The 72,089-nt window shown below is 41.8% G+C and overlaps 1 protein-coding gene across 1 annotated transcript; it reads left to right on the top strand.

Annotated features, from left to right (window-relative positions):
* Positions 1-39,844: 39,844 nt before the first annotated feature.
* On the top strand, positions 39,845-58,803 carry LOC128696833 (uncharacterized). Its single transcript, XM_053788222.2, has 3 exons — positions 39,845-39,912; positions 42,632-43,145; positions 57,386-58,803. Exons 2-3 carry the CDS (start codon positions 42,637-42,639, stop codon positions 57,546-57,548), a joined length of 672 nt encoding a protein of 223 aa, XP_053644197.2. The 5' UTR covers positions 39,845-39,912; positions 42,632-42,636; the 3' UTR covers positions 57,549-58,803.
* The last annotated feature ends 13,286 nt before the right edge of the window (positions 58,804-72,089 follow it).

Below are 72,089 nucleotides of genomic sequence, written 5' to 3'. Positions count from 1 at the left end.
ACTAGAATGAGAAACACAGGTATCCACGATGCCTTCTCTCTCTCTCCTCAATCAACCTAGCCTCAAAGTTTGTTTTGTTGTAAAGAAAACGTACACTCTGAGATAGCAGCCTAGCTCCCGTGCTGCTAGACGTAAGCTCACAATTCTTTACTTCGTTATAGTCGTTTAACTGAACTTGCATGTGTTTAATCAGAGTTAACCTAACTTGTTTTGTATATATTTTAATACGAGTTGACCTAACCAAACTTGAATGTATTTTAATATACGTTAACCTGAGCCAATTTAACATAACCTAACCTAGCCGATAATAATAAATATTAAGCTTCCGTAGTACGTATGTATGCACGGCAAATAGAAGAAAAATTACATGATAATTGGAGAACATTTTGCCTCGTTAGATTTTTATTCCTAAGTTTTCTAACTTTTTCGCTGTTCACTAATGCGTCATCAGCCCCAAACAAAATAAATACGTCGTTCTACAATGACAAACAATTACTATAAATTAATCCTTTTTAACCTTGTATATCTTAAATTCAGTGGAGAAAACTTGGAATTCCCTAAAAATGCTTGAAAATTCCCCCAAATCGTGAAAATATGGAGAAATTTTATTAAGACCTAGTCATTTCTCTGGATGCCTTACAGTGAGTGTCGGCCACTCTGCATATGTACAGCCTCTCCGATCGCCTTGCCATTCTTCTCAGCTTCCATAACATCCAGTGAACTGTGAAATAAAGACACTTTGAACATCAAATTAGTTTGGTATTGTCATACTTGTACTTATCTCCAGTGAACTGATGAAAATACTGCCAGAACATACGAGAATTTCAGTGGGATAAGCTGTTCTAGCCACATCGCTGGCACTTGTCTATGTGCTATTCTTACAGCTCAGCTGCAAGATATGTTGAAACTCTACCCTGAAAATAATCTAAGTGAAACAACCCCGTCATGGTAAAGATTTCTGAAGCTATGTGCGAGGCTGAAATGTCCTCCAAGAATATTTGCCGCATCTTGGCTGTGAGTGTGCATCACTCTGGAATTTTTTATCTGACAGTTCCCATTTCTACGACTGATCTTGCTGTACTTTTACAGAGTAAAAATTTATTTTGCTGCAAGTGGACGTCTAAAAATATGGTATGAACGGTTTGAAATATGAGATTCAAAACAACTGTCAACAGGCACAATGATGCCTTACAACACAAACAAGAGAAACCTTATCACGGTCCAGTGCCCAGACAAAAGAGAATTCCCATCTCTCCTATCAATTATTCCTACTAGTCGCTGCTATGGGACTGCATTATATGCAATTAAGAACGGCATACAGCTTGCGTGAAGAACTAATCTGATAGCCATATCCCATACTGTATTGGTCAGTAGGACAGTACTGCTGATCACAGGGAAACCGATAAACTCAACACGTGTCGAGACTTGCACCATCAGTACCACTTTACCTTAACAGGATCGGAGACTCTTAGCCCATGGGCAAATGGTGCCTCAAGTTTCCACAGAGAATTGGATTCTAGGCTCATTGAAACTGCACAACTAGCGCTTTAAGGGCATCCACCTTTCTCTTTAAGCAACTCAGTTTGGCGATTCAGAGAGACAGATAGAAGAGGGAAAAGATGAGGAGAGAGAGAGAGACAGATAGAAGAGGGAAAAGATGAGGAGAGAGAGAGAGAGAGAACAAAGAAAAATGAGAAAGAAGTGGCTATGCGAGTCGTTGGAGGCTCGAACCTCTGACAGGAGAGCAAAGAGTGTCTCAACCCAGCCAAAACACGAGACGTTAAAAAAAAGACAAAATAACAGATGAAAGAAGATAAATGATATAAAGAAAGAGAACTAAGAGACAATAATATGAGAACCCACATAAATCAGGAGAAAGTTAACCAAAGCCCAGGTGTGTGTGTGTGTGTGTGTGTGTGTACGCTCTAGCACACGGTTGTCCTGATAACTATAAGACAGCGACTACCCTATCCTATATAGGCAAGGATGAAAGATGAAGGCTTGTGTCCTTCCATTCATATAAAGCTAATTTTTTCATCTTCCTTAATATATGTAATGTTTGTAGGCGCCGCCATCTGTAACATAAACCGCAAGTTGCTGTAAATCACATTACATCTTTTATTGATTGATCTCTAGTAGCGTGACTGATCAGGGACCGATCGGTGATTATCGGATGAAAGATCCAGCCTCCGGAATCACTTGTTAAATAATCCATACGAGTTTAGTGCTTCTTGAAATACAGAATCCCATAAAGCACACTGGATATAGCAATTAAACCTTAGAATCCACCCTGAGTGTGGATGTGATGTGGGATACCTGAGAGTATACATGCGATATGGGATCCCTGAGGGAGTGAGAGATATGATCCGAGTATTACACTGGCTGCAAGGAAGGGATACTTAACAACTAGATACAAGAAGAAACAGTTGAAAAAAATACAAGGACGCTAACATTACGAAAGGAAAGGTCTGTGGTAGAACACACACCACCTGATGCCTTCAGTGTAGACGGTGTGCTAGTGAAGGGGTTTTGAATGGAGGAATTAGATCTACCCTACTTTCCTGATTGCTCCCAACCCCTTTTGTTCCTCAGGCGCTATGTGACCCTTCTTACAGTTTCCATAGAAATACAGTAATACCATGATGTGAATGACCTGTGCTGGTGTTGCGACCTGCGTATCATGACCTGCGTAGCATTGACTGGAACAAATAATGGAGTACTGACCTCTTCGAAGATGAAGCGATCGATTTCCTCCAGAGGACGACCGTACATGTAACTGGGGAAGGGCTCATACTTGTTGGGAAGACGACCCCCATCTGCAACGACAGGTGTACGGCGGGGCAAGAAGCCATAATCGCGGATGACTGAAGAGGTGCGGGTCTCAAGACGCTCGAGGGACTCTTGCGTGAAGGGCTTGATGCTCGGAGAGGTGCGGCGGTTACTCCCGTACGACCCGTCTGCCGATCCGCTCAAACTGCTTCTCTCATCGCCCATCCCGTCCAAAGGCTCAGCCCAAGATCTCGCTGTAGGAATCGAAGGTTCTACTGGCCGATATGGCGGTCAGAGATGCTCCCCGTTGCAGAGAGGGAGGGAGGTGCGGTTCTAAAACGCTTCCCTCTTCAGAAGAGGGAGGGAGGTATGGTTCTAAGACGCTTCCCGCTGCAGGAGAGGAAGGAACCTTCTAATCCCGACAACCGGACTCAGCCGAAGTGTTCACTTCCTGAAGGAGTACCTGTGTGTTGACGGAGTTCAATCGAGGACTCGGCGAAGGACGCGGGGGAAAAGGGGGGGGGCGGACAGCAACGCCGCCTGAGGGAGAACCACCGATGGTCTGTGTATTGACGTTGACGGAGTTCTATACGAGAATCAGCGAAGGAGGCGAGGGAGGAAACGCCCGGCCGTTAAGCTCTTCAAGGGCGCCATGATGCTGGTGCAGCAGCTGAGGCTGGCTCATGGCTGCTGGTGATGCCCCGTCGTGGTCACCCTCCACCTCACAGCTCCTGCATCAGGGCTCAACCATCCATCTCTCACACGCATCACACTAACATCTAAAGTAACTCTTCTTATCTAACTTTGTGTTTAGGCTTCTAATTTGAAGTTTAAATCAAACCATACTGAAAACAACCTGGAAATATTTGTGTAACTTTGTCACAACACAACCATCATCCCCCCCCCAAAAAAAAAAATTCGCTCACTATGATGGTTCTCAACACAGTGCGACACAACGCATGTTGAAACCAATGCAAGCGCTCCTCGTGAGTACTGGATTTCAAAACAGTGACGAACGTAAGCGGTCTAGCGTCTGCCCACGAGAGGAATCTCTCGTGGCGGTTTCAGGGAGTTCCTGGAGGCGCTGACGGAGGTGGCAGCGGCAGCGGCAGGGCGGCGGCAGAGGGGTATTGAGTTCAGGATGGTGTCGGGGGCCACAGCGGACTAGCGGAGCGGTCCTTTCCAACCTAGGCGGGGACCAGACTCCCTGCACCGCGCACACTCCCCTCCACTCACACCTTGCATCCCCCCCCCCACCCTCCATATAACACTTCCACCCCACCCTCCTCCATCTCACACTCCCTCCTTCTCCCTCATATCTCCTTCCCGCTAACTCACTGCTTCCTTGACTAGTTTCTGGGTTCCTCCCTCATCCCAAAGTGTATTTCTTGCCTCACTAAACTCTGTCCCAAACTATTTTCGTTTGCATTCCTTTGGCCTTAATGAACCATCTCATTCATCACTGCTCCCTCACACATTCACTGATCAGTGCTGTCTCACACACTCACTTATCAGTGCTGTCTCACACACTCACTGATCAGTGCTGTCTCACACACTCACTGATCAGTGCTTTCTCACACCTGTGACTCGCTGATCAGTGCTCTCTCACACACTCACTGATCAGTGCTCCCTCATACACTCACTGGCCAGTGCTCTCACATACTCACCGATTAGTGCTGTCTCACACACTCACTGATCAGTGCTCTCTCACACATTCACTGATCAGTGCTCTCTAACACACTCACTGATCAGTGCTCTCTCACACACTCACTGATCAGTGCTCTCTCACACACTCACTGATCAGTGTTCTCTCACACACTCACTGATCAGTGCTCCCTCACACATTCACTGATCAGTGCTCTCTCACACACTCATTTATCCCAAGTGAGCTTCAACTTTTTTTTATCTGCAACTGACCAGAGATGCAGCATCTCACTTGAACTACCACCAGAAATGCTCCTCCCTTATCTCCTCCATACTGTCTTACCTCTTCCTCCTCCTCTTCCTTTTCGTCATGTTTCAAATGCAATTCTTCCTTCCAACCATCTTTCTCCTCTACATCTACCTACTTCCCTTTCTTCCTCCGTCCAGCCTCAACTATCTTAAGAGTGGATTCGAGACAGCCAGACTGCAATCGCTTCTATTCTTGTTTATCTACCCTTCCCGTGTACTCCTCACCTTTGCTCTTTCCTTATCCCCCATTCTGTTCTTAATTTTCTTTAGCCTCTTCTTATGCTTCCTCCTTCCCCACCTCGTCCCTTTTCCTGATACACTTCTGCCCGCCCCCCTACTTAGTACAACAAGCATACTCCCCCGATATTCTTTCTTGCTTTTTTATCGTCCATTCCTCCTGTTCCTCGCCATTCTTTCCTCTGTGGCCCCTTTTCTATTATTCCTCTGGTGTGTCATTTCAAGGACACAGGACAAAACTTTATCCATGTTTCCCAGGATAATGGGTGGTTGTGAACATGAAGCCGGACGCTTCTCCAGGCCGAGGATCTGACCACCTCAAAACTGCTTCAAAGTTGATGGATTGATCACATCCTTACCTCTCTGCTGCTTCTGTCTTCAATTTTAGTCGACCGAGGAGAGCGTTTCGGGCATCAACGCCCCCGAGGCCCGGTCTGTGACCAGGCCTCCCATAGGGGAAATATAGACATCCAAGTGTTGCACAAGTGTCTTACTCATCACTAAAAACACCCAAATGTTGCACATGTGTCTTATTTATCAATAAAAACACCAAAGTGTTGCATATGTCTTATTCTTCAATAAAGATACCAAGCGTTGCACATGTGTCTTGTTCATCAATAAAGACACACAAGTGTTGCACATGTTTCTTATTCATTAGCTGGTCGGTACTATATACAATTATTAGAATAATGATTGTCATTTATTATCCTATTGTCTTACGCATCAACGTTTAATGTTTAATTATTTTAGTTACGATTTTTGCACTACAGTTTTGTACTAGTGTGTATGGATGTATTTACCCTTTCACTGTGCAACACGATAAATGGCCTTATTAACTAAATAAAAGTCTGTAACTACAAAACAATTGACAGAGGTTCAGCGTAGTTATACAGGGTCTTAGAACAAATACAAAATTACAATATACATAATTGGAGAAATTATTAGTATTTGTATTATTAAAAGATATTTTAATAAAATATAATTTGAATTTACTTAATTTTTCCGTCCATAAACTCTACTTACATTATAGTGTCGCTTTATTTTATCTTGACCCTGTCTATCGGCATGTGCCTTTGACAACTGTAAAACACACACACACACACACACACACACACATGTCTCAGGGGAGACATGATAACGCCATACAAGATACTGCGGGGAATAGACAAGGTGGACAGAGACAGGATGTTCCAGAGAGGGGACACAGAAACAAGGGGTCACAATTGGAAGCTGAAGACTCAGACGAGTCACAGGGATGTTAGGAAGTATTTCTTCAGTCACAGAGTCGTCAGGAAGTGGAAGAGCCTAGCAAGAGAAGTAGTGGAGCCAGGAACCATACATAGTTTTAAGAAGAGGTATGACAAAGCTCAGGAAGCAGAGAAAGAGAGGACCTAGTAGCGATCAGTGAAGAGGCGGGGCCAGGAGCTGAGTCTCGACCCCTGCAACCACAATTAGGTGAATACATACACACACACACACACACACACACACACACACACACACACACACACACACACACACACACACACACACACACACTTTTTCCTCACTTTACGTTTCCACGTGTGTTCACTTAATGACTTATACTTGCATGTGATTATTACTTGTATTATAACTGCTTAATTATTCTGGCACACTGGAGTTATTAATATTTTGCCCAAGTGAATTTACTAGTTGAACCTGATCATACTACCTCAGCTCACTTCATTTACATGTTAAAACCGGCCATACTGTCCCGGCCTTCTACATCTACAAGGCCAGCTTATCTATGACTCACGAAATCGTAATGACACGATTGCAAACAAACCACACCACGGGCGGGATTTGAACCCGCGGTCAGAGAGTCTCAACGCGACGGTCTGGAGTTTTGAGACTCTCTGACCGCGGGTTCAAATCCCGCCCGTGGTATGGTCAGCTTATCTATGATACACAACTACCACCCCGGATGTAATCTACAACAAATGACCAACACCCAGGTACTAGTGTTGCCTAGTGAACTGGGATACAGGTTTAAGCAGACTTTGCCTGTATGTCTTTACCCTCCCCAGGGTTAAACTCGGGTAGGTCGGTTATGGACCGAAGGCGCTACCACTGAGCTACGAGCCACCACTTAGAGATAATAAAATCAGTATTACCTACTGAATCTAATAATTCTGATAATGTCTATATCTCACTAAGTTACCTATTTATAACTGATTTTGACACGTAATTAATTAATTCAATTTTGAGCTGATAATTTGAGCTTTTGCCTGATTAATACGTGTGTGTGTGTGTGTGTGTGTGTGTGTGTGTGTGTGTGTGTGTGTGTGTGTGTGTGTGTGTGTGTGTGTGTATGTGTGTGTGTGTGTGTGTGTGTATGTGTGTGTATGTGTGTGTGTGTGTGTGTGTGTGTGTGTGTGTGTGTGTATGTGTGTGTGTGTGTGTGTATGTGTGTGTGTGTGTGTGTGTGTGTGTGTGTGTGTGTGTGTGTGTGTGTGTGTGTGTGTGTGTGTGTGTGTGTGTGTGTGTGTGTGTGTGTGTGTGTGTGTGTGTGTGTGTGTGTGTGTGTGTGTGTACTCACCTATTTGTACTCACCTATTTGTGGTTGCAGGGGTCGAGTCATAGCTCCTGGCCCCGCCTCTTCACTGATTGCTACTAGGTCCTCTCTCTCCCTGCTACATGAGCTTTATCATACCTCGCCTTAAAACTATGTATGGTTCCCGCCTCCACAACGTCACTTTCTAGGCTATTCCACGGCCTGACTACTCTATGATTGAAGAAATACTTCAACTTCCAATTGTGACCTCTTGTGTCTGTGTCCCTTCTCTGGAACATCCCGTCTTTGTCCACCTTGTCTACTCAGCGCAGTATTTTATATGTCGTTATCATGTCTCCCCTGACCCTCCTGTCCTCCAGTGTCGTCAGGCCGATTTCCCTCAACCTTTCTTCGTAGGACAATACCCGTAGCTCTGGGACTAGTCTTGTTGCAAACCTTTGCACTTTCTCTAATTTCTTGACGTGCTTGATTAGGTGTGGGTTCCAAACTGGTGCTGCATACTCCAGTATGGACCTGACGTAAATGGTATACAGAGTCTTGAACGAATCCTTACTGAGGTATCGGAACGCTATCCGTAGGTTTGCCAGGCGCCCGTATGCTGCAGCAGTTATCTGATTGATGTGCGCCTCCGGAGATATGCTCGGTGTTATACTCACCCCCAGATCTTTTTCCTTGAGTGAGGTTTGCAGTCTTTGGCCATCTAAACTATATTGTGTCTGCGGTCTTCTTTGCCCTTCCCCAATCTTCATGACTTTGCATTTGGCAGGGTTAAACTCAAGGAGCCAGTTGCTGGACCAGGCTTGTAGCCTGTCCAGGTCTCTTTGTAGTCCTGCCTGATCCTCATCCGATTTGATTCTTCTCATTAACTTCACATCATCTGAAAACAAGGACACTTCTGAGTCTATCCCTTCCGTTATGTCGTTCACATATACCAAGAACAGCACAGGCCCTAGGACTGACCCCTGTGGAACCCCGCTTGTCACACCTCGTCACGAACCATGACTCGTTGTTGCCTCCCTGTCAGGTATTCTCTGATCCATTCCTGTTATGTGTGCCTGATCCTCTAGCTTTTGCAGTAACCTCTTGTGAGGAACTGTGTCGAAGCCCTTCTTGCAGTCCAAAAAAATGCAGTCGATCCACCCCTCTCTCTCTTGTCTTACTTCTGTCACTCTAGTAGGTTTGTGACACAGGATTTTCCTTCCCTGAAACCGTGCTGGTTGTCAATTATACACTTGTTTCTTTCCAGGTGCTCCACCACTCTCCTCCTGATGATCTTCTCCATGACCTTGCATACTATACACGTTAGTGATACAGGTCTGTAGTTTAGTGCCTCATGTCTGTCTCCCTTTTTAAAAATTGGGACTACGTTTGCCATCTTCCATACCTCAGGGAGTTGCCCAGTTTCAAATGATGTGTTGAAGATCTTTGTAATGGCACATACAATATCTCTGCTCCCTCTTTAAGGACCCACAGAGAGATGTTGTCTGGTCCCACCGCCTTTGAGGTGTCAAGTTCGCATAGCAGCTTCTTCACCTCCTCCTTGGTTATATGTACCTCATCCAGCACTTGCTGGTGTATCCCCCTGTTCTGATTTCCTGGAGTCCTACTGGTTTCCACTGTAAATACTTCTTTAAATCTCGTGTTGAGCTCCTGACATACCTCTCGGTCGTTTCTTGTGAATTCCCCATCACCCTTCCTCAGTCTGATTACCTGGTCCTTGACTGTTGTTTTCCTCCTGATGTGGCTGTACAACAGCTTCGGGTCAGTCTTGACTTTCGATGCTATGTCATTTTCATATTGTCGCTGAGCCTCCCTTCTTATCTGTGCATATTCGTTTCTGGCTCTTCGGCTAATCTCTTTATTTTCCTGAGTTCTCTGTCTTCTGTACCTTTTCCATTCTCTAGTACACCTAGTTTTTGCCTCCCTACACCTTTGGGTGAACGAAGGACTCGTTCTGTTCTTCCCGTTATTTCTGTTTCCCTTGGGAACAAATCTCTCCTCTGCCTCCTTGCATTTTGTGGCCACATAGTCCATCATTTCTTGTACTGGTTTTCCTCTCAGTTCCCTCTCCCATTGAATGTCTTGAAGGAAGTTCCTCATGCCTGAGTAGTTCCCCCTTTTGTAGTTTGGTTTTTCCCACCCTATTCCTGCTACTCTCTCCACTTGGAGCTCAACTATGTAGTTGAAGCACAGAACCACATGATCACTAGCTCCCAGGGGCCTTTCATACATGATATCCTCGATGTCCGAACTACTCAAGGTGAATACAAGGTCCAGTCTTGCTGGTTCATCCTCTCCTCTCTCTCTGGTAGTGTCTAACATGTTGATGCATGAGGTTTTCCAGTACCACATCCATCATCTTGGCTCTCCTTGTTTCGGGACCCTCATGGGGCTCCAGGTTTTCCCAGTCAATCTCCTTGTGATTGAAATCACCCATAAATAGTAACTTTGCTCCCCCCCATGTGTGCTCTCCTGGCCACCTCGGCTAGTGTGTCGACCATTGCTCTGTTGCTCTCATCGTATTCTTCTCTTGGCCTCCTGCAGTTCTGTGGTGGGTTGTACATTACTGCAACTATTACCTTATGTCCCTCAGACTGGATTGTTCCTAAGTAGTCCCTTTCGCCCGTGCCATCCATTCCTTCCATTTTCTCAAAACCCCACTGGTTTTTAATGAGCAGTGCAACTCCTCCTCCCTCTCTCCTCCCTCTGTCTTTCCTGAGGATTTGATATCCGGATGGAAAGATTGAATCTGTTATTATTCTGGTGAGTTTTGTTTCTGTGAGTGCTATTATGTCTGGGGGTGTCTCCTTGATTCTTTCGTGCCACTCCTCACACTTATTTGTTATTCCATCTGCATTTGTATACCACACCTTCAACTTCTTTTCTAAGACTGTGGTCTGGGAGGTGTACTGGGGTTGGGGAAGTGGGAGACCTGATAAGGAACTATGGGTGGTTGCTGTGGGGGTGGAGTTTGTAATGCAGTGGGTGGGGGCATTGGATATGGCATGGATGTTTTGGTTTAGAGTGTTCGGTTGCACTGGGGTTGACCTGTGTGTGTGTATGTGTGTGTGTGTGTGTGTGTGTGTGTGTGTGTGTGTGTGTGTGTGTGTGTGTGTGTGTGTGTGTGTGTGTTTATGGATGTCTAGTCTCCTAGTCCCACCTTTTAACTAGTTCTGACCGTCCGTGTTTACTCGTACCTAAAACTTTTTTTATAAATTTTCATTCACTCTATGTATTCTTCATCCAGATGACTCACAAAATCGTAATAACACGGTTGCAGGCGGGACTTGAGTCCATGACAAATGAGTCCTAAAACTCACAGGCCAGTGCGCTAACCATTGGGCCAGCTGGCTACCATAAGATTCATCCAACTAAGTGTATTTCTATATACCTTGGGGAGGTTAGCATGGGTCACCACTGTGACCACAAATGCAGGTTTTAACAGAAGAGTACCGCACCAGCGTGGCTGTGGCGTGCTCTAGCTCTAGTCCCCTTAAAACCGCCATCATGACTCCCAGAATCGTAATAGTAACACCCGTTCTGTGATTTGTAGCCCCTACAGACCTTGGAGATAAATGGTATAAAATACAAATAAACACAAATGTAGTACAATGCGGTCCTTTATTGACAACGTTTCGCTCACACAGCGAGCTTCATCAAGTCACAAACAGATATGTTTGTGACTTGATAAAGTCCACTGTGTGGGCGAAACGTTGTCAATAAAGGATCGATTTATACTTATACTGCATGTGTTTATTTTCCCATCGTGTCAGTATTTTACAACATTTATCTTCACCTTGCCGTGTTACTGGCTGATTGTATTTCATGAATCGCTAAGCCCATGTGGGTCATTCAGCGCTAGGAGCGGTGAAGCCTCGATCCTCCGTCCGCCAACACGGGATAACACCACAGTAATAAAACCTGGAAGCTTTCACTGACACGCATTTATTCAGTGGGTTCCAGAGCTGTAACTGTCTAGGTGTTGCGTGATGTGCTGCGGGTTACAGCCCAAAGAAGTGTGTTACAGCCTGGTGGAGCAAGCCACGCTCCTCCGTATATACAACCATTTAAATATCTGTACAAGTCTAGCTACTGGTAGCCTTGGATATAGGGTGCGCTCCACGGCATAAACATCCAGTGAATCTCAGCGCTGGGAGTCTCAGAAATGGAGAGGTGTCTACTGTGGTGGGAGTACTTTTCTCCCACAGAAAGATTGCTTTTAAGTAGGTAGATTTGAAATTTAAACACCACCTTCACCAAACAGATCACTCAGCGCTCATGACTACAAATATGCCATATTTTCCGGCACATAAGGCGCACGACAGAAGTATCACAATGGTAAATCAGTACTTATAATCAAGGGCTAATTACCCTCTTATTTTATGTTAAAGCTTAACCCAAAGCCTACCCTTGACCCTGACCTTGAGCATACAAGGCGTTGACTGATTTTCCAAGACTTTTTGTGGGGAAAAAGGCGCGCCTTATATGTCGGAAAATACGTTATACAACATACAGAGGAACATCAAAGGTAAAAGGAGGAAAACACTACAAGTATGATTAAAACACGATACAAAATAAACACTACCATACTAAGTTGAAACAACCAGCGTCAGTTAACACTCCTATTAAGTTATCAGTGTCGAAAGACTCGCCTACTGACACCACAGTAATTATATAAATCACAACGAAAGCAAAAATGTTGAAGTTGTGGTCAAACAGTTATATAAAAATGTTTTCCACAGTGAGTTGCACGCTGCACACCACACGGGAGAGCAGACGCACCCTACAAACAGGTGGCAATGGGAGAGACCTGTGTGCTTGATCCTCAGCTGACAAAAATTTGTTTCAAAGTGACTTTCCTTTTGAAGGAGGAGGATCAAACACCCATGTGCTGCCAAACACTGTATAACTTACTTTTCGTTTGGAGGGTCCACCACCGCAATGACATGTTGAAAATGGTATAAAATATCGAAAAGTTGAAGATTAAGACACATTTGCAACAGTTGGGCATCTTTATTGTTGAAAAGTTTCGACTACAAAGTAGGCTTCTTCAGTTAAATACAGAGGCAGCAGGTGTAGCAGTGAAATAAATATATCGTTCCAGAACTTCGAGCTGAACTCTTCTCCAGGCTGAGTGACTGACCACCACAAATACTTTTTCTCCAGGGTTAATGGATTGATTCATCATCTTTATTTCACTACCCCACCTGCTCCCTCTGTATATAACTGAAGAAGCCTACTGTGTAGGCGAAACGTTTCATTAGTAAAGATACCCAACTACTGCACATGTGTCTTAATCTTCGACATTTATGTATGTGGCGCACACAGTCACTGAGGCAGAAATCTGATATAGATCAAGCTTGAAATACCAGTCTTCGCCTCAGCATCCATTTGTTCATTTCAATGAACGCCAACACGGTATGGGAACCAACATAATTCCACATTCTTATGCTGCACGTGGAGATAGGATAACCACTCCTGGATCTTTTGGATCACCGGGTAGATGGAAGCATACAGTGAGCCGAGATCCATCTAAGTTATCATAACAAGAGCAGCGAATATTGCGTGGGGCTTCGTAGTGAACATAGAGGACTCGATGGGTAACAGTGTACAGTATGAGTCCTCATCGGTGATCACCCTCGCTTTTGATAAATCAATAAAGCCCATTAACCTTGCAGCATTAACAAAGCCATACTCCAAGTAACTGCATACAGTGACGCAGTGCACTCACTAATATTGGAGTGGGCAATGCTGAAGTTAGTGCCACATGAAAAACAAGTGTTTTGGGAAGCCTTACACTTGGTCATCTTCTGACCAAACTTCTGACACTTGAAGTATTGTACTGGTAAGGGAACACGCAGCTTTACATCCAGACCTTTTCACTCAAGATAAATGTAGAGTGGAAGATCCAGCTTGTGAATTTGTATACCAGGACACCATCCATCTACCTCTTTATCCTCTACGTGGAAACTACTCCAGGATTCAAAAACCGAATATCCTCCACATTTAAACTCGAGCAACCAACCAATGGGAAACGATAGCACAACACTAGTTCAACTAAACCGATGGCATGCACGATACATGAAAAGTGTACAGGTCTCCATAGGTGCAGATATCTTGATTACCAGACTGTCCTCTGAGATCTGGTGGATGTCAGGCTGCAGTTTATCTCCAAATCAATATATATATATATATATATATATATATATATATATATATATATATATATATATATATATATATATATATATATTGTTTACCACGAGTTGAACTTCTGGTTAGTTGTGACATCTCAAGGGAGGTTCCTTGACGCTAGTGAGGGGCTCTTGATCTAGGGAATTGGATCTGTGCTCCGGTTCCTTGAACTGAGCCTGAATACCTGCCAACTCGACCCCCCCACAGGCTCTGTATAATTCATACGGATTTAGCGCTCTCCCATGATTATAATATTAATGATTAGTTGTGAACCGCTTACATTATACTATATACCACGATAGTTAAAAGGTTGGAACGAGGTATTAAAGGATAGGAGTAGAGATTACAAGGATGGGAAGCGGGTCAGATACTGAACGGAAGGGGGAAAAAAAAGCACGTGGAAAATATGCACTCTTAAGCACACTTCACCAAATATACAAAACCCTAAACTAGAAAATAAAGAGATAAAAAAATAAGATTTCGTTCAAAAGCCTCCTCTTGTTGTTTTTCTCTCTCCTCTTCCCCACAGCCACATCATATCACAGTTTTTCAAGTCTCTTGTGTCAAAAATTTCTCTTACATTCATGTTGCATGGAGCCCCTCGCAGAGTGGTCGTGTTGCCCCCTTGTCGGCCACGGCAAGTAAATTGACCAAAAAATCAAGGGATGTGTACCAAAGTACTTTTTTCGAGCTGGTCGTATCTATATATGTATATACAGAGCGCTGGTGAGGGGGTCGGTGGACCCAGGCAACATTTATCCTTTGTTTGACAATACTGTTTACAAATATGTTTTCCAGTATTTCGATACACATTTTTGCTAAGTTTCACTGCCACTGTGTCACTGTTTGGGTATGTTTCACTGCCACTGTGTCAATGTTTGGGTATGTTTCACTGCCACTGTGTCACTGTTTGGGTATGTTTCACTGCCACTGTGTCATTCTTTGGGTATGTTTCACTGCCACTGTGTCAATGTTTGGGTTTGTTTTACTGCCACTGTGTCATTGTTCGGGTATGTTTCACTGTCACTGTGTCACTGGGTATGTTTCACTGCCACTGTATCACTGAGTATGTTTCACTGCCACTGTGTCATTGTTTCGGTATGTTTCACTTCCACTGTGTCACTGGGTATGTTTCACTGCCACTGTACCGTTGTTTGTGTATGTTTAACTGCCTATGTACTATTATTTGGGTATGTTTCACTGCCTATATACTACTGTTTGGGTAAGTTTCACTGCATATGTACCACTTTTTGGGTATGCTTCACTGCCTATGTATCATTGTTTGGGCATGTTTCACTGCCTATATACCATTGTTTGGGCATGTTTCACTGCCTATGTACCATTGTTTGGGCATGTTTCACTGCCTATATACCATTGTTTGGGCATGTTTCACTGCCTATGTACCATTGTTTGGGCATGTTTCACTGCCTATATACCATTGTTTGGGTATGTTTCACTGCCTATGTACCATTGTATGGGCATGTTTCACTGCCTATGTACCTTTGGGTATGTTTCACTGCCTATGTACCACTGTTTGGGCATGTTTCATTGCCTATGTACCTTTGCTTGGGTATGTTTCATTGACTATGTACTATTGTTTAGGTATACCTCACTGCCCATGTACCTTTGGGCATGTTTCACTGCCTATGTACCATTGTTTGGGCATGTTTCACTGTTTCTGCACCATTTCGAAACTAGGAAATACAATATAAACTTGTAATATAGTAATTAATGTAAAAACTATTGAATATTTCGCCGTTTTCTTTGCCTTACTCAGTTGTCTCTATTACGATAGTCCCCTCAAGGAAGGTTCCTTGATGTTGGTGAGGGGCTCTTGATTTAGGGAATTGGATCTGTGCTCCAGTTCCCCGAATTAAGCCTGAATGCCTTCCACATCCCCCCCAGGCGCTGTATAATCCTCCGGGTTTAGCGCTTCCCCCTTGATTATAATAATAATAATCTATTACGATATTAAATGGCGGTGTACATTTAATTCATATATCCCCCATTTTATCTTAAATTACCTTTTTCCTTAGTTACAGGCGGAGAGGAATAGTAGAACTAGTAGTGGTAGTAGGAATAGTATTAGTAGTAGTAATAATAGCAGTAGTAGTAGTAATAACAGTAGTAACAGTAGTAGTAGCAGTAGTAACAGTAGTAGTAGTAGTAGTAGTAGTAGTAGTAGTAGTAGCAGTAGTAGCAGTAGTAGCAGTAGTAGCAGCAGTAGTATGAGTATTAGTAGAATTAGTAGCAGTAGTAGTAATAACAGTAGTAGTAGCAGTAGCATTAGTATTAATAGTAGTAGCATTAGTATTAATAGTAGTAGCATTAGTAATAACAGTAGTAGCATTAGTAATAGTAGTAGTAGTTCAGGTGGTGGTGGTATTAGTAGTGACTTACATAGCACTTTCAACACGCACGCACGCGCACACACACTAAAAAAAACAAATAAAATTAGCAAACAATAAAAGAGAAATAAGGTGTAGAATAATCACATCATGATGTGAAAGTAGCTAGACATTGCGAGTCTTTCATCATCACATCACAATGTATATACACTGATGGTCTGGTCTGGGACCGGGGCGTAGAGGCGATGATGGAATCATCAAGTATTTCCTCTCTACCCTAACATTATTCATATTTTGTGTACAAAGTCACTTCTGTTATAAAACCCCTTCATGTAGTATAATTTTTTGTAAATATGACTGAAGAAGATGCAAAACAACCACAGGGAGAGTTGAATGTACTTCCTACTTGTACTTCCTACCAATTTCTATAACAGTGCAAGCTCCTGACGTGTTGATTGCAACACGAAAGGCCTATAATTATCAATCAAGTTCCCCTGTGGTTGTTTTGCATCTTGTATCGCTTATTCGCGATTACTGCATGACTGAGCAAGGAATTCCAGAAGTGACTAGCGTGTAGAAAGTCTTCTAATTGTGACCCCTCAAGGGACGTTCTCTGAAGCCAGAGAGGGGCTCATGATCCAGGGAACTGGACTTGCTCTCCTCTTCCTAGGATTGAACCTAAATGCCTCCCAAGCACTATATGACCCTTATGGGCTTAGTGCTTCCTCATAAATAATAATAATCATAATAATAACAATAAAAATAATTGTGACCGTACTCAAATGTACAAACGAGGATTTATATATATATATATATATATATATATATATATATATATATATATATATATATATATATATATATATATATATATATATGTGTGTGTGTGTGTGTGTGTGTGTGTAGGTTAATCTACATAAATATTAACCCTACAAGGGAGACAGAGGTGTGCCGTCTTGATGCTGGTGAAGGGTTCTTGATCCAAGGAATTAATACTACCCTCCCTTTCCTTAGATTAAACCTTAATCGCTTACAATTCTCCCCCCCCTCTAGAACTTTCATGACCCGTACGGGTTTAGCAGTACCCCCATCGATGTAATTACAAGTAGAACAATTTTCATTTAAGTTTAATCATATGGATAAAATTTACACAATTGTAAACTTATTTACACAACTTCATACTAAATTACGCAGCTTTACATTTATTCTTCTCCTCTTGGCCTACCCTCCTTCCTCCTAATTCACTCTTTTCTCCGTCCTTATCCTATATTCATCCACTTTCTCTTTCTCTCATCATTTATCTACTCTTTCTTTCTCCCCTTCGTTATCCTGAACCCTCTTTCTCTTTCTCTCCCTCCTTAACCTAAATCCACCTCTTTCTCTCCCTCATCCTAAATTCACCCTCTTCTCGTTCTCTCCATCCTTGTCCTAGATTCACCCTTTTCATCCTTTTTCTTTAACCCACCCTCTTCTTATTCACTCCCTCCCCGATGTCTCTTCTTCCTCTTCCTTTTCCTCTTCCTTCTCCTCCTCGTATATTCAAGGTGGTAACACAAGTAATTTTCTTCTCCAGTAAGTCAAGGCTATATTTTTCCCTCAGCCTACGAGGTAGGTAGGTGTAGGTGTGTGTGTGTGTGTGTGTGTGTGTGTGTGTGTGTGTGTGTGTGTGTGTGTGTGTGTGTGTGTGTGTGTGTGTGTGTGTGTGTGTGTGTTTATCTTCGGGCAGCAGAAGGTTGGCGACTACCTGCCGGGGGCTACCTGAGGCTACATGCTACGAGATACCTGCTGAGGGGTTAAATGAAGCTGCCTCCTGGGACTACCTGTTTGGGACTATCTACTAGAGATTATCTGTTTGGGACTACCTACTAGGGACTAGCTATTAGGAACAACCTGTTACGAGCTACCTGTTTGGGGCTACCTACTAGGGACTACCTATTTGTGAGTACCTACTAGGGACTACCTATTAGAAACTGTCTGTTTGGGGCTACCTACTAGGAACTACCTACTAGGAACTACATATTTGGAATTACCTACCAGGCGCTACCAGCCGGAGATGTTTTATTCTGTTAATAAATCACTAGAATTGTTTGGCCATTCAACTTCTCTGGGTAATTTAGTATATGTTGATCAATAAGCTTTCCTTCATATTAAATACAGAATAGTTTTAATAGCCAAAAAAAAAAAAAATGGAAAAACATCGGTATCGGCCTAAAGTTTAGTATCGGTATCGGCATATAATTTTTGGTATCGTCCCTTGACTACTGAAAGTGGAATATGTTTAAAACATATTCCACTTTCAATAGTCAAGGGACGATACCAAAAAATTATATGCCGATACCGATACTAAACTTTAGGCCGATACCGATGTTTTTCCATTTTTTTTTTTTTTTTTTTTGCTATTAAAACTATTCTGTATTTAATATGAAGGAAAGCTTATTGATCAACATATACTAAATTACCCAGAAAGGTTGAATATTAGATAGCCTAATTTCTCTGAGTTTTGAATCTCATTACTCATGACTAATCACAGGCGTCCCTGTCAGGCTAGAACATATAATTTCTGAAACTATCTACATATGTAGTGATATAATCAGGGCATAACGAGAAAATTAAGAAAATACGTCTCAATAATTTCCAGTTATATTAAACATTAAACTAAGAGAATAACTAAAGTGTAATGAAGGCTTGGTCAATGTTCAGTAATAATCTACATGGAGACAGAAAGTGTGTCCCGTAGCTCGGTTGGTAGCGCACTCAGCTCGTACACTGAGGTCAGGGGGGTCGATCCCCGGTACGAGTGGAAACTTTCAGGACGTGTTTCCTTAAGACACCTGCTGTCCTTGTTCATCTATCAGTAAAACAGGTAACTGGGTGTCAGTCGACTGGTGTGGTCGCATCCTGGGGACAAAATTGATATAATTTGCCCGAAATGCTCTCTATAACAAGAGGCTTTCTATATAGTAGTGTGTCATTGATTTCAGCTAGGCCTGCAACCTTGTACTTGGATAAATAAAGATTATTATTATATGTATATTTCGACCCCCTCTGGGACCCTTTTCCTAGGAGGGGGGTCGAAATATATAGAAAAATCAACCTCCTGTGTTTCTGTCTCCATGTGCATTACTAATATTAAACTAAAACATCCAACACTCTCATAATACTGTTTTTTAAGCTTTAAAAAATATTCTGAAATATATAAAAAAGGCACTTTACTGCAATAAATGGAAACTGAAAATCTACAATTATGATTCAGAATTTGAATAACCTGTCTTCATTAATGTACTTAATACATTTCCACTGTACAATTTAAAGATTATTTTTAAATTCTGAAGAAACACGTTGAAAAAAACATGCACTATTCTAATAAGTAAAATTAAAGATAAACGATATAAATACATTAACTAAAATTTAAAATTCTTGAACTGAAGTTTAGGAACGTAACATCTCTCCATTTTCGCAAGTTAATCAATTCCTGAGGTTAGGTTAGGTTAGGTTAGGTTAGGTTAGGTTAGGTTAATCAGGAAACATGACAAATGTTTCCTGATGCGGGTCTTAGTCATATCATGGCCCGCAGCTGGAGTTTTTGGTCATCTGACCGAGACCTTTTTTTTTATATTTGAGATAACACAAATAAAAGCGTGTGTGTTTTTGGCTGCTATTTTTTGTGATTTGGAAAAGGATCCCGAGGCAGATGTCTGTGGCGTGCTGTTGTTAGCACTGATACCTTCACATTCCCATCTAACACTTTCCCCAAGTACATTTGCTCAGATTTTTCTCACTTTTTTAATCTCTCCAAACTGGTCAACTTCTTCAATCCTTGTTACATCATCCTTAATGAGTTCTTCAGACTGACTGTTGCTGGTAAACAAACCATTTATACTCTCTGAGTTCCTGAACTGCTGAATTCTCTGAGTGTCTTTCAGTTCGTTTTCAATATTGTCAAGGCTTACTTTACATGACTTATCCTCTGCAATGACGCTGAAGAAGTTATTTTTATATCGGAAATATAAAAATGTACCGAGTACCGTGTTGTAGTCTTTGCTTGCAGAACGGTACTGCACGGTACGGAGCGGTTGATTTTTTCTTAAAAAAATATGGTACGAAATTACGGTACGATATTTTCCTTAGGCTAAAGTACGGTACTGTGCAAGTACGGTAAAACGTTCCGCACAGTGACACCAGCTTTGGCCATGTAGTGAAATACGCCACCAGATTTCCGTAATTCGTGAAATTTCTAAGTGATTGGTGACAGGGGACAGGACACGTTGTGTGACACCAGGCAAAAATCTGGTGAAATCTGGCGATATCCCTTTTACTAAAGTTGGATGGAAGAGAAATAACCCTCTCACATTGCTTTATAGCCAAGTATAAACACCCTGCTATAATACTGAATGTGGGGAGCTTTCGCGGCCCTCCTTGGATTTTAGTAGGAACGTAATCGGTTCACGTCCAACGTTCCTGCCTTCCTCTCTCCTCTCTTCATCTCCTCTACACTTCCTGTTCGGAACAAAACAAGTTGTCAGAGTCTGAGGCTCGACTGTGGGAGTGTTTCTTCACATGAGGATTTTTTGGCATCAGAACCTTAAAACTCACACCATGTATCTGGGACTCTGAAGTTCACACTTAATAATAATAATAATAATAATAATAATAATAATAATAATAATAATATAGGATTATTATTATTATTTCTACAAGTACATGTACAACGTATACTTACCTAGCTGACATTAATGATATAAGAACATAAGAAAGAAGGAACATTGCCACAGGCCTACTGACCCATGCAAAGCAAGTCCATGCCACCCCCCGGCCTAGAACAATGACCACCTAGTTAGGTCACTTCCGCTTAAGGAAGGAGCACGGCACCAGACCTGGTAGCCCAAGCAAGTCAGGTCCAACTCACACCCACCCACACCCACTCATGTATTTATCCAACCTATTTTTAAAACTACACAACAAACCAGACAAGCTGTTACCTGTGATAACGACATATCCTCCTCCTCGCTAGTGTCCATAGTTAGGAATACATATGGTGTCGCTTATGAGATGCACCAGTTGAACTGACCAGAAGAGTGCTTGAGCAGCATACGTCGCATCATTGTAGAAACCTTTCTCCCTCGGGAGCCAGAGACGGGTCGTCGCAAGATTGAGACCCGTGCCAGGACTACGGTCTTGGCGAACATTATACATACAACTACACAAGGTCTTAGCTTCTATGACGGTACTCGGGAATTTGTTCCACTCATCCACAACTCTATTACCAAACCAGTGCTTTCCTATATCCTTCCTGAATCTGAACTTTTCCAACTTGAAACCATTGCTGCGAGTCCTGTCTTGGCTGGATATTTTCAGCATGCTATTTACATCCCCTTTATTTATTCCTTCATTTCTTCCCTAATTTTACGCCTTTCTTGAGAGTGCAGATTCAGGGCCCTCAGTCTGTCCTCATAGGGAAGATTTCTGATACATGGGATGAGCTTTGTCATCCTCCTCTGTACGTATTCCAGTGTATTTATATCCATTCTGTACTATGGTGACCAGAACTGAGCAGCATAATCTAAATGAGGCCTAACCAAGGATACATAGAGTTGCAGAACAACCTGAGGACTTCTATCATTTATACTTCTTGATATGAAGCCAAGGATTCTGTTAGCTTTACTGCGAACACTTATGCACTGTTGTCTTGGTTTCAGATTACGCTAACCAGAACTCCTAAATCCTTTTCGCAATCAGTAGTATTAAGATCTACACTATTCAGTTTATATGTGGCATGGTTACTGTCCTGTCCAACATTTTGAACTTTGCATTTGTCTACATTAAACTGCATCTGCCACTTCTCCGACCACTGCATCAGTCTATTCAAATCATCCTGGAGTGTACTAACGTCCTCGATAGAATGAATTGGACGGCCTATTTTGATGTCATCAGCAAATTTGTTTATGTCGCTATACAACTATATAGAAATCCCCTGGTTATGCAGAAGATTTCGGGCAAATCAGGTCAATTCTGTCCCCAGGATGCGACCCACACCAGTCGACTAACGCCCAGGTACCTATTTTACTGACCGTTGAACATGGATAGCAGGTGTCTTAAGGAAACACGTCCTAATGTTTCCACCCGTACCGGGGTGCGAACCACGAGCCTCAGCGTATGAGCCGAGTGCGCTAGCGATCGAGCCACCATTTAATCCTTAACACACTGACTTGATATCTTGAGAATTAATGAGGTATAAATCCTAGAACATTACTGAGTAGACTGTGTTTGTTGTATATTAAACGGATAAAACCAACCACTTCATAACGTGGTGAACCGATAAACCAGGTGAAGGCTTCTGCCCTAAGCGGGTCGTCCTACCTTTAAATCCCGTTCAAGAAGGCCTCGGTCATATGACGGAGGTAAAAATTTAGAGAAGTCTAAATATTTTATATAGAATGAAAGAAACTTGATATTTAGTAATATTTTCACGCTTTTCATTTTAGTTTTCATTTTTTTTTTCCTGAAAAATTTCAACTTTCCCCCCACTGAACGGGTCATCACGTGACTAAGACTCGCGTCATAACAAAAAAAATATCACCACAGAGAGATAATATTCGAACTTTTATAGAAGTTAAACACCACAAATCTCGAAACTTAAATCTTGATCAATGCGAGATCACCTAAAAAAATTTTAGAGGTGAGAGTTTTGAAGTTAGTGACGGCCTTTTATTCCAAGGAATCTGACCTAATCTCCCATTACTTGATTAAAACCTATTTACTTCCCATTCACAATGTGCTGTACGACCCCTACGGATCTGGTGATTCTCACACGACTGTACTAACACTCGGACTTTACAACTGACACAGTACGAGGGTCACCTTGTATATACTCTGAGAAATATCTTTCACGATGTGTTTCCACAGAGCAGCAGTGTGTATATACTGACGGCTGTATATCTGAGTGTATCTCGGTATGAGATTGTGGGTTGTGTGTGTGTTAGACCGCGCTGGAAACGGCGTTGGAGGCTGCTGGAGACAGAGTTGGAGAGGTGAGCTCCCCGAGGCAAGACTCTAGTCTGCAGAAACAATACAACATACGCGCACACACCTTTCCTTAATGAAAAACCTGTCACGCTACCCTCAGGTAAAAATCCCGCAGTCAGATGATGTCAGCAGGCGTCTTAATACCTACGAAATGTCAGTAGTGTCAGCATGCCTTAATACCTACAGAAAACATCAGTAAATGTAAAAAGAAGTTGCTTAACTTTAGCAGTAGTTACAAGTATTACTATATATCACCAGGTGTGTACAAAAGTGTCAAAAGGTATAAACAGAGGTCAAGAATCGTAAGCTGATGATAAGTGTAAACAAATGTTAACAAGTGTAAACAGATGTTAACAAGAGTAAACAGACTTAAGTAGGTGTAAACAGATATCACCAGGCGTAAACAGACGTTATTTGATGAAAGCAACGGCAAAAGGCATTGGGATGTGTTATGCAAATATATGTCAAAGGGTCCTGGCGAACAATGAGAGAGAGAGAGAGAGAGAGAGAGAGAGAGAGAGAGAGAGAGAGAGAGAGAGAGAGAGAGAGAGAGAGAGAGAGAGAGAGAGAGAGTAAAGGTTACATTACGAGAGAATGTTCGCTGTCATGGTTCAGTTGGCCAGTTCAATGGGGTGTAAGTGATCGAGCAAATGCATGCTGCTAAAAGTCACTGAAATAAAGTATGCGCCATGATGAAAGGTGGTGACCATGGTAACAAAGAATACAATATGAATATTAGCATTAATAATGACAATTTCAAGGGGGTGTAAGAAAAACAGGCACAATACCGTGACTGGAACAATATACAAATAATCCCCACATAAGCTTCTCACTCCTCTGTGCGGGTTATTTGTGAATTGTTCCAGTCACGGTATTGTGCCTTCCTTTCTTACACCCCCTTGAAAGGGTCATTATTGATTTTTAATATTTATATATTGTGTATGGGGGTAAGACTCGGCAGGAGATGCAACATTCCCCCAATGAAAAGCAGGGGCGCCACGAGTACACTGAGACAAAATAATTGTCAGGGCCCCAAGACTGTTCAACTGCCTCCCAGCATATATACGGGGGATTACCAACAGACCCCTCGCTATCTTCAAGAAGGCGCTGGACAGGCACCTAAAGTCAGTACCTGACCAGCCGGACTGTGGTTCGTACGTCAGTTTGCGCGTGACCAGCAGTAACAGTCTGGTTGATCAGACCCTGATCCAAAACGAGGCCTGGTCACAGACCAGGCCTCGGGGGCGTTGATCCCCGAAACCCTCTCCAGGTATAGTCCACCAGAGAACAATACACAAAAAACTCGCACATAGAAAAGTTTTTGACGACGTTTCGGTCCGACTTGGACCACTGACCAATGTGGCTAGTCAGTGGTGCAAGTCGGACCTAAACGTCGTAAGCTTCTCTGTTATGTGCGGGTCATTTGTGTATTGTTCCAGTCACGGTATTGTGCCTTTTTGTTCTCCCTCGACCAGAGGGTGCTAGTACAAGCTTTAAATTGGATGAACCTTAACCAACTTACACTACACGAGCACTGAAAATCTGAAGCTGATCGGGTGAGAAATTCTCACATAAGAACATAAGAATGGAGGGACACTGCAAAAGGCCTACTGCCCCATACAAGGCAGGAGGAAGGAAAAAAATCAGGGAAACACTAAAGCCTCACCTTCGGGAATGACTAATGAAGTATATATGACTGATTTTGAGAACCGACAACTTGATAAATTAGACACATATACAACACTTGGGTATCTTTAATGAGGAAACGTTTCCCCACACAGTGGCTTCATCAGTCCATACAAAGGATAATGGTGAAGAACAGGAAAAGTTGCACAGGTGTCTAATTTGTCGACTAATAAGGTAACGTGTTTTCATAACCCCACAGACATATCTCAGCAGTTCAGACTTTATGAAATTAGTTGCTTATCTGAGAAAATTATGATATTCACAAGGAAGCGCTAAACGCTTTGGGGTCACACACTGCCTGGCGTATGGCTGGCAATCAGGTTTGATCTGAAGGGAGGGTAATTCCACTTCCTTGGATCAAGAACCCTTCACCAGTATCACAGTCATCCCTTTGGACAGGTAATGTGAAATACGTATTAAGAACACGAGAGGTGAAAGCCTCCCTAAGTGAAAACAGGAAAAAGAACCGACCAATGGCAGTGTTTGCAAACCATCTCATCATTGCCAAGCTTAATAAAGCTCATTAAAACTCATCACTGAGCGAAACGTCGCCTGAATAATGGCTCGCTCTGTATACTATCCCTCTACCCAACAAGAAAGAGACTTTTCTGTAGTCGGGGGAGACAAATACCCGACTACGAGTCTCTGAAGAGTTGCAAGACAGGGAGACATCGCTCAGTCTCCCTGAGAGATGGTAGTCTTGCTCAAGTCTCCCAGGGATGGTGAACACCTTTCAAGATGATGAACACTAAGAAATACAGCAGCAGCAGCGATGAGCCTTACAAGTTTCCCTGAAACCAGGTGGTTAACGTCTTGGCTACATCTAAGGTGGTTACGTCGTGGCTGGCGTCTTAGGTGGCTACGTCTTGCCTACGTCTAAGGTGGTTACGTCTTAGATAGATACATCTTAGTTGGCGTCTTAGGAAGTTAAGAAGTCTAAGAAATACCACTGGGCCTACCCTTCCCAGTAGCCTATCAACCGTCCTCCTAGCCTAGCAACCTACATAATTTTAAATCATATCTAAACTGCATCTGAAGGGGAAAAATGAGGTGTATCTTAATATTTTATTCAAATGATAGCAAAATTCTTTACAGTTCGTTCTGTTTTCACATATAAAAAATCAAGCATTTTTATCAAGGGAGGTTCCTTGATGCTGGTGAAGGGGTCTTGATCTAGAGAACATCCAATTCCCTGCAATAAGCCTGAATAGCTTCCATCTCCCCCCTCCCCACGGGCGCTGTATAATCCTTACGGGCTTAGCGATCCGCCTTGATGATGATAATATCCTCATTCCTCAACCACCTCTACAACCTCACCTCAACCACCTCTACAACCTCACCTACCTCTACAACCTCACCTCAACCACCTCTACAACCTCACCTACCTCTACAACCTCACCTCAACCACCTCTACAACCTCACCTACCTCTACAACCTCACCTCAACCACCTCTACAACCTCACCTACCTCTACAGCCTCACCTCATTCACCTCTACAGCCTCACCTCACCTGTACAGCCTCACCTCACTCACCTATACAGCCTCACCTCACTCACCTCTACAGCCTCACCTCACTCACCACTACAACCTCACCTCACCCACCTCTACAGCCTCACCTCACCGACCTCTACAGCCTCACCTCACCCACCTCTACAGCCTCACCTCACCCACCACTACAACCTCACCTCACTCACCTCTACAGCCTCACCTCACTCACCTCTACAGCCTCACCTCACCTCTACAGCCACACCTCACTCACCTCTACAACCTCACCTCACTCACCTCTACAGCCTCACCTCACTCACCGCTACAGCCTCACCTCACTCACCTCTACAGCCTCACCTCACCCACCTCTACAGCCTCATCTCACTCACCTCTACAACCTCACCTCACTCACCTCTACAACCTCACCTCACTCACCTCTACAGCCTCACCTCACCCACCTCTACAGCCTCACCTCACTCACCTCTACAGCCTCACCTCACTCACCTCTACAGCCTCACCTCACTCACCTCTACAGCCTCACCTCACTCACCTCTACAACCTCACCTCACCCACCTCTACAGCCTCATCTCACCCACCTCTACAGCCGCACCTCACTCACCTTACAGCCTCACCTCACCCACCTCTACAGCCTCACCTCAGTCACCTCTACAGCCTCACCTCTCAGCCCACCTCCTCTACAGCCTCACCTCACCCACCTCTACAGCCTCACCTCACTCACCTCTACAGCCTCACCTCACTCACCTCTACAGCCTCACCTCACCCACCTCTACAGCCTCACCTCACTCATCTCTACAGCCTCACCTCACCCACCTCTACAGCCTCACCTAGCCACACCCTGAGGCAACATCGCTACAAATTGGAAAACTTTCAATGGGGCCAATTATGAGGGAGTCAGGAAGCGGGGAGTGAGCTTCCGTGACGACCCAAATAAACTGCTGGAAACAAGTCTCAGCTCTCCCAGCAACCTGAGACTGAGATCCCAGCTCTCCCAGCAACAAGAGGAGACTGAGATCCCAGCTCTCACAGCAACAAGAGGAGGCTGAGATCCCAGCTTTCTCAGCAACACGAGGAGGCTGAGATCCCAGCTTTCTCAGCAACAAGAGGAGGCTGAGATCCCAGCTTTCTCAACAACACGAGGAGGCTGAGATCCCAGCTTTCTCAGCAACACGAGGAGGCTGAGATCCCAGCTTTCTCAGCAACAAGAGGAGGCTGAGATCCCAGCTTTCTCAGCAACACGGGGAAGCTGAGATCCCAGCTTTCTCAGCAACAAGAGGAGGCTGAGATCCCAGCTTTCTCAGCAACACAAGGAGGCTGAGATCCCAGCTTTCTCACACGAGGAGGCTGAGATCCCAGCTTTCTCAGCAACACGAGGAGGCTGAGATCCCAGCTTTCTCAGCAAGAGGAGGCTGAGATCCCAGCTTTCTCAGCAACACGAGGAGGCTGAGATCCCAGCTTTCTCAGCAACAAGAGGAGGCTGAGATCCCAGCTTTCTCAGCAACACAAGGAGGCTGAGATCTCTTCTACCACTACTTCTAATCAATATACTGAATACCGAAAGGGGTCTGGTATTCACAAGGATCACGGTTCGAGTCCTCATCCAGCCTTCATAGCCATAAAAAATATGTAACTCAATAAGAGCAAGGATGAAGTTAACAAACAATAAAAACAAAGAACATAAACACTCAGCACAAATAAATACTACCATACTATGTTACAATAACGAACATCACATCTACCACTAATTCTCCGCCTTCTCTTTGTCCCGTCCCTGGCCCCCCTCTCCTATATATACTGGCTCCCTCACCTTCGTGTGTTAGTGTGACTTGTAAATGGTCCAAGTAGGACCAAAACGTCGTCATAAGCTTCTTTCTCCTATGTGCGGGTTATTTATGTATTGTTCTAGTCACGGTATTGTGACTCTTATTCTTCATAGTCAACTTTAATTAAGAACCCCAGTCAATTATTAACGTCAACAACACTCTTCTTCACTATATGCTGTAATCACCTTCAGTTACAGCAAAGCTTAGTTACTCTCCGTCGCTCCCACATGAACTGATCTCATTACGTCGCTGAAAGACGCAGTAACTACATCCTTACGTCAAGAGACCACACACCTCAAGCCACGGCTATATTTTCCCCTGACATCCCATACACAATCATGACCTAAATTAACCTGAGGAACTTGCTTTCCCCTTCCTTCCTTTCCTTCCCCTGCAAAGAAAATATTGAAAATAGAAAATTTAACAAGTCACCGGCAAGATCTGACTTTGAAATTCCTGCAACAACTTTGAGGAATTCTTAATATACTTAATACACCAGGGAGGTGCCTGGCAAGACTCCGGCATCATGATTTCCAAGATCCAGGACGCCTGGAAGGCATAGTGACCCTGCAGGAGCCAGGTGGAACTCAAGAGCTACCGTATTCCATTTTTATTTGTTAGAAACTGAAGACACCCGCAAATGAACAAGAGTACAAATTTTTACTTGTATAGTATTTGCATTTTTTGCAACAAATATTGAAGAAATGAGTTAAAAGGGAGAAATTATTGAAAGAAACAGTCATGGAAAGTACAACCTACAAGAAAGAATGCACAGGAAACGCACTTAGGAAAATTAAACTTATGGCGACGTTTCGGTCCGACTTAGTCCAAGTCGCACCGAAACATGCAGGTTATTTGTGAATTGTTCCAGTCACGGTATTATGCCTTTTTATTCTTTGTAAACGAAAGAAGACACCGCAACAGCATAACCTCCTCCTCAGAGGTTATGCGTCGGCCTTCCACATTGGAAGTGTTGCAACGCTCTTCCCGTCAGAATGCTGTTGTGTGTGCTTGCTGTCGCTAACTGTCAAAATGAGTCGAGATGCATTGTCTCGCTGTGAAAATCAGGTGGAAAACATGCTTTATTCTAGAATAACTCGCTGCAACGATAAATGCTTTCTTCTGTCACAGTGTGTGTAGGTGTCATAAGTGGCGAATGTGGTTTGTTACCTGCAGTGGCTATCAAGGAGGCAGACTGATCCTCAGAGTAGCTGTCTGGGCAGTAGTTTTACCACATAACTATCAAAAAGGCAGAGTGATCCCAACGGTAATTGTCAAGGCAGTAAGTTTAGCCACACAACAGCTATCAAGGAGGCCATCAGGGTATTAGTTTTGCCACACAATAGCTATCATGGAGGCAGTTGGTCGGAACACACATAAACTACTTTAGGGATACTGTGTACAGCAGCATGCACCTTGGAAGGGTAGGCAAACCCCAGCTCAACCCAAGGCAACCACGATGACAAAAGTATTCCCACCAGCAGCCTCGTTACCAAAGAGTGACAAGGGGATACACACCTTACAGAATTGTTGATTTTCCTTGATACTAATGGCTGTATAAGTGTGCGGGATAACAGTCACTCCCTACAATGTACGGAGGAGAAATGGTAATAAGAGAAAACAAAAATGCGATGTGGGTAAACTTAGAGTGTAGGAAATCCGCAAAGTTGAGTGGGCAGATAATAATCTTAATATTCAGTTCCTTTAATTTTGTTTTCAATATTTAAATACAGAGGGAAAGTTGAGCATCTTAATCTCCATCTATCCGTTGTTTCTGCATTTTCTCCGCCAGTACACCTCTCCGTCCATAAGTTCATCCACTCATCTTTCAACCCGTCCTCCCCCCCCCCGTCTATTCATCCCCCTGTTCGTTCCTTCATCCGTCAGATAATTCACCCACCAATCTGTGTATCCGTACGCCCATTCATCTCTCCGTTCTGCTTAACATACTATATATCCGTCACACTCAATCTTAGCCATATTTCTCTCCTAAAAATAATCTTGTATGGAACTTCAATTTCTGCAAGCAGTTTTATATGTATCTCTTGATGTCTGCACTTAAGTCCATCTTTCTTGTCTTTCCAACGAAAGTTTGGTTTTACACATATTAAAAAAATTACCAGTCCTTAATAAGAAACCCCTAACTGATGCTTCCATGTGGTGGTTGTAACCCCAAACTGATGCTTCCATGTGGTGGTTGTAACCCCAAACTGATGCTTCCATGTGGTGGTTGTAACCCCAAACTGATGCTTCCATGTGGTGGTTGTAACCCCAAACTGATGCTTCCATGTGGTGGTTGTAACCCCAAACTGATGCTTCCATGTGGTGGTTGTAACCCCAAACTGATGCTTCCATGTGGTGGTTGTAACCCCAAACTGATGCTTCCATGTGGTGGTTGTAACCCCAAACTGATGCTTCCATGTGGTGGTTGTAACCCCTAATTGATGCTTCCATGTGGTGGTTGTAACCCCTAATTGATGCTTCCATGTGGTGGTTGTAACCCCAAACTGATGCTTCCATGTGGTGGTTGTAACCCCAAACTGATGCTTCCATGTGGTGGTTGTAACCCCAAACTGATGCTTCCATGTGGTGGTTGTAACCCCAAACTGATGCTTCCATGTGGTGGTTGTAACCCCAAACTGATGCTTCCATGTGGTGGTTGTAACCCCTAACTGATGCTTCCATGTGGTGGTTGTAACCCCAAACTGATGCTTCCATGTGGTGGTTGTAACCCCAAACTGATGCTTCCATGTGGTGGTTGTAACCCCAAACTGATGCTTCCATGTGGTGGTTGTAACCCCAAACTGATGTTTCCATGTGGTGGTTGTAACCCCAAACTGATGCTTCCATGTGGTGGTTGTAACCCCAAACTGATGCTTCCATGTGGTGGTTGTAACACCAAACTGAAGCTTCCATTTGGAGGTTGCTGATGTTTCCATGTGGTGGTTGTAACCCCAAACTGATGCTTCCATGTGGTGGTTGTAACCCCAAACTGATGCTTCCATGTGGTGGTTGTAACCCCAAACTGATGCTTCCATGTGGTGGTTGTAACCCCAAACTGATGCTTCCATGTGGTGGTTGTAACCCCAAACTGATGCTTCCATGTGGCCTGTAACCCCAAACTGATGCTTCCATGTGGTGGTTGTAACCCCAAACTGATGCTTCCATGTGGTGGTTGTAACCCCAAACTGATGCTTCCATGTGGTGGTTGTAACCCCTAACTGATGCTTCCATGTGGTGGTTGTAACCCCAAACTGATGCTTCCATGTGGCGGCTGTAACCCCAAACTGATGCTTCCATGTGGTGGTTGTAACCCCAAACTGATGCTTCCATGTGGTGGTTGTAACCCCAAACTGATGCTTCCATGTGGTGGTTGTAACCCCTAATTGATGCTTCCATGTGGTGGTTGTAACCCCAAACTGATGCTTCCATGTGGTGGTTGTAACCCCTAATTGATGCTTCCATGTGGTGGTTGTAACCCCTAATTGATGCTTCCATGTGGTGGTTGTAACCCCTAATTGATGCTTCCATGTGGTGGTTGTAACCCCTAACTGATGCTTCCATGTGGTGGTTGTAACCCCTAATTGATGCTTCCATGTGGTGGTTGTAACCCCTAATTGATGCTTCCATGTGGTGGTTGTAACCCCTAATTGATGCTTCCATGTGGTGGTTGTAACCCCAAACTGATGCTTCCATGTGGTGGTTGTAACCCCAAACTGATGCTTCCATGTGGTGGTTGTAACCCCTAATTGATGCTTCCATGTGGTGGTTGTAACCCCTAACTGATGCTTCCATGTGGTGGATGTAACCCCTAATTGATGCTTCCATGTGGTGGTTGTAACCCCTATTTGATGCTTCCATGTGGTGGATGTAACCCCTAATTGATGCTTCCATGTGGTGGATGTAACTGATGCCCATGTGGTGGTTGTAACCCCTAATTGATGCTTCCATGTGGTGGTTGTAACTGATGCCCTAACCCCTAACTGATGCTTCCATGTGGTGGTTGTAACCCCTATGCTTCCATGTGGCGGCTGATGATGCTTCCATGTGGTGGTTGTAACCACTAATTGATGATTCCATGTGGTGGTTGTAACCCAAACTATGCTTCCTGATGATTTCCATGTGGTGGTTGTAACCCCTAACTGATGCTTCCATGTGGTGGTTGTAACCCCTAACTGATGCTTCCATGTGGTGGTTGTAATGCCCCTACCCCTAACTGATGTTTCCATGTGGTGGTTGTAACCCCTAATAATTGATGTTTCCATGTGGTGGTTGTAACCCCTAATTGATGATTCCATGTGGTGGTTGTAACCTCTAACTGATGTTTCCATGTGGTGGTTGATGATTTCCATGTGGTGGTTGTAACCCCTAACTGATGTTTCCATGTGGTGGTTGTAACCCCTAACTGATGTTTCCATGTGGTGGTTGTAATGTTTCCCCCTAACTGATGTAACCCCTAACTGATGTTTCCATGTGGTGGTTGTAACCCCTAACTGATGTTTCCATGTGGTGGTTGTAACCCCTAATTGATGCTTCCATGTGGTGGTTGTAACCTCTAACTGATGTTTCCATGTGGTGGTTGTAACCTCTAACTGATGTTTCCATGTGGTGGTTGTAACCCCTAACTGATGTTTCCATGTGGTGGTTGTAACCCCTAACTGATGTTTCCATGTGGTGGTTGTAACCCCTAACTGATGTTTCCATGTGGTGGTTGTAACCCCTAACTGATGCTTCCATGTGGTGGTTGTAACCCCTAACTGATGTTTCCATGTGTTGGTAATGCGGCTTGTAGTGATCTTAGGACGCTACCTTGGCCGTGGTAGTTAGCTTGAAAGATGACCATGAATCAGCCAAAACCCAGGGAGACCAGAAGAGGTGTCGTTACGATGATCGCTGCGATGAAGGATTTTGAAATTCCAGGTACGAAACTGGCTAACAGTTATGCTTCGATGTGGTGCTTGTAGGCCCTAACTGGTGCTTCCATGCGATGCTTATACAGCTCTTGATAAAAATATTAAAAAGATGTTAGGCGGTGGAGTATTTCCGACTGTTGTTGTCAGATATCATTTTTTCAAAGCATTTCAGTGAGGTTGGTGTTGAATAGATTTATAGGATTTGTAGCGAAAAAGAGAGGGGATTTTCAGGGGGTAGTAACAGGAGATGAGAAATGGATAGGTTGACCGAATGCGGAGGAGAGGATAGGGATAGGAGGGGATAGATGATGAGAATGGGAGATGAGAAAAATTGAATGAGGTGGGACGAGTTAATGGTGGGACGATGCTTATCTTGGAACACTAATCTGACTGCAGAGGATATATACAGAGATATGTATTTTTTCACTATATATACATCGAAATTATATACATACATACACATATAATATATATATATATATATATATATATATATATGTCGTGCCGAATAGGCAGAACTTGCGATCTTGGCTTAAATAGCAACGCTCATCTTGCCATGCAGGACAAGTGAAAATTTGTGTATGCAATAATTTCGCCAAAATCATTCTGAACCTAACGAAAAAAATATATTTCACTGAGTTTGTTTAGTATTAAATTATTGTAAACAAATCTAATATATATTTAGTTGGGTTAGGCTAAAATAAATTGCGCTTGTTATAATAAGGTTAGGTAAGTTTTCAAAGATTCTTTTGGTGCAAAATTAAAAATTTTTACATTAACATTAATGAAAAATATATATCTTTAAACGTATAAGAGAAAATTTCAGAAAGAACTTAATTTTAAATGAGTTCTTGCTAATTGACCAGTTTTACATATTCGGCTCGACATTATATATATATATATATATATATATATATATATATATATATATATATATATATATATATATATATATATATATATATATATATATATAATATATATAATATATATATATATAATAATATATATATATAATAATATATATAATATATATATATATAATAATATATATATATAATAATATATATATATAATAATATATATAATATATATATATATATAATAATATATATATATAATAATATATATATATAATATATATATAATATAAGAGGGACCTGACCTCTCAGTGGCTACATTCTCACTACTACTACTACTCTGCACCTCTCCTTCCGACAGTATTTAAGTCTCGCACTGTCGCTTGATCTTCAGATAGTTCCTGACTATGGAACTGAACTTCTCCAGGCCGAGGGACTGACAACCTCAAATTCTACGACTTCAAGGGTGATGGACTGATTACTTTACATACAAAGATATATATACACCTTTGTGTATATTTCTTACTAATTTGGCCCGCCCCTCTCTTTCCTTCTCTCTCCCCCTTTTCTCTTACTCTCCCATTTCCTATGTCGGTCCATCTTTCTGCCGTTGTCTCTTTCTCAGATTGTATCACTTTCTTTGCCTCTGGTCTTTGTCTATTTGTCTGTATCACTGTTTCCTTTACTCGATTTCAAGACAACAGACATACCGACCCGAGAAACCAACGCCAACTTAACGAGCAAACAATAGTAGAGTTAAGCGAGTGAAAGAAACCAAAAAAAATATCAGTTCACAGAATCCACCAAGGATTATGTAAATTACACATGATTACAGAATTAACCCTAATGGATTCTTCAAATACATAAACTAGAAAAATCACATTCATAAATAATTTCTTTCTTTACACAGATCTTTTAGCTGCGTTTGCACCGTCCTGAGTAACGCAAGTTTGTCCATGGTCAGCACTTCTACAATGTCTCCGTGTCGGTAAAATGCTCTTTATTCGTGGAACCGGAGCTACCCTTCCCTTCGGCTCGGACCGGATTGCCTCCCATTTCCCCGGGCCCTAGTAGTAGTAGTAATAATAATAATAATAATAATAATAAATATCAAGAGGTACCACCTCTGCTGTTAAATGGGGACCCATGTCTGGAAGAAAGTTAGGTTAGGTTTGTCAGGAAACAGGACAAGTGTTTCCTGACGCGGGTCTTGATGACCCACAGCTGGAGCTTTTGGTCATCTGACCGAGGCCTTCAAGAAAACAAAAGTACTTTAGGAAAAAATCAATAGATCTCTCCCCGTAAGCTGTTGGAGTTTCTTCGTAGCGCCGAGCACACCAGTGAGCCTCGGACATGGTCTCCAGCTATTACATTCTCCTCCAGCATGTTCTGGCTTCACGATCGATACTATATGAATGCACCACGCAGAAACAAGCGGAGGTAAACACAGTTAACCAACCAAGCAAGGCAAGAGAAATATCAGAGCTTGAACAAATACAGAGATCGTTTACAGCCTGCATAGAGCCAGTAAAGCATTTAAATTAGTGGGAACACCTTAAAGTTTTGAATCTGTACTCACTGGAGCTGAGGAGAGATGCATAAAAATATATACCTGGAAAGTACCCGAGGGCCTGGTCCCAAATCTGCACACTCCCATGACAACATACTGGAGCGAAAGATATGGGAGGAAGTGCAAAATAAACCCAGTGAAAAGCAACGGTGCCATGGATACAATAAGGGAAAACTGTATCAACATTCGTGGCCCCAGATTATTCAACATCTTACCAGAAGATATTAGAAACACTGCTGGAACAAGTGTTAACGTCTTCAAGAGAAAATTGGACACTTATCTTCACCAGGTGCCAGATCAACCAGATTGTGATGGATATGTGGGGCAGCAAGCTTCCAGCAGCGACAGGCTGGTTGACCAGGCTAGTCCCGGAGCCTGGCCCATGGCCGGGCTCCGGGACTAGAAAAACTTTCGAAACTCATCAAAGGTTTCCAAGGTAGGAGGAGGAGGCACTGCTGACAGAAAAAAGAAGACAAAGACGCATGTAGCAAGACATGCCCAGAGAAATTTTTCAAGACAAATTTATATGTTAATTTAAAAAGTTCTTAGATCGAAATGCTCCCTCGATAAAAGTTTGTTCTGTTGCTTGTATCTGTCTTCATAGCTGGAGTCGTCACCAACCCAATGAATCGTGATGAATGGTTTGAAAAACCGACAAGTTGAAGATTGAGACACTTATGCAGCACATGGGAATCGACTCCAGGCTGAGGGACTGATTACCTCATACTCCTCCTCTCCTTACGCCTTCCTCTTTGTATTGGACTGATGAAGCCACTGTGTGGCGAAACGTTTCCTGAATAAAGATTCCCATATGCTGCGTAAGTGTCTCAATCTCCAATGAATCGTACAGTTGCTAACCGAGACACGACTGCTTGAGAACTAGGCCTCAAAAGCGTTAACATTAGTATACCTAGATTTATACTTACAATTACTGTTTTATATGTTGGCATAAAATTTACATTTGCTTAATGGAGCTACGTCCCAATAGGGTTCGCTGAAGCTCAATAAAACGAGATCGAATAATATCAAGGAAGTGACCAAAAGCACGCTAATAAAACAGGGTACAATACAGTACTAAAACAACTTTGTGAAACAGTATCAACGTTGAAAGACATTCGTGTCAGTCGGAGGGATACATAGCCACAAAAATGAGCATCGGACCAATGAAGTTCCTTGACTGGGTTCCACTTGATGAGCCACACATGAAATATTCCAGCAATTAACGGCATCAAGAGTGTAGAAACATGAAGATTATAGCCTATCCTGCTGTGGACATATGCATGATGACGATGATAATGCTGAGAATGACGATGCTGCTGCTTCTGATGATTGTGATGATGGCAGTAACATAACTGATGAAAATATAAAAAGCATTGTGTTACATTGGTAAGAAGACAAGGTTTTTAACCCCGCGAACTTGCTATGCGTCACGGAGACGACATGCTCAGCTGGACACACTGGATGAGGTATATTGTAATGCTGATTTTTTCCGCAATAATCTGGCCATTATAACGCGACCGAAATTCATGAGTCTTGTCAGATGGGTAAGACGTGTGCGACATTTAAGTATCTATAATGTCGAAACGCTAATATAACGTTTAGACAATTAAAACACCAAGTGTTGCAGAATTGTCTCATTCGTCAACTTGTCGGTATTGTATAGCTTTTGTAATATATTACATTTTCGGGGCTTAGGGTAAAATGATATCCCAAAAGACCTACAGTATGAGGCGTCACTTTATTAAATACACAAAGGTATTAGGGTGATACAGTTAGAAGACAGACTGAATACAACAGTTACACAAATAACCCACACATAAGAGAAAGTTTATGTACGGGTTATTTGTTTATAGTAATGTGTAGTATATATGACGAAACAATTTCTACGCACCTCATGTACAACCACTAATCGTGAAGCATATGCGAGAAGTATAGCGATTGCTCAACGGCAGGTACAATTAAGAAATCAACATACCCGTCGAGTTCATAGAATACACCAGATAAATGTTGTAAAACGAGTCAACATCAACAGGGTAGTAAAGAAGATATTAATATTATAATCATGGGGGAGCGCTAAACCCGTAGGGATTATACAGCGCCTGTGGGGGGGGACCCGATGGAAGGTATTCAGACTTGATTCAGGGAACTGGAGCACAGATCCAATTCCTTAGATCAAGAGCCCCTCACCAGCGTCAAGGAACCTTCCCTGAGGGGAGTAAAGAAGATATAAACCTTGATATTTATGTTCTTATGCTTGAGAAGGGTTGGATTTGAGGACTACCTAGCATATACTGGTGTTCCTCTTTTCTTATAATTTTTATGTACCTATTTCTTGTAATGATTCCTCAAAGCTGAGCGCCTTCGCGTCTACCAAACGATCACTCAAGCGCTGCGCAAGTATTATTATTGTGGTCGCGCAGATTCCTAGTGATGGTTACCGTACTTTGAGTCGATGGCTTTTTTTTTATGATTTACGTAATTTAATTTCTAACTATATGTTCACTTTTTGGTAGTAAGAAGTCAGTAAATATCGACAACTTAAACGAAAAAGGACACAAATAAATTCACTTAGGATATATTGATTAACTATTTTTTTTGGTCCCGGGACACTGACCACTTTAAATATAAAAGTACGAGAGGTAGGAGGTCGAGGCAGGAGAAAGTACTACTGCTACTACAGCTCTCTCCTGCTCCTACTATATATAGCCTGTTTACTCAAGTATTTAAAATAATCAAGGTCCCAGAACCGAAACATCTTCTATAAGTAAGTGTATTTATACACCAAAAACTTTTCTGTCATAACAATGATCCAGGACGGACCGAAACGTAGTCATAAAATTCCTCTCCTAAGTGCGGGTTTATCATGAATTGTTTCAGTCACGGTATTGTGACTTTTTATTCTTTAATTCATTGATGTCCTTTTCTATGATTCTTCTTCTTAAGAGCTTAAGATGTTTCGTGCCTTCTAATCATGGGTGTGGAACAATGGCATGGCTAATGGGAGGGTGGAGCACATTCAGAATTTTATTTTTATGCTCTTGTTCTTGTTTTTAAGCTGCTACAACGAGTGCCGATTTAGCGTACTTACAAAAATTATGTCTGGAGGTGTGCAATAGCAAATAAGAGAACACTGACAAGTTGTAATTGATAAAGAGACAAGAATGCTGGTAATGGTGGTAAGAGGATTTATTATTATTATTAGTCTAATTATTATTATTATTATTATTAGTAGTAGTAGTAGTAGTATTAGTGTGACTCAATTCAAGTTGTCAGTTTTCAAAACTATTCATCACACAGTAGTATTAGTAGTAGTAGTATTAGTAGCCGTAGTAGTATTAGTAGTCGTAGTAGTATTAGTAGTCGTAGTAGTATTAGTAGTCGTAGTAGTAGTAAATTCTCGACAGTATACCTGGTTCAATATGTGTATAGCTAAATATTTTTCCAATTACCAGCAGCCCTGCTATGTGATTGTGTTAAGATGTCAAGATGAGAGATGTTCCATAGCATTTCCTCTTGTATTTTCCTTTCTTATATTACAAGATTTGATTCCGAAAATCTCATCAGATGTTTGTGTGCAGCCCAAACTGATAATAGGAAAAACGCGTGTGTCAAGCATAAGGATTCACACAACAGTCTGAAGATATTTTTCGACTCAAAACGTGTAAAACCGGAGGAAAAACACAAGAGGAAATGCTATGAACTGCTACTCATGACAAACACAATCACCCAGAAACAAATCGGCTTTAACTGGCAAAAAATTAACAATATAGGCATTAAACTAGGCATACCACTTGGAACTACCAGCAACGGCCACTGCTACTCACTACTAACACTGCTTAACGTGTCTCGAGATCTACCTTGATGGGGCCAGGACTACTGCAACATCTTTCTAATATGTGTTTAATTTCTTGTTAACACCTTTGTTCCTCCTAAACATTACTCTTTCCTGCCTATAAATTGTATGTCTTTCTCAACCACAACTTGCCTGGAGATGATAAATAAGACATATGCAACACTAGCGTATCTTATTGTCGACACTTTTCGCCTGCACAACAGATTTCTTCAGTAGAATACAACCGGATACAACACTGGAGACAGTAAAAGTAGTTTTGACGTGATCAGTCCGTCGCTCATGTGTTGCTTATATGTCTTATTCGTCAACTTGTCGGTATTATATGCCATCAGTTATATGATTCTTGTCTGTACATCATGAGTAGCAGATCGTGAAATGGTTTAGACGCCATAAATATAACGACAATGTAGATGGAAGCACACAGGGTCATGCACCTATGATATCTTTATTGTACACTGTTTTTCTCATTCTCTTTAGTGACCAAGGTACAAGAATCGAAAATAAAGATGTCCTAAGCGTATGCATTTGTATCCTTTCATCCGTAGCGAGTGTATATAAAGAAGGATTCGTAATCAAGAGAGGGCAGTCAGAGTGACGAGTTTTGTGCGCTGGTGTGAGTTTTGTCTCTTCTCTTCCAAGTCCTGGTAGGTGTATAATACTTAATAGTGTATATATATGTATATATATATATATATATATATATATATATATATATATATATATATGTCGTACCGAATAGGTAAAACTAACCTTGTATAACTTGAGTATACCTGCAAAGGGTTTAGGGGGTAAACGCCCCCGCGACTCTGAGACCAGGGGTCGTGGTGGATCAGGTCTGATCAACCAGGCTGTTACTGCTGGCCGCACGCAAACTGACGTGTACGAACGACAGCCCGGTTGGTCAGGTACTGACTTTAGGTGCCTGCCCACAGCCTTCTTGAAGTCAGTCAGGGGTCTATTGGTAATCCCCCTTATGTATGCTGGGAGGCAGTTGAACACTTTTGGGCCACTTATTGTGTCGTCTCTCAGTGTACTCGTGACGCACCTGCTTTTCATTGGGGGAATGTTGCATCTCCTCCCGAGTCTTTTGCTTTCATAGGGAGTGATTTTCGTGTGCAAGTGTATATTATCATGTATCTCATTTATTATTCTCATTTATTATTACAACCGCAATTTAATTTAGTCCAATCCAACTAAATATATTTTAGACGAGTTTACAATATAATCTACGTAAGTGAAATATATTTTTTTCCTTATGTTCAGAATGATATTTGCGAAATTATTGCATACTCAAACTTTCGCTTGCCGTATTCGGCAAGAAGAGCGTTGCTATTTATGCCAAAATCGCAAATTTTATCTACTCGACACATGTATATATTTCTAGATGAAGCTGGAGGGAATTCCTGTTTAATTTTGTACAAATAAAAACAAGTGAAAGTGGTCATAAAATCAACAGGCACTGACTAGTTTACTCACCATGAACAAACGCTATGCTTGTTGTGCTTTTAATTTTGTCTGAAGCTTCAAGTGATCCAAAAACTGGTTGTAAGATTTTTTGCTAAAAGCACTCACAAAATTGAAAACAAACACAACTATAGGTGAGTCTTGACTAGTCTTATAACAGGGGAAAAGAAAGAGGATATTTCTAAAAAGTACTATAGATGCATTTATTTTAGGGGAATAAACTGGGACTGAGGTTCACCGGTCATAACTATCTCGGGAGAAGCTCCACACGTACAAAGGAAGACTTTATTTTTAACCTGTTCAACTATTGACTAAGAAAAAGCATGCATTAGTAGAGCAGCATTTATTACCCAGTGATTTACTTCGTCAGTGACTCTTCCGTCAGTGGAAGAAGTGTTGGGGCTCAGTCCTGCGTCAGTGGAAGGAGTGTTGGGGATCAGTCCTCTGTCTGTGGAAGGAGTTTTGTGGCTCAGTCTTCCGTCCGTGGAAGGAGTGTTGGGGCTCAGTCCTCCGTCTGTGGAAGAAGTGTTGGGGCTCAGTCCTCCGTCAGTGGAAGGAGTGTTGGGGATAGTCCTCTGTCTGTGGAAGGAGTGTTGGGGATCAGTCCTCCGTCTGTGGAAGAAGTGTTGGGGCTCAGTCTTCCGTTTATGGAAGGAGTGTTGGGGCTCAGTCTTTCGTCTGTGGAAGGAGTTTTGTGGCTCAGTCTTCCGTCCGTGGAAGGAGTGTTGGGGCTCAGTCCTCCGTCTGTGGAAGAAGTGTTGGGGCTCAGTCCTCCGTCAGTGGAAGGAGTGTTGGGGATAGTCCTCTGTCTGTGGAAGGAGTGTTGGGGATCAGTCCTCCGTCTGTGGAAGAAGTGTTGGGGCTCAGTCTTCCGTTTATGGAAGGAGTGTTGGGGCTCAGTCTTCCGTCTGTGGAAGGAGTGTTGGGGCTCAGTCTTTCGTCTGTGGAAGGAGTGTTGGGGCTCAGTCTTCCGTCTGTGAAAGGAGTGTTGGGGCTCAGTCTTCTGTCAGTGGAAGGAGTGTTGGGGCTCAGTCCTCCGTCTGTGGAAGGAGTGTTGGGGCTCAGTCTTCCGTCAGTGGAAGGAATGTTGGGGATCAGTCTTCCGTCAGTGGAAGTAGTGTGAAGTCTCTATCTTCAGTCAGTGGAAGGCGAAATGGACTCGACATCCTTCGTGACAGTCACGACAACGGTAGATCACCACAAGTGATTGAGGCTGCAAAAGCGCAGGTAAATCTATTATAGCGGAAACTCATTTTTTTTGTGCAGAGACAAGATGGACAGTCGAATGCTGGTAGTTTGTGCTACATATTCAGAATCTTTGGTAGCCTCCAAGTCGATGACGAACGAGTCATAGAAGTTTGGAAGCGAGGCTGACCTAGCACGATGATCAGAGAATCTGTAGTTGTGCGGAAGTTGCAGTCGGAGGGTAATCTGAATTGTGATGTTAGCACAGATCAGGAAAGACAGTCTGAATGAATGATGGTGAATGTGTTTTCTTCTTTAGGTCATCCTGCCTTGGCGGAAGATGGCCATCGAGGTTAAAGAAAATTATAAAACATATATCCCGAAACCTGTGAGTACACTAGGTTGTTAGTTGAAACGATTAGAGGCGTCACCTTTCTGGTTCAATCGAAGGGAGTATAAGTTCAAGTCATCTCCCTGGAAGGATAAATGCAGAGTAAAAAATTTAAGTGTTAATTAAGCAACTACGAAACGATAGAGCTAATATGGATGGTAGCCGAGAGATGTTGCTTAAACACACACTGAGGCACACAGTCTCAGCAAAAGTATACGCTTTCTTGTTTAAATGCTCGTGTAATGACTCATGCAATGTCTCAGATATTGCATGCTGCTGGCGTGATATAGTACCCGTATACTGACCCACTTGTTGTATTGCAGGCGTGATGGCGTGGTGCGCGTTGGTGACAGCGGCAGTGACGAGTATGGTGACGGAGGTTGCCGGCAGTATGGAAGACACAATCAAGGATCTTTACGAGGAGCCGCCGGAGGGTCAGGAAGGCAGGTTCTTCCTTAACTACGACCAATCGACGGCTTTCAACACCTCAGTATCCGTCACCATCCCGATCTTCTCGTTTACCTTGCCTGGTGCGAGGGACTACACAACCAATGCACTCAGTTTGCAGTCCTTTGGCGCCCTTTCCTACATTGTGCTCTTCCTGCTGGGCGGTCTGGCTTTGTCCGTTTTCACCACCACTCAGGGGGGCTCCTTTTCAGGCAGATCTGAAGTAAACAACTTTTATGAGTCAACGCTGACTAGTTTGGTTACGGAGTCGTTGTCATTACTACCCAGTGTCGTGGACACAAGAAGTTGTGCCAAGCTGACCATCTGCGAGGCCTATGCAGATTCAGACAGATACAGCTTCCTAACCTGGCCTATCAAATTCCTTGTGCCGTAAGTACTGCACCGCGTTCTTCTAGTCTAGGAATGTGGTCCCTGTGAGGTTTTACTTGATTTCATTTCTTCCGTCAGTTTGGAGTGTTTCTGATTGTGTTGTGATGCTGGTTTCTTCTCTCATTCTATAAACACAAAACTACATATCGAACCAAATGACATCACTTGGTTGAGCTATGAACATTACCCTGGTGATTCTCTTGTCACTTTTTCTTTGTTCTTAAGTCCAACCGGTGATCCTCGCCCAGCTCCTCACGGCACCAACTTCGTAAAAATTATTTATATCGCAATTATTCCAAAAACCACCTTGAAACTCATCTCCCTCATTTTTGTTTGGTTGGAGTTTTAAGGCTGCCGGGGCACCTATAGAACCTCGGGGGAAATTATACAGGAGGCTTTTAATGTTAACTACTTTAAGTTTTAATTAATACTCACTGCGTCATTGCGAAATAGGGATTAGCTTTAATTTTTGAATATGTAGTATACATGTTTGAATGTGTCTTTTTATTGGAAATAGAATTGATTGACCAATTGGTCCCAATACATTATAAATTTTATGAATTTATTCCTTTTAGTCGTTGCCTCTCTTCCCCTCCCCACGAACACTGCTGAAATAGCAGGGTAATGGGGGAGCAGGGATAGTAGGGAGAGATACTGGCAAGCTGCTCACGTTGGTAAAAAAGACAAGTGCAGTGAAGTTCTTGATTTGTAAATACGGTTCACCCATCACTGGGCTTTATCAAGTATAAGAAGCCTAATGATGTATGAAATGTAGTACAAATAAAGGACCTTATAATTTTAATTTTCACTGGAGATGAGAAACAGGGTGAAACATTATTATGACGTAATATATACCCAGACACTTCGATATGACAGTAAGAAAAGGAGCCTGGAGTTTACATGGACCAAAAAAAAATAAATAAATGGAAGCTACAAATGCAATGACATCATTTTTTATATTCATAGGTAAACGCTAAATCTTCAGTGTCATATAACAAACGAGGAATAAGAAGGGTGGATACAAGCAAAATTCTGGATGCAGTATGGACAGCCTCGTATCACCATAATTTGCCAACCTCTACGAAACACTCCTACCAAGGCCAAATACATCCGTGATTTGAGTATGTCGACAGTACGTAAGACACCAACTGGGTCCCCTTCGGTACCTTTTTCCAGAAACTCAAATCAACCTGTCCCATCCATACACTTCAAAGCAGAATGGATACACACGTCGCCAGAGAAAACAGCCAACTTACAGTCTTCATATAAATAAAAATCCCCAAGCCCACCCAGCTACGTACATTTCTTCAGTAGCCCCTTTACACACAAAAAAAAAGCACGGTATCCAGCCTTTTTCTCTGAGACCTCACAATCTACACTCCATTCAAATCAACCAAAAAATGGACATAAGGACTCATTTCTTGAATATAAGTTGTGTTTGATGGGTCTTTGACTACCTACCTACATCATAAAAAAGTCAGGTGTTGTAAGTTGACCCCAAAGTATAATCTCGTCATTCGATGAAATAACTTTCAAAACCAGCTTGGTGCCCGGGGGTATGGGGAAACAACATCTGGCTCCGGCTGGACGCCCATACTGATCTTAGGTCTAGCTCCGTGGTAAAGTACTGGTTACTCTGATAATGAGTTTGCAGGTCCTGCTGTGGACGTAGAGACAATGTTTATACATATATATATATATATATATATATATATATATATATATATATATATATATATATATATATATATATATATATATATATATATATATATATATATATATATATATATATATATATATATATATATATATATATATATATATATATATATATATATATATATATATATATATATATATATATATATATATATATATATACATATATATATATATATATATATATATATATATATATATATATATATATATATATATATATATACATATGTCGTGCCGAATATATAAAACTGGTCAATTAGCAAGAACTCATTTAAAATTAAGTCCTTTCTAAAATTTTCTCTTATACGTTTAAAGATATATTTTTTTCATTAATGTTAATGTAAAAAATTTTTAATTTTGCACCAAAAGAATCTTAGAAAACTTACCTAACCTTATTATAACAAGAACAATTTATTTTAGCCTAACCCAACTAAATATATTTTAGATTTGTTTACAATAATTTAATACTAAACAAACAGTGAAATATATTTTTTTCGTTAGGTTCAGAATGATTTTGGCGACATTATTGTATACACAAATTTTCACTTGTCCTATATGGCAAGATGAGCGTTGCTATTTAAGCCAAGATCGCAAGTTCTGCCTATTCGGCACGACACACACACATACATACACACACACACACAAACATACACACACACACATATATATATATATATATATATATATATATATATATATATATATATATATATATATAGTATATATATATATATACACAACTCTTGGGAATCTTCATTGAGGAAACGTTTCGCCACACAGTGGCTTCATCAGTCCATACGAAGGAGAATCTTGAAGAACAGGAGGAGAATGAGGTAATCAGTTCCTCAACCTTGAGTCGATGTGTTCAGTCCATCAATCTTGAATAGAATACGGCATACCAGCGGAGAAGCAGCTTGTAAACTGTTCAAGATTCTCCTTCGTATGGACTGATGAAGCCACTGTGTGGCGAAACGTTTCCTCAATGAAGATTCCCAAGAGTTGTATATGTGTCTAATTTATCAACATGTCGGTTCTCTGAACCGTTCATCTACAAATATATATATATATATATATATATATATATATATATATATATATATATATATATATATATATATATATATATATATATATATATATATATGCAATAAGATCATGGTAAACGGGTGATTTCAGAATATGCAAAACAACCACTGTGAACGAATAGAGAAATTCCAGCCTTATTCAACTAAAAACATGTTGGTTCTCCCTTACCATGAAAACTTGGTTCATATGCCTTCTCTTCTTAAGACTAAGATTAAAACAACATAAATATAGCATTAGAACTGGACAAGATTCCAATGCTCTATTTGTTCAAGTGAGAGATTTTAACCATCCAATTGATTTTCAAAAAGTTAAGAAAGTTGTATCAAGCAAGTCCATGGTCGACAGGAATATAATTGAATCTTGTTTCATAAAAAGCAGTTTTGACAATAATATGAATATTTCCTTAGGTTTATATAAATTAGATCCACTTATAATTAATAGAATTTGGGAAGAATTTAATAATACATTGGACAAATAATAATTTTTAAAATTCTTATTTCTTGGGTAGAATAGTTTGTTGGTGGGTTGTGTGAAGGACCTGTCTAGTTGGGCCGGCGGGCCTGCTGCAGTGTTCCCTTTCTTATGAGTCGCACGTCAGGTGTTCTTTTGTTGTGGGATCTGATAGTGAGGTGTGGGCTAGACCCTTTATATACCTTCCTTTGATGCTTTACTTTCATTGTTCCTTGATAATGTGAATAGTAACGAAAGCTCTTGGAATTTCTCTATTCTTTCACAGTGGTTGTTTTGCATTATATATATATATATATATATATATATATATATATATATATATATATATATATATATATATATATAGACCTAATTTTTTTGACAAGTCGGCCGTCTCCCACTGAGGCAGGGTGATCCAAAAAGAAAGAAAATTCCCAAAAAGAAAATACTTTCATCGTTCAACACTTCCACTTCACTCACACATAATCACTGTTTTTGCAGAGGTGCTCACACTACAACAGTTTAGAGGTATATACATATAAAGATACACAACATATCCCTCCAAACTGCCAATATCTCAAACCCCTCCTTTAAAGTGCAGGCATTGTACTTCTCATTTCCAGGACTCGAGTCCGGCTATATAAAAATAACCGGTTTCCCTGAATCCTTTCACTAAATATTACCCTGCACACACTCCAACAGCTCGTCAGGTCCCAAATACCATTCGTCTTCATTCACTCCTATCTAACACGTTCACACACGCTTGCTGGAAGTCCAAGCCCCTCGCCCACACAACCTCCTTTACCCCCTCCCTCCAATCCTTTCAAGGACGACCCCTACCCCGCCTTCCTTCCCCTACAGATTTATACGCTCTCCATGTCATTTTACTTTGATCCATTCTCTCTAAATGACCAAACCACCTCAACAACCCTTTTCAGCCCTCTGACTAATACTTTTATTAACTCCACACCTTCTCCTAATTTCCACACTCCGAATTTTCTGCATAATATTTACACCACACATTGCCCTTAGGACATCTCCACTGCCTCCAACCGCCTCCTCGCTGCAGCATTTACAACCCAAGCTTCACACCCATATAAGAGTGTTGGTACCACTATACTTTTATACATTCCCTTCTTTGCCTCCATAGATAATGTTCTTTGTCTCCACATATACCTCAACATACCCCTCACCTTTTTTCTCATCAATTCTATGATTAACCTCATCCTTCATAAATCCATCTGCTGATACATCAACTCCCAAATATCTGAAACATTCACTTCTTCCATATTCCTCTTCCCCAATTTGATATCCAATTTTTTCTTTATCTAAACCATTTGATACCCTCACCACCTTACTCTTTTCTATGTTCACTTTCAACTTTCTACCTTTACACACACTCCCAAATTCATCCACTAACCTTTGCAATTTTTCTTTAGAATCTCCCATAAGCACAGTATCATCAGCAAAAGTAACTGTGTCATTTCCCATTTTGTATTTGATTCCCCATAATTTAATCCCACCCCTCTCCCGAACACCCTAGCATTTACTTCTTTTACAACCCCATCTATAAATATATTAAACAACAATGGCGACATTACACATCCCTGTCTAAGACCTACTTTTACCGGGAAGTAGTCTCCCTCTCTTCTACACACCCTAACCTGAGCCTCACTATCCTCATAAACTCCCTCTCTTCTACACACCCTAACCTGAGCCTCACTATCCTCATAAAAACTTTACAGCATTTAGTAACCTACCACCTATTCCATATACTTGCAACATCTGCCACATTGCTCCCATATCCACTCTATAATATGCCTTTTCTAAATCCATAAATGCATTAAAAACTTCTCTACCTTTATCTAAATATTGTTCACATATATGCTTCAATGTAAACACTTGATCTACACATCCCCTACCCACTCTGAATGTAGGATTGCTTGTCCGCAATCCTACATTCTGTCTTACCTCTAATTCTTTCAATTATAACCCTACCATACAATTTTCCTGGTATACTCAGTAAACTTATTCCTCTATAATCTTTACAATCTCTTTTGTCCCCCTTCCCTTTATGTACATATATATACATGCTCTCCGCCAATCTCTAGGTACCTTTCCCTCTTTCATACATTTATTAAACAAAAATACCAACCACTCCAACACTTCATATCCCCCCTGCTTTTAACATTTCTGTCATGATCCCATCAGTTCCAGCTGCTTTACCCCCTTTCATTCTACATAATGCCTCACGCACCTCCCCCACACTCATATCCTGTTCTTCTTCGCTCCTAAAAGATGGTATACCTCCCTGGCCAGTGCATGAAATTACCGCTTCCCTTTCTTCGTCGACATTTAAAAGTTCCTCAAAATGTTCTCGCCATCTACCCAAAACCTCCATCTCCCCACCAACTAACTCCCCTACTCTGTTTTTAACTGACAAATCCATTCGTTCTCTAGGCTTTCTTAACTTGTTTAACTCACTCCAATTTTTTTTCTTATTTTCTTTAAAATTTCTTTACAGTGCCTCTCCCACTATCATCTGCTCTCCTTTTGCACTCTCTCACCACTCTCTTCACCTTTCTTTTACTCTCCATATACTCTGCTCTTCTTATAACACTTCTGGTTTGTAAAAACCTCTCATAAGCTAACTTTTTCTCTTTTATCACTCCGTTTACTTCATCATTCCACCAATCACTCCTCTTTCCTCCTGCACCCACCTTCCTATAACCACAAACTTCTGCCCCACATTCTAATACTGCATTTTTAAAACTATTCCAACCCTCTTCAACCCCCCCACTACTCATACTTGCACCAGCCCACCTTTCTGCCAATAGTTGCTTATATCTCACCCGAACTTCCTCCTCCCTTAGTTTATACACCTTCACCTCCCTCTTGCTTGTTGTTGCCATTTTCCTCTTTTCCCATCTACCTCTTACTCTAACTGTAGCTACAACTAAATAATGATCCGATATATCAGTTGCCCCTCTATAAACGTGTACATCCTGGAGCCTACCCATCAACCTTTTATCCACCAATACATAATCTAACTACTTTCATTACGTGCTATATCATACCCTGTATATTTATTTAGCCTCTTCATAAAATATGTATTACTTATTACCAAACTTCTTTCTACACATAGCTCAATTAAAGGCTCCCCATTTTCATTTACCCCTGGCACCCCAAATTTAACTACTACTCCCTCCACAACATTTTTGCCCACTTAAGCATCGAAATCCCCAACCACCATTACTCTCACACTTGGTTCAAAACTCCCCACACATTCACTCAACATTTCCCCAAATCTCTCTCTCTCCTCTACACGTCTCTCTTCTCCAGGTGCATATACGCTTACTATAACCCACTTTTCACATCCAACCATTATTTTACTCCACATAATCAGTGGTCAGTCGTCACGTGAGGTCACAGACCCTGAGCTGCCTTGGGGATTAGTGTGGACGGTTACAAAGCATGGCTTGCTTCTGCAGTGTTTTAAAAATTGGGGTTGGAGAGTTGAAGGAGGAGGTCTTGCTTCTCCAGGAGGAGATCAGGAGGCTGAAGGTCCACCTCAATGGGTCTGGGAGAGAGTGTGAGGTGGCTGGAGTTGTGGGGAATGAGGCTTCTAGCAGCGAGGTGCAGTCTGTCTCTCGCTGTGAGGAGGCTGTAGTTGGGGTGGCAGCAACGGCTACCAGCAGTGAGGTGCAGCCCAGCACCTGCTACAAGTGGCGAGTAGTTCACAGTAATGGAAGGCGCATCAGAGTAAGGAAAGTTAAGAGTGAAGATCTGAAGGTAGGAAATCGCTTCTCTGTTCTTCAGGATGAATGTACTTCAGTGGCCAGTGAAGGTAAGGGTACTACTGCCCCTGCTAATGGAGGTAAGCGCATTCTTGTGGTTGGTGACTCTCAGGTAAGATACATTGACCGTGCTTTTTGTAATAGGAATAAGAAGATGAGAGATAGAGTGTGCTTCCCTGGAGCTGGTGTTGGGGACATTGTCAACAGGCTGGATAATATCATGTCAGGTAATGGGAGCAAGCCCATTATCTGTCTCAGTGCTGGTGGAAATGATATTGGGAAGGGTAGGAGAGAAGAGCTGCTAGATAAGTACAGGTCAGCTATTGATTTCATTAAGTCTAAGGGAGGGATCCCAATCATATGTAGCATCTTGCCTAGAAGGGGAGTAGGAAATGAATGGTTGTCTAGGGCAATTGGTGTAAATTGCTGGCTAGACAGATACTGCAAGGAACATGCAATCCCATTCATTGACAACTGGAACAACTTTTATGGCAAACATGATATGTATGCAAGGGATGGGGTACATCTCTCTGGGGCTGGGGTGGTAGCACTTGCAGACTCGATTGAGAAGGCCATTGGTGAAATGCCTATGATTTTAAACTGATGGAAGATAGAGGTATGGGTGTGTGTGGGAAACAAGCAGGCTGCAACACTTGGGTTGGAAACAGTAAATGTATAAAAGGCATTCAGCATGAAGTTATAAATAAAGACAATAGATCAGGTCAGCAAACAAAGGGGGACAGCAGAGGGCAGCAAGGGACTAGCTCCCTTAAGGTTTACTATACTAATAGCAGGAGTGTAAGAAATAAGATAGATGAGCTAAGATTAATTGCAAGTGCAGGAGACATAGATATTATTGCTATAACAGAGACCTGGCTCAATCTGAAAGATAGAGAGATGCCCTCTGAATGTCACATACAAGGCTATAAATTATTCCACACTGACAGGGTCAACAGGAAAGGTGGTGGAGTAGCGATGTATGTCAGAGACAATTTAAATTGTTGTGTTAGACAAGATATTAAATTAGAAGCGTCAGCCACTGAATCTGTTTGGTTACAGCTTCTCGAGGGCCGAGAAAAACTAATTTTGGGTGTGATTTACAGGGCCCCAAATCTTGATAGGGAGTGCAGTAAACTTCTATGGGACGAAATTCGTAAGGCATCTACATACGAAAATGTTGTGCTAATGGGAGATTTCAACTATAGACAGATTGACTGGAGCAATTTGACAGGAAATTTAGAGTCAGGTGACTTTCTTGATACGATCCAGGATTGTTTTTTAAAACAGTTTGTGACAGAGCCAACTAGGGGAAATAACCTCCTTGACTTGGTTCTTGCCAGTAGGGAAACACTAATTAATAATCTTGAGGTTAATGATGAGCTTGGGGAAAGTGATCACAAATCACTCAGTTTTAATATATCATGGAATTCCCCTAATAATGGCAATCAAGTCTCCGTCCCTGACTTTCGCTTGGCTGATTTCATAGGACTGAAAAATTACTTAGGTGGGCTGAACTGGAATGACCTGACTAAGGGTCAGGTAGGTGGTGATGGTTGCCGATATGATGCTTTCCAGGGCATAGTTCTAGCTGCTCAGTCAAATTATGTTCCAAATAGGGAAATCAGATCAAACAAAAATGATCCTAAATGGATGAACAATAGATTAAAATATCTGATTGGTCAAAAGAGAGGCATATATAGGCAAATCAAAAGAGGAGAGGGGCAATTGAGAAATCGATATATTCAGTTAAAGAGAGAAATAAAAAAGGGAATTAGAAAAGCAAAAAGAGATTATGAGGTTAAAGTTGCAAGAGAATCGAAGACTAACCCAAAAGGATTCTTTCAGGTATACAGAAGTAAGATCAGGGACAAGATAGGCCCACTCAAAAGTTCCTCGGGTCAGCTCACTGACAGTGATAAGGAAATGTGTAGAATTTTTAACACATACTTCCTCTCAGTTTTTACACAGGAGGATACCAGCGATATTCCAGTAATGATAAATTATGTAGAACAGGACGATAATAAACTGTGTACTATTAGGGTCACAAGTGACATGGTCCTTAGGCAAATAGATAAATTAAAACCTAACAAATCCCCAGGCCCTGATGAACTGTATGCAAGGGTTCTAAAGGAATGTAAAGAGGAGCTTAGCACACCTTTGGCTAATCTTTTCAACATATCACTACAAACTGGCATGGTGCCAGATAAGTGGAAAATGGCAAATGTGATACCTATTTTCAAAACAGGTGACAGGTCCTTAGCTTCGAGCTATAGACCAATAAGCCTAACCTCCATAGTGGGAAAATTTATGGAATCAATAATTGCCGAGGCAGTTCGTAGCCACCTTGAAAAGCATAAATTAATCAACGAATCTCAGCATGGTTTTACAAAGGGGCGTTCCTGCCTTACGAATTTATTAACTTTTTTCACTAAGGTATTTGAGGAGGTAGATCATGGTAATGAATATGATATTGTGTATATGGACTTCAGTAAGGCTTTTGACAGGGTCCCACATCAGAGACTATTGAGGAAAATTAAAGCACATGGAATAGGAGGAGAAATTTTTTCCTGGATAGAGGCATGGTTGACAAATAGGCAGCAGAGAGTTTGCATAAATGGGGAGAAATCAGAGTGGGGAAGTGTCACGAGCGGTGTTCCACAGGGGTCAGTGTTGGGCCCCCTGCTGTTCACAATCTACATAAACGACATAGATGAGGGCATAAAGAGCGACATCGGCAAGTTTGCCGATGACACCAAAATAGGCCGTCGAATTCATTCTGACGAGGACATTCGAGCACTCCAGGAAGATTTGAATAGACTGATGCAGTGGTCGGAGAAGTGGCAGATGCAGTTTAATATAGACAAATGCAAAGTTCTAAATGTTGGACAGGACAATAATCATGCCACATATAAACTAAATAATGTAGATCTTAATATTACGGATTGCGAAAAAGATTTAGGAGTTCTGGTTAGCAGTAATCTGAAACCAAGACAACAGTGCATAAGTGTTCGCAATAAAGCTAATAGAATCCTTGGCTTCATATCAAGAAGCATAAATAATAGGAGTCCTCAGGTTGTTCTTCAACTCTATACATCCTTGGTTAGGCCTCATTTAGATTATGCTGCACAGTTTTGGTCACCTTATTACAGAATGGATATAAATTCTCTGGAAAATGTACAAAGGAGGATGACAAAGTTGATCCCATGTATCAGAAACCTTCCCTATGAGGATAGACTAAGGGCCCTGAATCTGCACTCTCTAGAAAGACGTAGAATTAGGGGGGATATGATTGAGGTGTATAAATGGAAGACAGGAATAAATAAAGGGGATGTAAATAGTGTGCTGAAAATATCTAGCCTAGACAGGACTCGCAGCAATGGTTTTAAGTTGGAAAAATTCAGATTCAGGAAGGATATAGGAAAGTACTGGTTTGGTAATAGAGTTGTGGATGAGTGGAACAAACTCCCAAGTACCGTTATAGAGGCCAGAACGTTGTGTAGCTTTAAAACTAGGTTGGATAAATACATGAGTGGATGTGGGTGGGTGTGAGTTAGACCTGATAGCTTGTGCTACCAGGTCGGTTGCCGTGTTCCTCCCTTAAGTCAATGTGACCTGACCTGACTAGGTTGGGTGCATTGGCTTAAGCCGGTAGGAGACTTGGACCTGCCTCGCATGGGCCAGTAGGCCTTCTGCAGTGTTCCTTCGTTCTTATGTTCTTATGTTCTTATGAATTAATACATTTATAGTCCCTCTTTTCCTGCCATAACTTATCCTTCAACATTATTGCTACTCCTTACTTAGCTCTAACTCTATTTGAAACCCCTGGCCTAATCCAATTTATTCCTCTCCACTGAAACTCTCCCAGCCCCTTCAGCTTTGTTTCACTTAAAGCCAGGACATCCAGCTTCTTCTCATTCATAACATCCACAATCATCTCTTATCATTTGCACAACATCCACGCAAATTCAGACTTCCCACTTTGACAATTTTCTTCTTACTCTTTTTAGTAATGATTACAGGAAAAGGGGTTACTAGCCCATTGTTCCCGGCATTTTAGTTGACTTTTACAACACGCATGGCTTACGGAGGAAAGATTCTTATTCCACTTCCCCATGGATATAAAAGGAAAAGTAATAAGACCAAGAACTATTAAGATAAAATCAAAGAAAACCCAGATGAGTGTGTATAAACATGTACATGTATGTGTAGTGTGACCTAAGTGTAAGTAGAAGTAGCAAGACATACCTGTTATTTTTTTTATTATTTTTTTTATTATCACACCGGCCGATTCCCACCAAGGCAGGGTGGCCCGAAAAAGAAAAACTTTCACCATCATTCACTCCATCACTGTCTTGCCAGAAGGGTGCTTTACACTACAGTTTTTAAACTGCAACATTAACACCCCTCCTTCAGAGTGCAGGCACTGTACTTCCCATCTCCAGGACTCAAGTCCGGCCTGATGGTTTCCCTGAATCCCTTCATAAATGTTACTTTGCTCACACTCCAACAGCACGTCAAGTATTAAAAACCATTTGTCTCCATTCACTCCTATCAAACACGCTCACGCATGCCTGCTGGAAGTCCAAGCCCCTCGCACACAAAACCTCCTTTACCCCCTCCCTCCAACCCTTCCTAGGCCGACCCCTACCCCGCCTTCCTTCCACTACAGACTGATACACTCTTGAAGTCATTCTGTTTCGCTCCATTCTCTCTACATGTCCGAACCACCTCAACAACCCTTCCTCAGCCCTCTGGACAACAGTTTTGGTAATCCCGCACCTCCTCCTAACTTCCAAACTACGAATTCTCTGCATTATATTCACACCACACATTGCCCTCAGACATGACATCTCCACTGCCTCCAGCCTTCTCCTCGCTGCAACATTCATCACCCACGCTTCACACCCATATAAGAGCGTTGGTAAAACTATACTCTCATACATTCCCCTCTTTGCCTCCAAGGACAAAGTTCTTTGTCTCCACAGACTCCTAAGTGCACCACTCACTCTTTTTCCCTCATCAATTCTATGATTCACCTCATCTTTCATAGACCCATCTGCTGACACGTCCACTCCCAAATATCTGAATACGTTCACCTCCTCCATACTCTCTCCCTCCAATCTGATATTCAATCTTTCATCACCTAATCTTTTTGTTATCCTCATAACCTTACTCTTTCCTGTATTCACCTTTAATTTTCTTCTTTTGCACACCCTACCAAATTCATCCACCAATCTCTGCAACTTCTCTTCAGAATCTCCCAAGAGCACAGTGTCATCAGCAAAGAGCAGCTGTGACAACTCCCACTTTGTGTGTGATTCTTTATCTTTTAACTCCACGCCTCTTGCCAAGACCCTCGCATTTACTTCTCTTACAACCCCATCTATAAATATATTAAACAACCACGGTGACATCACACATCCTTGTCTAAGGCCTACTTTTACTGGGAAAAAATTTCCCTCTTTCCTACATACTCTAACTTGAGCCTCACTATCCTCGTAAAAACTCTTCACTGCTTTCAGTAACCTACCTCCTACACCATACACTTGCAACATCTGCCACATTGCCCCCCTATCCACCCTGTCATACGCCTTTTCCAAATCCATAAATGCCACAAAGACCTCTTTAGCCTTATCTAAATACTGTTCACTTATATGTTTCACTGTAAACACCTGGTCCACACACCCCCTACCTTTCCTAAAGCCTCCTTGTTCATCTGCTATCCTATTCTCCGTCTTACTCTTAATTCTTTCAATTATAACTCTACCATACACTTTACCAGGTACACTCAACAGACTTATCCCCCTATAATTTTTGCACTCTCTTTTATCCCCTTTGCCTTTATACAAAGGAACTATGCATGCTCTCTGCCAATCCCTAGGTACCTTACCTTCTTCCATACATTTATTAAATAATTGCACCAACCACTCCAAAACTATATCCCCACCTGCTTTTAACATTTCTATCTTTATCCCATCAATCCCGGCTGCCTTACCCCCTTTCATTTTACCTACTGCCTCACGAACTTCCCCCACACTCACAACTGGCTCTTCCTCACTCCTACAAGATGTTATTCCTCCTTGCCCTATACACGAAATCACAGCTTCCCTATCTTCATCAACATTTAACAATTCCTCAAAATATTCCTTCCATCTTCCCAATACCTCTAACTCTCCATTTAATAACTCTCCTCTCCTATTTTTAACTGACAAATCCATTTGTTCTCTAGGCTTTCTTAACTTGTTAATCTCACTCCAAAACTTTTTCTTATTTTCAACAAAATTTGTTGATAACATCTCACCCACTCTCTCATTTGCTCTCTTTTTACATTGCTTCACCACTCTCTTAACTTCTCTCTTTTTCTCCATATACTCTTCCCTCCTTGCATCACTTCTACTTTGTAAAAACTTCTCATATGCTAACTTTTTCTCCCTTACTACTCTCTTTACATCATCATTCCACCAATCGCTCCTCTTCCCTCCTGCACCCACTTTCCTGTAACCACAAACTTCTGCTGAACACTCTAACACTACATTTTTAAACCTACCCCATACCTCTTCGACCCCATTGCCTATGCTCTCATTAGCCCATCTATCCTCCAATAGCTGTTTATATCTTACCCTAACTGCCTCCTCTTTTAGTTTATAAACCTTCACCTCTCTCTTCCCTGATGCTTCTATTCTCCTTGTATCCCATCTACCTTTTACTCTCAGTGTAGCTACAACTAGAAAGTGATCTGATATATCTGTGGCCCCTCTATAAACATGTACATCCTGAAGTCTACTCAACAGTCTGTAATCTTGCATATTTATGAGACAGACAAAAGACACCAGCAATCCTACCATCATGTAAAACAATTACAGGCTTTCGTTTTACACTCACTTGGCAGGATGGTAGTACCTCCCTGGGTGGTTGCTGTCTACCAACCTACTATTACAATATATAAATATAAATTATATATATATATATATATATATATATATATATATATATATATATATATATATATATATATATATATATATAAAATACATCAAATATATATATATTGTTTAATTACTCATAAAACACTGGGCAAGTAAATTAAGGTAATAGATTGTTAAACTCTTTTGCTGAATCCAAGATCAGAAGTACTCGAGATAAAACAAGTTAATGTTCATCAAAAAAAATCATATTCCTCAGGTCCCCGGGGAGCAACGTACCGTTAAGGGAGATAACGGAGTTCGAAGCGGCGGCGAGGTACGGCGACGAGAATGGAGAGGACTGTCAGGACGAGTATCCTTGCCTGGTCCAGCCCCTCGACCTCATCCTCCTCATATACAACTACTGGCACCGGGACGAGTAGATGGTCCCTGGCGACCACTGAGGCAGCCGCTGCAGCACAGCGGCGCCAACATCGAAGATGACAGAGTTGAGGATGGGAGAGTTTGAAACTCTGGTTGCTCAAGATGGCTCCGTGGCTAGAACCCTGTCGTCGGCTGCTTGCTTCGGCATTCTTGCGTCTACCTATCTAATATATTACAGATATCAACATGCAATGCTTGCACTGGTTTATGTCACTACGATAAACTAATAATAAAGACTTTTGAGACTGTGAGTTGTCTTGTACAAGGCATTTATTAATACAACCACTAATTTGACATGCGCACAGAGAGGTAACAGTATTGAACATTAAGGCGTAAATGTGTATCGCTTCACAGTAACCGAAATAAACTAAAGACAAGTGAGACATGTGGATATAAGAAACTCACTGACCACTTTAGTGCGAATATTATGCTGAAGGGATTACAATTAGATTATTATAGGTAACTCAATTTCTCCAAGATAGAGCTTCCATAATGTGTACAGTAAATTGACTGTCATAAGCCCATGAAAAATCGAGGTTAAAAAGAGTTTCCTTGTAAGCGAATTCTAAAGCAGATTGACTAATTAGAAAGTGACAAAATTATTAGATGGAAATGAGTTATTTCTTATCTAAGTGAGCATTGTGTCCTTGAGAAACGCCTGACCTGGTCGCTAAGGCAGGATTGGCAGACTATACGTTAGTAGACATAATCTAACTCGAAACAGCACAGGGTTCATTGATCGATAATTAGAAGGCAGATGTCTGAGATAATGTAGTCAGTACATGAGTTCATCAATACCCAATAATTACTTAATCATCCCCCAAAAGGGTAATGAGGGTTATTTCTGTTACTAAGACGGAGTAAGTAATCCTGACTAGCTAATATGCAATAAGAACAATAATTTCTGGGAACTACCCCAAAGGGATGGTGAGGGGTTATTTCTGTGTTACTAGACGGGAGTAAGTGATTTTGACAAGTAAAATGCAGTACAAGAACAATAACACTCTCGAGGAACTACTGAAGTACAAGGAAGTCCAAGATGTAATTACTTTATAATCATCCTCAACTGTGTCTGAAGGTGAGGGCAAATGTGCAGGGTACGTGTTTTCACAGCTTAACATAAGAAAGAAGGAACACTGCAGCAGGCCTACTGGCCCATGCAAGGCCAATGATCCATCTAGTCAGGTCAGGTCACATCCACTTAAGGAACACGGCGTTAGACCTGTTAGCACAAGCTAGTCTGGTCCAGCTCACACCCACTCATGTATTTATCCAACCTATTTTTAAAACTACACATCATCTTAGCCTCTATGACGGTACTCGAGAGTTTGTTCCACTCATCCACAACTTTAATACCAAACCATTGCTTTCCTATATCCTTTCTGAATATGATATTTTTTTAACTTAAAACCATTACTTCGAGTGTTGTCTAGGCTAGATACTTTTAACACGTTATTTACATTCCCTTCATTTATTCATGTTTTTCAATTATACACCTTATCATATCCCCCCTAATTCTACGCCTTTCTAGAGAGTACAGATTCAGGGCCCTCAGTTTATCCTCATAGGGAAGATTTCTGATACACGGGATCAACTTTGTCATCCTCCTTCGTACGTTTTCCAGAGTATTTATATCCATTCTGTAACACGGTGACCAGAACTGCGCAGCATTATCTAAATGAGGCCTAACCAAAGATATATAGAGTTGAAAAACAACAAAGGACTCTTATTATTTATGCTCCTTGATATGAAGCAAAGAATTCTCTTCACCTTTATTGCGAACACTGATGCACTATTGTCTTGGTTTTAGATTACTGCCTAGCCAGAACTCCCAAATCCTTTTCACAACCAGTAATATTAAGATCTACATTATTTAGTTTATATGTGGCATGTTTAGAACTCTGCATTTGTCTATATTAAACTGCACCTGCCACTTCTCCGACCACTGCATCGGTCTATTCAAATCTTCCTGGAGTGTTCTAATGTCCTCATTAGAATGAATCAGGCGACCTATTTTGATGTCATCAGCAAACTTGCTTATGTCGCTATTTATTCCCTCACATATGTCGTTTACATAAACTGTAAACAACAAAGGGCCCAACACTGACCCCTGTGAAATACCATTCGTGACGCGCCCCCACTCTGATTTCTCCCCATTGATGCAAACTCTCTGCTGCCTGTCTGTCAGCCACGCCTCTACCCAGGAAAAAAGTTCTCCTCTATCAAAAGCCTTACTGAAGTCCATATACACAATATCATATTCATTACCATGATCTACCTCCTCATATACCTTGGTGAAAAAAGTTAGTAAATTCAATCAGGATCGCCCCTTTGTAAATTTGCTGAGATTCGTCAATCAATTTATGCCTTTCAAGATGGCTCCGAATTGCCTCAGCAATTATTTATTCCATAAATTTTCCCACTATGGAGGTGAAGCTTAATGGTCTATAGTTCGAAGCTAAGGACCTGTCTCCTGCTTTGTAAATGAGAATTACATTTGCCATTTTCCACTTGTCTGGCACTATGCAAGTTTGTAGTGATATGTTGAAAAGACTAGCCAAAGGTTCGCTAAGCTCCTCTTTATATTCCTTTAAAACCCTTGCAAACAGTTCATCAGGACCTGGGGATTTGTTCGATTTTAATTTTTCTTTGTCTGAGGACCAAGTCACTAGTTACCCTAATCGTGCATAGTTTATTATCGTCCTATTCCACATAATTTATCACTTTTGGAATTTGTGCCCGGGCTGGGCACATCAGTGGGCTTGTAAACCAGGCTGCCAAGCTTATGTGGCATTTGTGGCTGAGTGGAGAAGAGTGTCACTTGGAAACCTTGCCAGTCTTCCTGTAGTAGGTTCGAATCCTGCTGACTACGTACTTTCTCTGTGTATATGTATATAGTAATATAAGTACAAACATAATGATGCTGTAAGCCGTTTTATTTATAAATATTACATGTAATATGCATTCAAGTTACTTGTTTTCGTTACTCGTTTTTTTTTATTTAGGTGTGTGTGTGTGTGTGTGTGTGTGTGTGTGTGTGTGTGTGTGTGTGTGTGTGTGTGTGTGTGTGTGTGTGTGTGTGTGTGTGTGTTATTTTACAGTTTACCACCTAGCACAGGAGAGAGACTCAAAACATTATCTGATTCTCAGGTAACAATCTTCTGTCAATAATTTTGCCGAAATAAGTGTAGAAGTTTTCAAGATGAAACTAAATCACTACCTCCGCCAACTGGCAGATCACACAGGCTGTGACCGCTATATGGTCCAGCAGGCCTCTAACCTGGGCCCAGGCCCGGCTCCGAAGGGTTGAAATCCTCCCCAAATAGGTTACAAGTGTATCACACACGTATGTCCGTGTCTCTGTCTCTTTCAATATTTTACCAGTGTCTACAGTCTTCCTGTTACCTACAATCACTTCAGCTTCCATTACATGCCTTTTATCTACACTGAACTGCATCACCCATTCATTGATTCGCTGATTCTCGATTCAAGTTTTCTTATAGGGACTTACAATAAATTTTATTACTCTGAATAGAATTTTTGTCTTCTCTTCATGTCTATTTTTTTTTATTCTGGAAATCATTTATATAAATCATAATTATTATCGGGTCAAGCACCGATCTTTGTGGGACCCTTCTGGTGATATCTGCCCATGAAAGCACTGTTCCTCTTCATCAAAACTTAGGTCTGTCCCGGACCATTGTCAGATCACATATGAATGAGATAAAGACAGAGAAGGCCAGAAGACAGAACGGAGGTGGGGAAGGAGGTGGGGAAGGAGGTGGGGAAGGAGGAGGAAAAGTAGCAGAGCAGTGGTAGTAGCAAAAGTGGTAATGTCAGGACAAGTGGTAGAATAGTAGTAGTACCGAAAGAAGTAGTAAGAGTAAGAGGGCTATTACTGGCCTACTGTTCCTCTTGTCACTGCGAGTGTATGTGTGTGTGTGTGTGCGCGTGAGAGAGAGAAAGAGAGAGAGAGAGAGAGACAGAGACAGAGAGAGACAGAGACAGAGGGACACAAACTTGACTCCAAACTAACCATGAAGAACCATGTTGTAAATCTTGCAAACAAGGCAGCCAGGAAGCTTACAGCACTTCGCCGTATCTCGCATCTGCTTGACAGTAGGGATTGCAAGATTCTGTACGAGGCACAAGTACGCTCGCACCTTGAGTATGCTCCACTTTCTTGGTTTGCCTGCCCCCCCCCCCTCTCATCTGCGACTGCTTGACAGAGTAGAGAACAGAGCAAGACGTCTCATCTCTCGCCTGGACCCATCCTGGATAGATCTGTCATTTCAGCAGGGTCTTCAACACAGGAGGGATGTAGATGGCCTTACTGTTCTGTACAAGGCCAATATTGTCAAAGTACCACACTTGGATCCACTTCGAGGACAGCATGAAACAAGCTTTTATGCCACAAGACGGGCAGAAAGCAGCAACTTCACTCTGGCTGTATCATTCTCCAGAACTTCACTCCATCTGAGATCATATATACCCAGGATGACTCGAGTATGGAACACATTCGTACAGCATAATGATGTCAACGAGATAAAGTCAGTTGATCAAATGAAAATGCTGGCCCACAGATGGCTCCAAGTTCATCCTGTTCCCTACTTGTATGTCTCATAACAATAAAAATGCTTTCAAATTAGCTGATGTAGGTAACAGCTCTTAGCTTGCCAATAAAGTTAGGAATCCTTAACCTGTAAATAGCTTGTCAATAAAGCTAGGGATCCTTAACCTTGTCAAACCCTGTGTAAAAAAAAAAAATAGTACCTGGTACTCCCTGGTATCGTCCCCGTCACTTCCCTCGAACATCTGTCTCCCTGCAGAACACACAAACATTTCATCCTCTCTGCTTTTTCTCCCAAAACTTTCTCGTAGTATCCCAGACACACAAAAATTTGTTCTCTTTCTCTCCACATCCCTCTACTTTTATTTCTAGAACGTTTATTTGCATTTCTTTGTTCACTTTTTTCGCCCTTTCTCGCCCTTCCTGTTTTTTTTTTTCTTGTTCTTTTTTCCATCCTTTAAGCCTTCCTTATTACAGCCATTCTGTTTTCATTATTCTCTCCTTCATTTCTTATGTCATTCATCTATTTATTTCCTTTTACACTTCTGTAATTTTTATTTTCCTCCTTCCTTTCTCCCCTTCCCTGTTCCTTCCTTTCCCTACGTCGTTCCTTCACAATTATTTCCTCCCTTCCCTCCATCTTTCCTTTATTCAGTCACTTCTTTCTTCCATCTGTTCTGCCCACTTCCTCTCCTTCCCTCCACCCTTCCTTCCTTCCCTCCACCCTTCTTTCCTTCCCTCCACCACTCCTTCCTGCCCTCCTCACGTCAGTCTGATGGAGTACCCCACCTTTCCTCTGGCTTATAATTGGTTCTCTCCAGAAAAGACAGAGAAAGGAAGCTAAAGAGATTTATTTTTCTCAACCGATTAAACCTCTGATTTACTATTCTGGCCCAGGGGAGCAACACAATCTTAGTTGTTTGGCGTGAGTCGTTGGGAAGGAAGGGAAAAAGGGGGAGAGGGAGGGAAAAAAGGGGGAGGGGGAGGGGAAAAAGGGGGAGGGAAAAAAGGGGGAGGGGGACGGGAAAAAAAGAGGGAGGGAGGGAGGGAAGAAGGGGTGCGTTGGACAGTTAAAAAAAAATGGAATAATATAGGGTAGGTGAGTGAGGGACGTATGGACAGGAGTAGGGTTTAAAACATGGATGAAGGGAGACTGGCAGAGAGCGAAGTAATGGAGGGAGGGAGTGATGGAGAGGAGGAGGAGGAAGAGATTGTAGAAGAGAGAAAGTGAGAGTGAGTCGAGAGCCTAGCATTCTTGACTCAGACTATCGTTAGTTCTATGGTTGGTGAGGTCTTCCTCTTCGCCTGTCCATGGTGAGAACTGGGTTGGCAGTGGCAGGGACAGTGAAAGATGTAGTGGCAGGGACAGTGACAAAGGAAGTGGTAGGGACAGTGAAAGAGGTAGTGACAGGGATAGTGAAAAAGGAAGTGGCAGGGACAGTAAAAGAGACTGTGGCAGGGACAGTGAAAGAGGTAGTGGCAGGGACAGTGAAAGAGACTGTGGCAGGGACAGTGAAAACTGTAGTGGCAGGGACTGTTACAGACAGTGGCTGTCGTCTATCACACGGATTCGTGGTAATGTCTACCCACATCTTCGCCCCCGCCAGCCTTTCCCGGCAGAGACTTTAGCCATACTCTGCTACAATCTGGTCAATGAAGCACGAAATTCTCTATGATATGAATGCACTGCTGTAAAACAGTAGTTCCCAACTTTTTAGAATTAAAGGGCCAATTTCAAAGCCAAATTTAAAGGAGGGCCGCAGTTACCAGTTAAATCCAAATAAATCATGCACACTAGAAGCGAAAGGTGGTTGATAGAGGTGGCTATAAAGTTTGTGTAAAATGGCTTTAAATATTTTATAATTGTTGACACTGTGTAGTGTGGGACATACATAAAAGTGAATTCATAATTTCATGTGAGGGCCGCATCCATTTCCTAGAAGGGCCACAGGTTGGGGACCCCTGAATAGTTCTAAATTCAAAACAGGAATGAGAGGGTTGGACTCGGAACCAGAGATTGCACTGTTCCAAATGGATGTCGATTTGGTTCCCCAAATCCTTGTGTGAAATTTTTATAATCAAAATCATTGTTCGGATTTTCTGGCTCTACTTCTTGCACACAATACCACCTGGAACCCTGGAAACGACAATCTGAATCCAGCACCACCACCAGCTAATCACGCGGCAAACAAGTAGAAAAAAAACTTGAACAGGATGTTCTATTGATTTATTAATCTAACTGCTGTGTACATAAAGACTCACACGCACTTTTCAAGCTATTTATGTTTTAAGAAGTGCATATATCTCTACGTACTGTCGGTATAACCATACCTTTCCAATCTATCTGCTTCATGAATCAAGCAATACAACATCATCATATACCGAAGACCTCCCGTGGCAAATATATTCGAATATAACAAAAGCTAATTTCTTAAGACACTAAAATTTACTTGCCTCGTTCTCCGTCAAAGCACATCTCTCTCCTCCTTTCCCTCCTGGCAATGCAGAAGATCGTGTACAACTTACCTTGAGCTCTATAACCCTCTTTTCCCCGCCTGGGAGAGCAGACTTTTGCCGGAAATCTTGTGCTCATCTGCTCCATCTGTTCCTGGGTGGGTATGTTGTAGCCAGTTGTCCAGGGGCAGTAAGATGATTCTTGAGAGACCGTAAAGTCTGCATATGAAAGGCGGCCGCTTCCGCACCATGGTCGTCTCAGTACCTGTACGGGAAAAAGAGAAGCATGTCTTGCAGTAATGTTGTAGACAAAGAATTAAGGAAACCTCAAAATTTGGAATCATTAAAAACAGGAATGTTGGGGATAGACACAGAATATTGGGGATAGGGTAAGAATAGACAGAGGGTTGATAGATAGTAAAAAGGGACTCAAGTGACTATCTGTTTTGGACTTGTGCAGTAAATCTCTCCAATTTTATTTCTTAAAAAGAATTACATTGGAAATAAGTCACTTACTCTTATGGGATATCCTTGGATAAGTCTACATAATTTATTACCAATATAAGCCTAAAACTACTGTGTTTACTGAATAAATTATGAATGTGTCATAGCATGTAAAACCATAGGCACCCTGAATAAATTTTGTCTTAAAAAAGTTTGAACGTGCGAGTAAATGCACAAGCTGGTGTTCATAAAGTCGTTTAGCGTATTGTGTACTACACTGCTGAAGCGCAAGGAATCCAAAATTTCATCGAAAAACGGTTCCTTAGGTACACACACGAGAAACAGACAGAAAGACATAGAGAAAGAGAAAGATATAGGCATAGAGGAGAGAAAGACAAAGGAGAAAGAGAAAGACATAGAGGACAGTGACAGAGAAAGACATAGAGGAAGAATGAAGACAGAGAGGAAGAGAGAGAGAGAGAGAGAGAGAGAGAGAGAGAGAGAGAGAGAGAGAGAGAGAGAGAGAGGAGAAAAGAGAGAGAGAGGAGAAAAGAGAGAGAGGAGAAAAGAGAGAGAGAGAGGAGAAAAGAGAGAGAGGAGAAAAGAGAGAGAGAGAGAGAGAGAGAGAGAGAGAGAGAGAGAGAGGAGAAAAGACAGGAAGAGAGAGGAGAAAAGACAGGAAGAGAGAGGAGAAAAGACAGGAAGAGACAGAAGGAGGAAAGAAACGGAGAGAAAAAGATATTCCGGAAGAGTCTGCCCGCATGACCAAGGCTACACTCCCGACTGATAGTGTCAATATGTCCTAAAATGTTTATGTTGAGGTTGATGTTGGATGGTGGGCGAGCGAGAGGAGCTTCCATCAGCAGCTGTCGTTCGTAGCGTCGCCAACCCTTCCAGCATAATAGAAAACACGAGACTCCAGAGCCCATCTACCAATACACGGCGTTTCCAGCGGATTCGGAACCCATCTCTGTTCACTTTTTTTCACGAGTGTCGGGAATATAAGACAGACTGCAATAACAGAGAGCGGAAGTCATAACCGGGTGCATATACGGTGTGTGTATACACAGAGGTAATATCCCATAGTCACATGTATGTGTGTAGAGTTATTACCCTTTACGGTATATAAAACAGTATATATTACCTCTGATTAAACACATATAACGAAAAGTATTATCTTACTGTATATACGCCAACAGGTATATCAGAATATATACATAGTGAGGTATTATTTCAATTATACATGAAAACACATCTCAATGTATATACATTGTGAAGTATTTTCTCAATGTATGTACACAGATAGACATGTACACCGAGAGGTATTACCTCTTAAGTGTACATACCAAGACATACTCTTATGAGTTCACTTAAAAACCTATTTTGCTAAGTATTTTTTTTAGTTAGTGCAAAAGTAAACTTCAGGATTAATGACCCACTAAACTAATTAGGAAATTAGTACAGAGATCTAGCACATCCAAAGGTCGGTGCTAATAACTTCTAGTAAGTAAACAATCTGAAGAAAAAAAAGTATTCAAAAGAAAAACCATTAAAAGGACATACAAAAGCACACACAAAAGGGCATACAAAAAAAGCAGCATGCAAAAGAATACAAAAAAGAAACATACAAAAGAAAAAGAATACAATTTTGACCCTTCAAGGAGGAAAACCTGGTTTAGTACTAACAGTTATGGTGAGGGGGAAAAAAACTGATCGAGTCTCTTCTCCTGGTGGGAAAACCTGGTTTAATCTTTTATATTTCTGAGGGCAAAAAGAAAGAACAAGAGCAACAATAGCAAGAAGCGGTAGCAGCAGAAACAGTAGCAGCAGCAGCAATAGAAGCAGAAATAGCTGCAGCCACAGCCATTCAAATGTTCCTGACTGTCATCACGATTTACAAGCTCCATTTTTGGAGGTTTTTCGCACTACATTCACAGTAGTGAGGAGTCTCGGTGGCCGCCGTGTTTGCTAATCCATTAAGACTGTTTTCTTAACCTCTCAGAAGTTGCAACTTTTTTCTGCAAACGAGATGGAGGGGCCGACTCCAAGACCAGCTTCCAAAAGCTGGCCGGGCTGCGCAATAAGTTTTCACTGGGGCAACCTTTCGCTCTATGTAGTGCGTCATTAAGGTGAGACTAAAGTTCTAAACAGAACGAAGAGTTGTCCTCTGCGTCTTTCCTTCACTGTTATCGGCGGTACGATACTATGAACCAGAAAGAGCAATCAGTATAGAATCCTAATGGAAATCCATCCTTTCCAGCACCCAGTCCATCTGGATAGTACTTCATTTTGCAAAGAAAAAAAGAAAAGATTTTCTCTCAAACGTAAATCATTTCTCCTAACATTACGAAAAACATTTATCGGGAGGTATATTTGGAAGATAAATTGGATTTTCCGATTTGATTAAACGTTTTGCCCAGCTGTCTCTGTTCCCCGGATCGCTAAAATATTCCCTCGTGCATTCAGTTCACTTGCCTCTCTGTTGACACATGATATCAGGGGTGACCTTCATATGATAATGCTCTATCGTTCGGGCGATTATAAATGCTTTTAATTAAGGTCAAAAGACACACACACACACACACACACACACAGTAGCAACCGGTGAAGAGGCGGGGCCAGGAGCTAAGACTCGACCCCTGCAACCACATAGGTGAGTACACACACACGCGCGCGCGCGCGGGGTCAGGAGTTAGGACTCGACCCCTGCAACCTCAACTAGGTGAGTACATGTCTAATCGACATTTGCCTAAGACAAAATGGTAACTAACACAGTGCTGGGTGCACAACTAAAATTGCTTTAGTACTTGTCTTAGGAGTTAATCTGGGATGGCTCATTCAGAGTGAAGTAATGAGAGTGATGGTAGGCTACTATTATCACCTTTGTGAAGGAAAAAATCACATCAAAGTATTAATTTTTATATTACCATGACTACAAGTAGTTTTGTCCTTTCTTACGTCTATCTACTATTATAGGAGACTATGTCAACACCACTTATGCGAGTCAGGTCCCTTACTCAAAGTGGTTCGAAAGTACATCTTTTTACGTTTATATTTTATTTTACTTAACCTTGCCCTGGGTCGTTCCTCACCTCGCCCTCCACTAGAACGATGAAAAAATAAACTATTGCATCCTTTTTGGTTACGTTTACTGATTACAGTTCTGACTCTCTGGTTACCAGTATTGATTTCACTACATTCAACATAATTTGTTACGTCGGCCATTTCTTTCTTTAAGGAAGGTCTTCAGTTGTTATTTGTACCACAGGGTCTTTCTGGCAACCAAGCTTGTTTTTCTTCCTCGCCTACAGTTTGGCGTAGGTCACCCAAACTGTAAGAGATTAAACAGGACGAATTATAGTGTATGAACTACCATTTCTGACGCTTCACTCACTCCTGTCTGCGCTCAATGTCTGCTCTGTCACTACTCCTTATGTTAAGTAGTCCACTCTTCCATTTGTAGTACCAGAGACCATTGGTAACAGCTACGTCTTTCGAAAACCAACACTGACTTAGCTTGGGATGTATCAGTTCCGCGAATTCAGTCAGCCCGGAGTGTTGTACCATCTGAAGAGGACCTCCAACTATCATAGGACCTCCAAGACCCTTACCATCTGCTAGTTGTTATTTATGTTTCTCTGGGCCTTAAGACGTTAAAGTTTTTTTTAATATTGCTTTTCATAAAAGTGAAATTGCTCTCCTCTGAATATTTATAGAGAAGTCTACGTTGTTCTTACATCCGTCGACCCTTTCCCTTTACAATCAACCCTTTCTTTTACAATCAGTTAAAAGTTGAGCACCGGAGGTTCTCTTTCGTAATTACGACCTCTGATCTGACTAAGTGATTTGCTGTCTAAAATCCTTTATTGTACACAACGCATCACGCAAGAAAACCAGCTTTATTGGGTCTATTTTATTTATAAAGTTTATTTTATTCATGAAATCTACTTGATCTTCAGAATTGCTCCAGCTCTACTTTAACTTTGTCAAGCCTGAGCGGCTAGTTTATTGTGCACCCGCAGCTCATCCTGTGAGCGGTAACACAAACGAACAGGATTACAGACAACACAATGGGTCTTTGTCAGACCTCAATGGGCACAGTTACATATTAAGATATTACAGTCATTTCATGAATTACAGATTAATCATATAACTAATCTACCTAATGCAATATTTAGATAAAAAAAATAAAGTATAATATTGCTACCGTAAAAATTAGTTATTGATGAGGCTAAAATCTCATACAACTCCAGTTTATTCATCTAGCAAGTGCAAAGAGTGAATCCATTATCATCAATAAAATTATTTCCTATTTCCTATAGGGATTGTTTAGATGCATGTTTAAATGCTTGGATATTTGGACACCAAGGCATATTTGTGAAGTAAATGGTTCAGAAAACCGACAAGTTGAAGAATGAGACTTGTGCAACATTCGAGAATTTTTGTTGAGAAAACGTTCCGCCAGCCAGTGTCTTCAGTCCTATACCGCTCTTCTCTATATAGGACTGTAGAAGCCACTTGGCTGGCGAAACTTTTCCTCAATATTCCCAAATGTTGTGCAAGTGTTTCATTCTTCACTAAAACATATTGTCATAGTATATGGCTCTGTGTCTGTCCGCACACGTTACGTTTCATGTGACTGACATCCCTTTACAAACTGTACTTCAACAGGTACTTGAGGCCGAACCTTGGTCTTGTTATAGTTTATCCATTAATCTCGGCAATTTTGTTATTTTAATAAGATATGACAAGTTACTGAGGCGAGAAGCGCCACATATTGTCTCCTGACCATCACATCCGACCTCATGAGGCTCCAAATACACTTGACTCCGTTGGGTTCCAAATACAATTGACCTTGTTGGGCTCCAATTACACTTGGCCTTTTTGGGCTCCAATTACACTTGACCTTGTTGGGCTCCAACTCAATACAGACACTGTAAATCAACATTTTGTTTTCAGTACTTTCAATGGTTACACACATGAAAACTCAACTATAACATTTCCCAATATACCACAACGTCCGTATACCCCAGTCCACAAGGTAGAAAAGAGGTAGACAGTACATCTCCCTCCACAAGGTAAGCAAGAGGTAGGCGGTACATTTTTTTTCCCACGAGGTAGGCAAAAGGGATGCGGTTCATCTACCTCCACGAGGTAGGCAAGAGGCGGTACATCTCCCTCCATGAGATAGACAAGAGGGAGTACATTTTCCTCCACGAGGGAGAGTAGAGGGGGACTGTACATTTTCTACCTCGAGGTAGACAACAGGCAGTACATCTCCCTGCACGAGGCAAACAAGAGACAGTACATCTCTCGATGAGGATAATGGACCAGTGTTTGCACTCTCATCATCTGCGGGTCAAAGTCTTATCTGGTGGGTGGCCATCACCAATCTTAATTAAGCACTAGACCACACTGAGGCTCTTCTCCACTTTGCTCTCTTCTTTATGGCACCATTCATCTCATCCTCCCTGCCTCCCCTGTGTCTCCTTACTTCCATTTATAAGTAGTGTTTGTCGTCGTTCTCCCTCTGTGCTGCCTCATGTCCCTCGGAAGCTTGTGGTCACACGCACACACACACACACACACACACACACACACACACACACACACACACACACACACACACACACACACACATCCTGTGGGCGGTAGTCAAAAGATTACAGAGGTACATAATGGGTCCAGGGACTGGGCCTCAAAGTTTTGATAGCTGAGCAAGTTACAAAGGTAATGAACTCACAATTTACAAAGGTAATGAAGTCACAATTTACAAAGGTAATGAACTCCAGGTAGGTCTGGTCACAATCATGACAAGTTACAAAAGTATTTACAGATTACAGAGGTACGTAATGGGTCCAGGGACTGGGGCCCCCAAAGTTTTGATAGCTGAACTAGGTACAAAGGTAATGAATCCTGTAAGAATGGTTACTTACGTTTATACATGGCTACAATCATGAACAAATTGTAGAGTAATGAGCAATTCACACTTCCACACCCGGCCACAACTGTAATGAGTTATTGGTGTAAATATTGATTGTTGAGTCACACACACACGCGCGCACGCACACACACACACACACACACACACACACACACACACACACACACACACACACACACACCCAAGAAAGATAATAAAGTGAAACAATCGTGTGACCAGTGAGAGAAATACAGTGAATAGGGTACATTATTAACGAGAAGAAATTGAGGTGGATCTACGCAGGACGTACATCGAGTGGATCTAAGCCAGGACGTTACATCGAGCTGCAATCTACAGGCTGCTACAGCTGCACTACAAGTACTGTATCCACCTATGAGTGGTTGTTTGGGTGTGGGGTTCCAGGTTCCAATTAACCGCCAAGCTGAATGTGAATGGTCTAACTCTCATAGCACGATAAAGAATAGGCACTCAAGTATCCAATAAAGAATAGCAATTGGTAATCCATTGAACAAGGCGATTAACTTACTATAAGCAGGTCAAGCATAGGCAACATTGTAAGTAGGCGAGCATAAGTCTCAGGAGGGTGGGAGTCAGATCACAAGAGGTTGTGAACACAAGCGACAACTGAGAATCCACATTACACTCCAAGCACAAGCCACCTACTTTTCAGACACATAATAAACCCACACATAATTCGACACATTACACACACACACATAATTACACACACACATACACATAATTACACACACACATACACAAACACACACACACACACACACACACATACACACACATACACATGCATGCACACGCACACACACACACACACACACACACACACACACACACACACACACACACTGTAAGTACGTGCCGGTCAAGTCCCAGGAGGTTGGGGGTCAGGTCACAAGAAGTTGTGGGCAGCCAAGGACCACTGAGACTCTACATTACAACGCACAAGCCACCTACCTATCAGTACATAATAAACCCACACATAATTCCACACAAAATTACACACACACACACACACACATACACATATCCAGACTCACACACACTCCCCCCCTCACCACCGACATCTCACTACTTCCCCTGATCCCTCCCCTCCCTCGTTCACCCGTCCCT

This window comes from Cherax quadricarinatus, chromosome 52 (genome assembly GCF_038502225.1).
Source record: "Cherax quadricarinatus isolate ZL_2023a chromosome 52, ASM3850222v1, whole genome shotgun sequence".
Classification (NCBI taxonomy): Eukaryota; Metazoa; Arthropoda; class Malacostraca; order Decapoda; family Parastacidae; genus Cherax; species Cherax quadricarinatus.
The sequence above is the reverse complement of the archived record's forward strand: the minus strand, read 5'-3'. Positions and strand labels throughout refer to the sequence as shown.

Coding starts and splice junctions, on each gene's coding strand:
- LOC128696833 (XM_053788222.2), top strand. CDS start 42,637: ATGGCGTGGTGCGCGTTGGTGACAGCGGCAGTGACGAGTATGGTGACG. Junction 43,146..57,385: donor CCTATCAAATTCCTTGTGCC/GTAAGTACTGCA, acceptor CATATTCCTCAG/GTCCCCGGGGAGCAACGTAC.